This window comes from Panulirus ornatus, chromosome 17 (assembly GCF_036320965.1).
Source record: "Panulirus ornatus isolate Po-2019 chromosome 17, ASM3632096v1, whole genome shotgun sequence".
Taxonomy (NCBI): domain Eukaryota; kingdom Metazoa; phylum Arthropoda; class Malacostraca; order Decapoda; family Palinuridae; genus Panulirus; species Panulirus ornatus.
In genome coordinates this window covers 55,430,448-55,502,536 of record NC_092240.1, presented here as the reverse complement: position 1 = coordinate 55,502,536, position 72,089 = coordinate 55,430,448, and the positions used below count along the sequence as shown (strand labels likewise).

The window sequence follows — 72,089 nt, the reverse complement described above, 5'->3', positions numbered from 1 at the left end:
CTGCTCGACAGCCTCACACACACACACACACACACACACACACACACACACACACACACACACACACATGTTTCCTCAAGTGAGCGACTACGGCAGAGGCAAACTCTGATTACCATTCAACTTATATTAGTAATGTCTTCTGTACATCTTATCTGTGAAATCTGACAACAACAAGGTTGTAGTATAACTCCTTTACAACTTTCCTAGCGTAGTGTTCTAATGATAGGCTGGGTTTGGGTACTAGGTCAACTTCCAAGTGATAGGCTATGTACTAGGTCAGCCCCTCAAGTTTTATCAACGGTACATTTCCATGGTCTAAAGCTACGAGATAAAGTCATAACCTAGCCACATCCCGTCCTTATCACTGGTCAAGATAACTAGTGTCATCATCTACAGATGAGATCAGTGCTGGAGACTGTCTACTTCTCTAGTATATTGCTGCAGTCTTTAATACTTATTCCTCTCAAGGGTTTAGCATCATCACTACACAATCAGGAATAATTTCAGTTCTGGCAAGTAATGTCGTAAGGTCAGAGGAAGTACTGGTTCCAAGGCTGGGCCTCGCAAGTCACTCACTACTCGTTACATTAATACCATCTGTGAAGGCACGTGTTACAGGTATGGTCTGTTCTTCCCTCACGTTGAAGTAATTTCTGACGCACTGGTGGGCTTAATCCGTCTTCTGCATTGATCATGTTGTGGCCAGAGTTAACGCCTTCTAGAAGTTTGTGGCTCCCTATTTGGGATTACCTGTTGATATATACGGGCAGGGAACTTTCTCCTCATGATACTAGGAGGGTACTTTCTCCTCATGAAAATATATACATATTCATACATCTATGTGTGTATGTGTGCGTGTATTCATACATCTATGTGTGTATGTGTGCGTGTATTCATACATCTATGTGTGTATGTGTGCGTGTATTCATACATCTATGTGTGTATGTGTGCGTGTATTCATACATCTATGTGTGTATGTGTGCGTGTATTCATACATCTATGTGTGTATGTGTGCGTGTATTCATACATCTATGTGTGTATGTGTGCGTGTATTCATACATCTATGTGTGTATGTGTGCGTGTATTCATACATCTATGTGTGTATGTGTGCGTGTATTCATACATCTATGTGTGTATGTGTGCGTGTATTCATACATCTATGTGTGTATGTGTGCGTGTATTCAACTATTTCTAATATCATATACCTGTGACGGGAGGGTTTACCCTAGTGTGACGCTCTCTTAATTTCTTCTTCCGTAACATGTTAGTTGGGTTCTTATATCCGTCCATTCATCACTACATACATATGTGCAGGTGAGTGATACATGTAAGGATGGCGGGTGTGGATGTGGCAGCTGTTACACCATCGTGATCCTCCATCTTCTGTCCGGGATGGTCGTGTTGTGCGTCCTAGCCAGCCCAAGTGTCATGTCTGGCATATTATCTTGCCGCTCTGACGAGTGTTCTTCCAGCCTCGTTCTCTCAAGAATCAGTAGAGTGAGCGTCTCTTAGATAAATTTACTGTTTAATCCCGATACTTGAAGATTGCGCTCCACGCGAGTCTCTAGGATAATATAACTTTTTGAGCAAGACGGCATCGACGATGCTGTCATTGCTATGTCGCGGAAAATAACTTTTTCTTGCGGTAACCGCGCATGGAGATCCCGTATGCGGTTATACGCGAAAACACTTCTGGGTTTACCGTCTGCGGGATCTATACCGCCTGAGGGGATCCCGTGCGGTTATACCGCCTGCAGGAGGATCCCCGTTGCGGTTATACCGTCTGCAGGAGGATCCCCGTTGCACCGGAGAGCGATAGAAATATATTTTAGAACGTTGAAAGTGTGAACTATGAACCATCTAAGGTGTATCTTATTCCAGGTATTACAGTCTGAAGGTTCATTAATGTACAAAGTTCAAGAGCGGCCGCCGTTGGAGGAACAAAGTGTTCCTTCAGCAGTGGAGGTGGTGGCTGTCCGGCCGCCAGTATAGCCATACCCACACCAGTGGTGCCCAGGGCGGCGCCTTCACTAGGCATCACACAAGCACATCCTCCTCAAACTTATATTTCTATATATAAGTAATGACTTACTTTATACTATGTTTGTTAGACCTTCAAACTTCTCTTCACAACCAATATTAACTATGCTAAAGCCAGCACCAAAGAAATATAATCACGTATATATATATATATATATATATATATATATATATATATATATATTTTTTTTTTTTTTTTTTTTTTTTTTTTTCTTACTATTCGCCATTTCCCGCCTCAGCGAGGTAGCGTTTAGAACAGAGGACTGGGCCTCTGAGGAAACATCCTCACCCGGCACCCTTCTCTGTTCCTTCCTTTGGAAAAATGAAGAAAAGAAAAAAAATGAGAGGGGAAGATTTCCAGCCCCCCGCTCCCTTCCCTTTTAGTCGCCTTCTACGACATGCAGGAATACGTGGGAAGCATTCTTTCTCCCCTATCCCCAAGGATAGAATATATAATATATATATATATATATATTATATATATATATATATATATATAATATATATATATATAGGTGGGAGACTAGGCTTTCCAGAGGTACATATGTGGGAGACTAGGCTTCCCAGATCGGGTTAGTGAAGGTCTGGTTATCAGGTATGAACAACTCATATCACATGACACCAGAGGTATCAGGTTGCCAACCTTATCTGTATATCAGTTTACAAACCCCATCTATTTCATTCATAACCAGCAAGTCTACAACACGGATCCCTCCTAACCTAGCAACCTAACCAAGAGCAAAACATCCAAACAATCACACATTGTTCGTATCCTGGCCAGGTGTCTGCCTGGCTCGGGCCTTCCTACGCGTACCTAAGGTCCTCCAGCCAGCCAGCCGGGACAGAAACAATGCCATCGACCCGCCATCTCATGTGTTTGTCTCATCATAAAGTTACAGACTTGTCGGCTTACCACAAGACGTGCTCGCAGGTAACAAGACAATGCTTTCAAATCAATTTCCATTACAGGAGAGGAAGATAACAACATAGTTCATTACAGGAGAGGAAGATAACAACATAGTTCATTACAGGAGAGGAAGATAACAACATAGTTCATTACAGGAGAGGAAGATAACAACATAGTTCATTACAGGAGAGGAAGATAACAACATAGTTCATTACAGGAGAGGAAGATAACAACATAGTTCATTACAGGAGAGGAAGATAACAACATAGTTCATTACAGGAGAGGAAGATAACAACATAGTTCATTACAGGTGAGGAAGATAACAACATAGTTCATTACAGGAGAGGAAGATAACAACATAGTTCATTATGAGAGACAGCCGCCTACCTCTGAGGCCAGCATGACAGGCCCTCCCTGTCTGCCAAACCTTGGCTTACGTCGCGTCCATCACAACCCTGCCACTCCTACTTCCCCTCCTGTCATACACTTCACTTCTCAATTAATCTGCTTCAAAAAGTTGTAAATAATAGGTTTTTAATGTGTATTTTGTTGGGTTCCAGTCAACCTGTACGTATTATACAAGTGTAAGACGTAATAATATTACGAGTTTCACACCCGTGACAGCCTGCATCATGGTCGTCAACCACATGTCTGGCAAGGGTTGTCAACACTGCCTGCCTCACACAAGCACTGGTAATAATGATCTAATTTCCTTAATGTTTCTGCCAGATATTACATGCTTCTGGAGGTCTCTAGTATCATCTGGGAGGGAACAGTCAGTGGTCCAGACTGGTTGATGAGGTAAGGCCTGCATGACAGGGACAGTTGATGAGGTAAGGCCTGCATGACAGGGACACTTGATGAGGTAAGGCCTGCATGACAGGGACAGTTGATGAGGTAGGCCTGCATGACAGGGACAGTTGATGAGGTAAGGCCTGCATGACAGGGACAGTTGATGAGGTAAGGCCTGCATGACAGGGACAGTTGATGAGGTAAGGCCTGCATGACAGGGACATTTGGTCACCAGACAGCTGCAGGAGCAACCACTCACCTCACCATACATATTATGTTTACATATTAACGTAACGATGTGACGACCAATCGTGACGTTGTCGTGTACACATCCCAGGTGATTATGCCCGACTCTGACCCTCCCTCACAGATGTGGTGGGTGGCTGCAGGCGGCAGCTTCGTCCATTATCCTGGGTACAGAACCTGGAGGTGGTTTGGGCGTGCTTCTCTCCTTCTGGAGAATTTAATCGTAGGTTAGGCATCGTGTGTGTGTGTGTGTGTGTGTGTGTGTGTGCGCGCGCGTGTGGTAACCAGCCACCGGACACCCCCGCGCCACTACCACGATAAACCTAGAATTATCAACTGGTTGTATACGTGGGCTGGCTGCCATGAGATGATGTGGTGGACACACACTTGTGAGACACAAGGCCGGCTGGAAGACGTCCAGGGACTGCTGGCACACTTGTATGGAACATGCTGATGGAGGTGGGACATCTGTGAGACGTCGAGGGATTGGCCCTGATGTGTCCGGGACGCCCATTCGCTGCAGGAGGACCCGGCAAGTCTGGTTGTCTTGCGCCTTACGGGAGGATCAAGTGGTCGGGCTACTGTGGAGGGTTCTGAGTGAGTGACCGGGTCTGCCGCTCCTGAACTTTACCTCCTCCGGTGGTTGGTGTGGGTGGAGGTCCGGCGCCCCGCCCTGGTCACCGGCTGGCAGCCTCCTCCTACAGAACTCGTCTGTGGCTATAGCCAGTGACCTGAGAGGCCGGGCTGGTGTTTACAGCCAGCAACACAAGTGAAGGTCACTTGCCCGGCTGATCAATGCTGCAGGCAGCCACCACAGGTTACACCCCACCCCCCACACACCCACATCTGCGGGCCAGGCCTGACACTACTGGTTGGGATCCAATATCAGGGCCTCGGGTGGTGCCGGCCCGCCCACAACCGTGGTAATAAACCCATCCATCTCCAGCAGGAGGAGGATACTCAGGCCCAGCAGGGTTCTGGCCGAGGCTGTGGCCTCCGGGAGAATCTTGAGGGAGTGACAGGCGGCCACCAGCTCCACTATACCACTCCAGTTGTTACCAACACATGGGTTGCCGCAGCCCAGGCCTGCCTCACACCATGAGCACGAGGGTGTCGACCTACAGTGCTGGTGGTTGTCATGATGTCATTCCTTCTCCCGCCTCGTGTTCACACGTCTGTGTTCCCTGAGAGATCCAGCCTCGGCCATTCATGATCAGGTAACGGGATGGTCCAGCACGGCGCTGTGAGACACGCCAGGGTTACTGGTTCACGTGAGGCTACTGCACCACCAGCGGCCGGAGCCTCCTCAACCACGATCATATTATTGACAGCAGGAGCGGCGGGTGCTGGGGCGGGCTCACAAGCCGCCAGACACATCGTCTGCTGAACAGAACAGGACACAGGAAGCAATCTGGCATCACACATAGGCTCAGAACGTGCAGTGGCAGAAGGTAAGGCTACTGCCCAGGGAAGCCCTCCAGATGTCTGAGTCAGCAGGAGGAGGAGGAGGTCAAGATGGCAGCGACATATGGAGGGAGGCGTGGCAGGCATGAGTCACCAGGACAAGATGCTCCTTACACTGAGCCACTGTCCACCACCGCCCTCCCATGTGCTCTGCTCACACTGCACACCAACATCAACAATTGTTACCGGCGAGCGATACCCAGGATGTGGAAATGATACAAGTCAATGGTACAGATCAATAAGAAACAAAACATAACGTGTGACACAAACTAAACAACGGAAACACATGTTCAAGACCTGAACAGCAACACAAACATGGAACACACGTGGTTCACAACACTCCAACGATGTCCATCATGATCAGGTCCCACCTTATATATGTACTTTCCTATATAAACCAACTATATACATCATGATCAGGTCCCACCTTATATATGTACTTTCCTATATAAACCAACTATATACATCATGATCAGGTCCCACCTTATATATGTACTTTCTTATATAAACCAACTATATACATCATGATCAGGTCCCATCTTATATATGTACTTTCCTATATAAACCAACTATATACATCATGATCAGGTCCCACCTTATATATGTACTTTCCTATATAAACCAACTATATACATCATGATCAGGTCCCACCTTATATATGTACTTTCTTATATAAACCAACTATATACATCATGATCAGGTCCCACCTTATATATGTACTTTCCTATATAAACCAACTATATACATCATGATCAGGTCCCACCTTATATATGTACTTTCTTATATAAACCAACTATATACATCTTGATCAGGTCCCATCTTATATATGTACTTTCCTATATAAACCAACTATATACATCATGATCAGGTCCCACCTTATATATGTACTTTCTTATATAAACCAACTATATACATCATGATCAGGTCCCATCTTATATATGTACTTTCCTATATAAACCAACTATATACATCATGATCAGGTGACACCGTATATATACACGATGATGGTGCTGCCAGCCCGGAGCCAAGGAGGTCGGTGGTGGGGGAGGCAGACTGACCTGACCCGAACGACAGGCCAGCCACAAGCAGCAGGTGTGGGCAGGACCCACCACCCTGGGCTGTGCTGGGGTAAGACCCACCACCCTGGGCTGTGCTGGGGTAAGACCCACCACCGTGGGAGGGTCAGCTTGGACCAAGCCAGGGTGACCCTGGACTGAGCCAAGTCCTCGTCCTCCACCTTGACCACATACCACCTCCCTCCAGCCGCCTCCTCCTCCTCCGGTAGAGCCACACCCACACATGGCTGGGTCACCAGTGAGGGCCAACACCTCCGACACGGCCACCCCCTGGGTGTGCTAGCGTCAGCCACAATACAGGTGGTGGCCTCAACCATCACCTGAGAATGTACGGGCATGGTAGTTATGATGGCCTCAACCATCGATGCTGAACAGTTTCAGCTGTTCGTTTGCTAACGGCCAGTTTGGTAGCCGCTCGTTTATTCACTGTTTTATGTCCATGAAAATGTGTCTGGCTGAGCCGGTGTGACATGAGGAGGAGGTGTGTGTCTGGCTGAGCCGGTGTGACATGAGGAGGAGGTGTGTGTCTGCTGCTGCTAGTGTTGACCCCCCCCCCCCATCCCGACCCCCAAGTGGCAGGCACACAACCCACGTCTACCACAACCTACCTCATGATGATATCCCAGCACACCACTGGATCATGTCCCACCACATGATGGACCAAGGCCACTCATACTGTCCTATGACCACTCATACTCTCTCTCAGGAGACCACTCATAATGCCCCACGACCCCTCATGGAAGCCAGAGACCACTCACTCTCCCTCACTTCACACGAGCCACCATAGTCACCCTCCTCACCAACGCTACACGTGACCTTGTGCCGGTGTTGGTGGAGGGCGTCGCCTCCCTGGCTGTGTCTCCGCCTACCTGCCCGTCTGACCGCCCCTTCTGACTCAGCGCTGCCTGACTCACCCTGGTGGCCCTCTGTGGCCCGTGTCGGGGTCAGCAAGAGTTCTGTGGCCATGTGCACTGTAGTCTCAGTGTCTGGGAAGATCGGGGGCCGCAACACATGGCCAAGTGCGAGACACCAACAGTTTACCTTTCTGGCGGAGGTCACTTATGTGGTGTCGAACTGTTACTACCACAGTGTTCCACAACATCTTCGTTCCTTCACAGCGTGGCTAACATGGCTGGCTAGACCGGCAGTAGACGTCCACAGTAATAACCTGATCGTTCGTCAGCAAAGTGCGGGTGAGGCAGGTGTAGTGTAGGACGATGGTCAACCTCACCTGCTGTAATGTTCTGCCATCGTGTGACCCTCACCATGACTCTAACTTGATGCTTAACGTTCACAACATCGACCAGTGTGAGGTGGGGCCAGTTGTCCTGGAGTGCATCTTGTGCAGCCTTGCCCTACCACCACCATGATGCTTGGTGAAGAACCATGCCGTCCTGTTGCTCATGTGGTCAGTCATGCTGGTCTGCTACGTACATGGTCAGGCCTTCAGATTTTCACCCGTGTTTCTACTGGCTGCCGACAATGTGTTTAATGTTGCACATCAGCCCAGACAACCTTATGTTTATATAATTTTTGTCTTGATCTCCTTATTGCAACCCCCGCATTCCAGTGTCAACAATGTACAGTCCTCGTCGCCTGGCGTGCCAGGAGGGAAGTGTTGTTGGGTGCTGCAGGTCGGGCACTATGTCTTCCGGGAGTGAGTCTCGCTTGTCTCACAGCGCTCAGCACAGTACAGCATCACCTGCTCACATCTCACTCGCTCCCAGTACTTAACGTGTTTATGTTTTAGTGCGGCCAAGGGAAGGTGTCTGCGGCCTGGGGAAGGTCTCTGTGGCTGGGGAAGGTCTCTGTGGCCTGGGGAAGGTCTCTGCGGCCTGGGGAAGGTCTCTGTGGCCTGGGGAAGTTGTCTGCGGCCTGGGGAAGGTCTCTGTGGCCTGGGGAAGGTCTCTGCACATTTTCTAACACTGCGGTTTCGTTCGAACTGGGGATAATATGAAGACATAACAATATTCTCTTCTGGGAATATCACAGTCTTGAAGATCGTCATCCCTGGTATTACCTTCTTATGTTGAAGATACGTAGGATCCAGCCGACCAGGTTTATGGAAGAGGTAACAATTGCTCAGTTATGTTTGCTGCAGGCTACAGCTATTGAAAAGACGTGACAACATCAAATTTTAAGTGTGATGAAATATAGAAAAGTTGTCCAAATGTTTGGTGGAGAACGAGGATGTGTATTAGACCAATCATCAGAGGACCAGACGCCACCGTAACGAGTTGTAACTATCAACTTCTCTACATAATACAAGATTGACGTCAACCTGTTCACAGTCATCATCTCACAATGTTGGCTACCTCCTCAGCAGGAATGAGGTGCGCCACCTGGCCCAACACTCACCACAACACATAACAACAATAACAACACTGACATGTTGACCTTGAGCCGCTAGCGACCGTGTCCTTGTTCCAAACATGCCCCGCCCACCTTCAGCACGCCCTGCCCACCTTCATTGTGCCCCGCCCACACTCCTCACTTCCCACCCACACCTTTCACATCCCACCTGTTCTGACCTGGGTAGTAAGGGTGGGCCATCCCACCTATATGACCTAGGTAGTGACGTGTCCCGGATCAGACCCTGCTGAGGTGTCCTGGATCAGACCCTGCTGAGGTGTCCCGGATCACACCCTGCTGAGGCGTCCCAGATCAGACCCTGCTGAGGTGTCCTGGATCAGACCCTGCTGAGGTGTCCTGGATCAGACCCTGCTGAGGTGTCCCGGATCACACCCTGCTGAGGTGCCCTGGATCAGACCCTGCTGAGGTGTCCCGGATCACACCCTGCTGAGGTGTCGTGGATCAGACCCCGCTGAGGTGTCCTGGATCACACCCTGCTGAGGCGTCCCAGATCAGACCCTGCTGAGGTGTCCTGGATCAGACCCTGCTGAGGTGTCCTGGATCACACCCTGCTGAGGCGTCCCAGATCAGACCCTGCTGAGGTGCCCTGGATCAGACCCTGCTGAGGTGGGGGAGGGGGCGAAGGTTCTGGTAGCGTTGAAGAATGTGTGGAAGGCGAGAACATTATTTCGGAGAGCAAAAATGGGTATGTTTGAAGGAATAGTGGTTCCAACAATGTTATATGGTTGCGAAGCGTGGGCTATAGATAGAGTTGTGCGGAGGAGGGTTGTGCTGGAAATGATATATTTGAGGACAATATGTGGTGTGAGGTGGTTTGATCGAGTAAGTAATGAAACGGTAAGGGAGATGTGTGGTAATAAAAAGAGTATGGTTGAGAGAGCAGAAGAGAGTGCATTGAAATGGTTTGGTCACATGGAGAGAATAAGTGAGGAAAGATTGACAAAGAGGACATATGTGTCATAGGTGGAGGGTACGAGGAGAAGTGAGAGACCAAATTGGGGGTGGAAGGATAGTGAAAAAGATTTTGAGCGATCGAGTTCTAAACATACTGTAGGGTGAGAAACATGCAAGGAATTGAGTGAATTGGAACGATGTGGTATACAGGGGTGGACGTACTGTCAATGGACTGAGCCAGGGCAAGTGAAGCGTCTGGGGTACACCATGGAAAGGTCTGTTGGGCCTGGATGTGGATAGGGAGCTATGGTTTCGGTGCATTAAACATGACAGCTAGAGACTGAGTGCGAACGAATGTGGCTTTTTCTTATCCATTTCTCTGGCGCTATCTCGCTGATGCAGGGGGTGGCGATGTTGTTTCCTGTCAGGCGGGGTAGCCCCGAGAATGGATGAAGGCAAGCAATATACTGTTGGAACTACTAATCCTTCAAACATACCCATTTTTGCTCTCCGAGATAACGTTCTCGCCTTCCACCCATTCTTCATCGTCCCCAGAACCTTCGCTCCCAACACCATTTTGTGACACTTCCGCTTCCATTCGCTGCTAAGTCCACTCCCAGATATCTAAAACACTTCACTTCCTCCAGTTTCTTCTATCCATTCAAACTTACATCCGAACTAACTTGTCCCTCAACCCTGCTTAACCTAATAACCTTGCTCTTCACATTCACTCTCAACTTTCTCCTTTCGCACGTTATTCTAATCTGTCACCAACTTCTGCAGTTTCTCACTCGAATCAGCCACCAGTGCAGTATCATCGGCGAACAACAGTTAACTAACTTCCCAGGCCCTTTCATCTCCAACAGACTATATACTCGCCCCTCTCTCCAAAACTCTTTCATTTACCTCCCTTACCATCCCCATCCATAAACAAATTAAACACCCATGGAGACATCACACACCCCTGCCAGAGACCAGCCTTCACTGGGAACCAATCACTATCCTCTCTTCCTACTCGTACACATGCCTTAAATCCTTGATGAAAACTTTTCACTGCTTCTAACAGCTTGCCTCCCACGCCATATACTCATAAAGACCTTCCACAGAGCATCTCTATCAACTCTACCATATGTCTTCTCCAGTTCCATAAATGCTACATACAAATCCATCTGTTTTTCTAAGTATTTCTCACATACATTCTTCAAAACAAACACCTGATCCACACATCCTCTACCACTTCTGAAACCACACTGCTCTTTCCCAATCTGATGCTCTGTACATGCCTTCACCCTCTCAATCAATACCTCCCATATAATTTCCCAGGAAGACTCAACAAACTTATACCTCTGTAATTTGAGCACTCACCTTTATCCCCTTTGCATTTGTACAATGGCACTATGCAAGCATTCCGCCAATCTCAGGCACCTCACCATGAGTCATACATACATTGAATAGCCTTACCAACCAGTCAAAAACACAGTCATCCTGTTCTTAATAAATTCAACCGCAATGAGTGGATGGGTCGTTTTTCGTGTTTCCTGGCGGTACCCCACTGACGCGAGAAACGGCGATCAAGTATAAAACTATATATATATATATATATATATATATATATATATATATATATATATATATATTGGAAAGGATCACACTTTTGCGCGTGATCAAGTATATTCCTATGAGTCCGCGGGGAGAATGAAACACGATAAGTTCCCAAGTGCACTTTCGTGTAACAATCACATCATCAGGGGAAACACAAGAGAGAAATATAACAGTCAGTTGATATACAACGGAGAGACGTAGCTAGGACGCCATTTGGCAAGCATGCGATTGTCCAAGACCGACAACGACCGTATCATAAACTTATTATGTAGACAAGAAGGTGAAGTGTTTACAAATTTTATCAACAATAAGTTATCCAATTTGTATAGACTATCACTGATATAATCTTAATATAGGCGATCATAGCCTAGCGGTAGCGCTCCCGTCTGTTGCACGGGGGTCCCGGGTTCGATCCTGGCTGTTGGAGGTTTGTATATTCTATGAAGGTGCGTGTTCATATGCACTTTGTCCGTATTCATATACCTCCGCGTTGTACAGTTAAGTTCGGTAATATGCTATCTGCTGGCTGTGTGAGCCTGATGGGAAATGGCCGGTGTAGACCCCGTTGCTCACCAACGTGAGACGAAGGGTATTCGAGTACATAGTATTCGAATAGTTATTTCCCTATTAGTGGCGTGCACTTTCGTGTAGTAATCAAATCATCAGGGGAGAAACAAGAGAGAAATATGAATCAGTTAATATACATCGAAGAGACGAAGCTAGGACGCCATTTGGTAAACATGCGATTGTCCAAGACATACAACGAACGTTTATAAACTTATCATTTTACAAATTTTATCAACAATAAAGTTATCTAATTTGTATAGACCATCACTAATATTAAGATTATAATTCTCTATGTATTTAATGATAGAAGATTCAATGATATTTCTCGTGGTAATAGAGTTAGAGTTAATAACTGAGATGGCATTACTCCAGTCAAAACAATGATCATAGTTTTTAACGTGATTAAACAAGGCATTTGATTCTTGTCCCGCTCTTATACTATATTTATGTTGCTTAAGTCTAACAGAAAGATCCTTCCCAGTCTGCCCAACATAAAATTTATGACAATTTCCAAAGGGCACTTTATGGATGCATCCAAGAGAATTTTCGGGTGAATTCCAGGTTAAGATATTCTTTATTGTAATATTGTTGCTGAAGGCAACATTTACAATAAAGGATTTGAGCAACATGGGAAGTAAAGTGAAATTATTATTAAAAAGGAGAACTAAAAGATTCTTGGTGTCAATGGGAAGTTTGGGCTTAACTCTATAAAATGATTTCTTTGCTTACATAAGGGATTCATCAATGAAAGATCTAGGGTACTTTAACATAGATCCAATAGAATATATTTTATTTGATCTATGTTAAAGTACCCTAGAAAGAATAAGATTCTTGGTGTCAATGGGAGGTTTGGGCTCAACTCTATAAAATGATTTCTTTGCTTACATAAGGGATTCATCAATGAAAGATCTATTATCTATTATATCTATTATCCCTGGGGATAGGGGAGAAAGAATACTTCCCACGTATTTCCTGCATGTCGTAGAAGGCGACTAAAAGGGGAGGGAGCGGGTGGCTGGAAATCCTCCCCTCTCGTTTTTTTTCAATTTTCCAAAAGAAGGAACAGAGAAGGGGGCCAGGTGAGGATATTCCCTTAAAGGTCCAGTCCTCTGTTCTTAACGCTACCTCGCTAACGCGGGAAATGACGAATAGTTTGAAAGAAAAAAGAATATATATATATATATATATGGATAGGGGATTAAGAATACTTCCCACGTATTCCCTGCGTGTCGTAGAAGGCGACTAAAAGGGGAGGGAGCGGGGGGCTGGAAATCCTCCCCTCTCTTTTTTTTTAATTTTCCAAAAGAAGGAACAGAGGGGGCCAGGTGAGGATATTCCAAAAAAGGCCCAGTCCTCTGTTCTTAACGCTACCTCGCCAACGCGGGAAATGGCAAATAGTTTAAAAGAAGAAAGAAATATATATATATATATATATATATATATATATATATATATATATATATATATATATATATATATCTTTTTTTTTTAATTTTTAATTTTTCCAAAAGAAGGAACAGAGAAGAGGGCCAGGTGAGGATATTCCCTCAAAGGCCCAGTCCTCTGTTCTTAACGCTACCTCGCTATCGCGGGAAATGGCGAATAGAATGAAAAAAAAAATATATATATATATATATATATATATATATATATATATATATATATATATATATATATATATTATATAATATATTCGTAAGCAACGTACTCATTCATTAAGTATCTCAGTCATCTATATTTACTATATTCTCATTCACTTTGTTCCATTCCTTCGTTCCTCCTAAACTGTACAAGGTCTTCTTTCTATCTTTTCTCACATTCTTCTTTTTTTTTTTTTTTGCTTAATTTCATGTTATGTTCTCTGGTTGCTCTACCCTTACATCGTAAGGTAAGGTAAGGTGCCAGGCCTAGCTGTGAAGGTAGAAGACCTCCCAAACCATCGTAAGGTATACGTAAGGTAAGGTAAGGTGCCAGACCCAGCTGTGGGGGTAGAAGACCTCCCAAACCATCGTAACGTACACGTAAGGTAAGGTAAGGTGCCAGACCCAGCTGTGGGGGTAGAAGACCTCCCAAACCATCGTAACGTACACGTAAGGTAAGGTAAGGTACCAGACCCAGCTGTGGGGGTAGAAGACCTCCCAAACCATCGTAACGTACACGTAAGGTAAGGTAAGGTACCAGACCCAGCTGTGGGGGTAGAAGACCTCCCAAACCATCGTAAGGTACACGTAAGGTAAGGTAAGGTGTCAGACCCAGCTGTGGGGGTAGAAGACGTCCAGACCATCTTAAGGCACACGTAGGATAAGGTCAAGCCCAACACACAAGTGTTGCAACATCAAGACAACCTCGGACACGTTATGGCGCTGGCAATGTTGTAGGGCAGCAGGAGGTAAGAGGCTAAACAACAGGGAGATAACAAAGCAGGTGTCACAGGGAGACGACAGGTGATATAGGGAGGAAACACGATATGTGATATAGGGAGGAAACACGACAGGTGATATAGGGAGGAAACACGACAGGTGATATAGGGAGGAAACACGACAAGTGATATAGGGAGGAAACATGACAGGTGATATAGGAAGGTAACACGATAGGTGATATAAGGAGGTAACACGACAGGTGATATAGGGAGGTAAGACATGTGATATAGGGAGGTAACACGACATGTGATATAGGGAGGTAAGACAGATGATATAGGGAGCTAAGACAGGTGATATAGGGAGGTAACACGTGATACAGGGAAGTAAAAATGTTTATTATCCAAGTGGGTAAGAGAGCAGGAGACATTGGAAGGTAATAAAGAGGTGAGGTGGGAAGAAATGGGACAAGTGTCACAGGGAGGTAACAAAGAGATGATACAGGGAGGTGACACAAAGGGGTAACCGGAGAGTTACCCCTGGGAGGCTGCACTACATGAAGAGTGCAGGTAAGGTGGCAAACTGACCCATAATTGCATCAAGGACGGACACATGAGGTACATCAAGGACGGACACATGAGGTACATCAAGGACGGACACATGAGGTACATCAAGGACGGACACATGAGGTACATCAAGGACGGACGCATGAGGTTCATCAAGGACGGACACATGAGGTACATCAACGACGGACACATGAGGTATATCAAGGACCTGATACATGAGGTACATCAAGGACCTGACACATGAGGTACATCAAAGACCCGACTCATGAGGTACATGAAGGACCTGACACATGAGGCGTGAGGATAACGTAAGTTGATGGTCAAGTGATGATGGTTGCCTCACTAGGAGGGCCGTACTAGGGGTGTGGCTGGGCGGCCCGCGCCTGCCTCACTGACACCTGGTAAGGAGTGACGACACAGCGATTCGCTGACAACCCGTACATGCGCCGTCACCATCACAATACAAGGCTACCATTAGCAGGCAGGTGACGGGAGACTTCACCCGCCCGTCAGCCTTCCTGCCTGCTACAGCCACACACAAGAAGACAAACGATCAACAGAATCTAAAATAAATACATGAACAAATGGAGGGAAGCAGGAGAAGGTGAGGAAGACAATGTTCCTCGCCGAACCTGACAACCAACGCTACGTAAGACAACAAGAAGACACTCTACCTTTGAAGGCATGTAGAGGTGGAGGGGCGAGATGAGCGTAGGTCCTCACTGCACGGCAGCAACTCACTGACTGTCTGCCCAGCTACCAGCCGGCCCAGGCTGCCTGCTGCCCGACACCACCTGGGGTCCCCGGCCGGGCACAGGCTCCCTCCCAGCCCGCCTCACCTGCCGTCAGTTCACTACAACGGAGTTAACGGGCATTAAAGGTATATGACTAAATACAGCAAGATGGTTGGAGCCATGAGACGGTAACGAGAGCGTACACATGATGATGGAGGGGGGGGGGGGGTACCTGTGGTGGCCTGGGATGTGGTGGCTGGCCTGCCCACGCCTCGCCCACTGCCACACTCTTCCTCACCTCGACCCCCGACGCCGCCAACAAGGACATGCACTCGCTCCAACTTCTCTCATCTACTTTCCCCATAAATCTCATGACTTTTTACTTATTCGAAATGTCTTTTAAGGGTGTCGTTGCCTCACGCCACAGGCCACATGTGCCAACGATTGTCTGCTGTGGTAGCAGCGACGGGCGAGTCAGGCGGCACAATTACTGCTCAGGTGCTGCACAAGGACCCGCCCGTCGCTCTCTTCCTGGGCGCGTTCTGGAAAGTTCTTGCTCAGTACCTCGTATAAGGGAATATACTGTGTGGTGCCATACAGCACAGCTGCTTGCTGGGCGGTGGTGTGCACTGACCGCAGACCACAGTCATGGCATGTAACATAGAGAGAGAGAGAGAGAGAGAGAGAGAGAGAGAGAGAGAGAGAGAGAGAGAGAGAGAGAGAGAGAGAGAGAGAGAGAGAGAGAGAGGAGCGCATGACACACTTCACATGACAAGTTGGGTCATACCTCACAAAGTGCCAGCCCCAGTATGACCCGACAACACCAGGTCTTTAACAGTGGTTTAAGAAAAGAGGAAATGACATACATTGAGGAAGTGGTGTATGTGCCGTGATACCGAGACAGACTGAGTGAAGATGGTGAGAATGAGACACACACATAGGATGAGACCAAATGAGACACAGGGGAATGGGCGAGGAGTACAGGGTATTTCAAGAAACACTGCTTACTTTGTTGGTGGTGTGGGATCCTGAGGGCTGGATGTGGGACCATAGATAACGGTAGTTAGCGGTGGAATGAGGAAGTTGAATGTTAGAAAAGAAAAGGGGGCGTATGGACAGTATTTGCAGGGAAGGAATGCGAGAGATCGGGAGGAGTACACGAGAAAGAGGCAGGAGGTTAACAGAAGCTGTGAGAGCATATAAGAACTAGGATGAAAGAATATCTGTGAACTTTAGGGAGACCAAGAAAGCTGTTTGGAGGAGGGTAGATAATGTGATGTGAACAAAAGGACAAATGTAGGCATCAGTGAGGACAGGAGACGGGGAAGTGATGACTGGCAAGGAAGAGCTGGATAGGAAATGAAGTAAGTGTTGTGATGAATGTATAGTGAGAGCTTACATGTAGAATGAGTCATGGTGACTGGTACAGTGAACAGAAACAGTGAAAGTCCTGAGTAAGATGAAGTGTTACCAAGCGGTAGATGAGCACGTAGTTGCAGGTGAAGACTGGGTAAGTCGACTGGTTAGTTAGTTGTTTGTATGGCCCAGCAGGAGGACTGGCAGGAGCAGGTGTGGTGCCTCATAAAGACAACGGGGAACAAAAGTGAACGTTGGAATTACTGTTGAGTAGACCTTTGTGAGGTGTATGGGTGAGTCATGACTGAGAGGATCATGGTATGTTCAGAGCATGTGATACGGGAGGAGCGACGTGGCTGCACGAGAGGCACATGGTGTGTGCACCAGGTGTGATCGTTGAAGAATTTGTGTGAGACATTCTGGGAGAAAAAGGAAGTGTATGTTTCATTTATTGATCTCAAGAAAACATATGACAAAATGGACTTGTAGAAGCTGCTACCAATATATGAGGTAAATGGAGGGTCTCTAAACGTAACGAGGAGTTCTCAGCAGGAGGGGATGGCATGTGTGCAACTAGGAAAGGATGAGGGAGCGTGGTTCTCATCGAAGGTGAGTCTGCATTTGGAAAGCGTGACGTCATCATGATTGTTTAATCTATTTATGAACGGGATGGTGAAGGTGGCAAATGCCATAGTCAGAGCGATGGGCAGGTTCATATCGTACCAGGAGTAGGGGAATGGTAGGTTGTAGCAGTTGCTGTTGGCAGATGATACCGCACTGGTGACAGATTCCAAAGAGAAACTTCATAAGCTGGGGACAGAGTTTGGAAAAGTGTGTGTGAAAGGAGAAAATTGAAAGAATATTTGAGCAAAAATGAGATGATGTGGCGTAGGAGTGAAGCGAGGGAAGATGGCCCGAGTGTGTGTGAATGTGGAGGACTTTGTGGAAGTGGATTGAATTAGGTGGCTGGGAGTGGACGTAGTAGCAGGTGGAATCGTGGGGGCTGAAGTGAGTCAGAGGGTTGAGGAGGGAAGTAAAGTGTGGAAGAAGAGGTCAGTGTGTGTGTAGGGACAGATAGGTATTATAATATAACCATTGGACGACGACCACTTGTACACGGATCCTGCAGCGTCGAGGCTTCGATATAATCAGAAGGAAGAATATGAAGGACGACACCTGGGGAGCGAGCAAAACCTTCCTTGGTGAGACAATATTCCCTCTCCTCAGCTGGCGATGATTCAGCCTCGCCCAACACGTGGTGTGAGCACAAGCAGGCGGAGTCCGGGAACACCAAAGATGGGCATGTTGGAAGTTACAATAATCCAGACATCACTGTAGGTAGGGATGGATGGATGGATGGATCAAGCTTGGGTCTTGAAAACAAAAGAAAGCGAGAGTAGACGTCCTCAGGGACTGCTGTTGCAAGGGGGCTTGGTACCTTGAGGAATGATGACGTAGGAGAAGAGATGTGGTAGTACGAGAAGGAGTGTGGTAGTAACAGACGTGTGGCAATAAGTGCAGTCTGACAATAGGGTGTTGTTGACATGGTAGGGACGTCGGAATGAGTGAAGAAAAAGTTTATACAAGGAAGCGTAGTAGTAGTATGTCAGTAGCGAAGAGAGGAAGGAGAAGGTGGGTAGAGACAGTAAAGGACAAAGAAGGATGGAGTGAAGACGGTTCTGGGTTACCCGCGCCTGAACATTCAGGAGGGTGAGAGGCGTGCACTGGTTAAAATGAAATGAACTGATGTGTTATAGAGAGGACAGTAGATGTACCTCCACTAGGATGAACCAAGCAGTATGAAGCTGACAAGTAGTCTGTGGGGCTTGGCTGTGGATGGTTGCCTCTGGTTTCGGTGCATCATAACACGATAACTAGTGAACGTATGTGTGCAGGTAAGGCCATTGTGCACCTCAGCTGAGTGGATTAGCATCAATGATGCTTATCACTAACAGGCTGAAAGCCTACCTTGATGGCAAAATCATGTAAGAAATAAGAATACGTCATAACTCCAGTCCAGGAGGGCAGGCATTACATGAAGCATAAAAAAGGACTTAAAAGGAAAGTTAGCAGAACAGGAAGAATAACCGTCAAGTTTTGAAGGAAAAGGATAATCTGTCTTTGGAATACGGAGAGGTCGTCGTCGTTGGTGAGGTTATAGAGTTCCAAAGTTTAGCGGTGTAGAAAAGGAAACATCACAATATTGTCTCACCCTTGAGTTGGTAACAGCCGGCTACACAGTAATCATGTGACGTAGCGGCTTCCCGTGTGTTATGTGGTCTAGGATGACTGGCCACACAACTGGCCAGGTCTCGGGAGTGGTAACTAAAGTGATATTAATAAAAGAGCGAGAGAACAAATATCATACTACAGGGCAAGTGGGTCAAGTTCTGGTGGTCACACTGGGAGAGTTGAGAAGTGTTATCGTTGCTCTGGACTCGAGCGTTCCAGGTTGGTTGGTAAAGTTATAACCTCTCGAGATGACCAGTGGACCCCTGGATGGTGGAAGGAACTGTGTACAAGACAAGAATCTTGGCCATCTGAACACATCAACCTGTTCGTATGGAGACTTGCCTGTGTACGTACGTATGTAATGTGCGGGTTGTTACCGTGTTACTAGTGAGTTAGGTTGTTCTGGTAAGTGGTGGAACTTTTGGAAAGAGAAATATGAAGAAAATGTGTTACAGATCCTCGGGGATATCCCGTCCATAGAGGTATAAGGTTATGTCTGACCCACTGGGATATCCCGTCCATATCTGGATTTATATAAGCCGTTGTACAGAGACGAGACGTGGATGGGGCGGACGTTAGAGCAGTAGAGGAAGACATGTTGAGTGTGAGGTGCACTGGGTTATTGTTGAGGGAGGGGGGGGGGGAGGTTGTAGACAGAAGGAAGGAAGAGCTTACTGAGACTAGACGGAGCCCGGTGGAGGACAGACGATGACAGAGGCAGAGGTTGAGACGTGTACTTATGGACACAAAGTGACCAGCGAGGAAGGTAGATGTGGGAGTGACGTGAGGCAGGTACACTGGCAGAGGTGAGGCTGGACCTCAGAACCTGATGCCAAGTTGTCATCACTCGATATATGAAGGTCAACATCATGATGACTCTCTCCAGCTTAGGGTCAGCCGACCTGTACAAGACAGAAAATAATAAACCAAAGCAAGAGGCATGCAGGAGCAGTGGTCACCGGTCTACAGGAAGGTTGTGACAATGTTTCCTCAAAACATGAAAGAAAAGTTTGGGTTTAAAGCAGATGCGAAAAAGAGGAGCAACCCCCCTTCCCCCCAGGTCGTGAGGGACACTCCTGCAGGACACAAGGGAAGAAATCTGGTGCATAGACCTTGTGTGTGTCCGGAGAGAAACTCTTTTATGACTGTACGAAGGAGGTGATCATAGACTGAGACAAGTGACAGTCGTAAGTAAGACAGTTGGCCAGGGATACCCAGGCCTCCAAGATGGAGATAGAGGAAGAGACACAACCAGGAGATGTGTTACGACGAGATATGTCGCCAGGACGGAGAAGAGAAAGAAACACAATACGACAGAAACTGTTACTTTGATCTGAACGCCAGAGTGACGCATCCCTGGAGACGTTCTGTGGGCGGGAGAACAACACTGGTGCGCCAGTGGTTGTTGGTAATGCTGCAGACATAGTCACTTGGCCCTGCCACCCAGCCATGTTGACCCTGCCACCCAGCCATGTTGACAGTGAACCTTGACCTCTTGCTAGTGCCGTATACCACGTTGACCTTGATCCACATCTCACCTTCTTCGTCCTCTGTCTCCATTATACCATTTGTCTCCACCACCAAATTCACGAAGACATACACCACAACGTTTCCGTCTTACCACAACCGTGATGACTAGTGAGCACGTCAGATGTGTGATACAGCCACAGCAGATGTGTGGCAGGGTTTGTTCTGGGTCACTGGTGTGTCCTCAGGTGTGGAGATGGGCGGTGGCCTGGGTGGTGCACCTGCCTAACATGTATACAGATGGTCATGTCCTTCTTGCATGATGACTGATTCTAACACATCACATTAACCTCATACGAAGATCAAATGAAATTACCATCATTAATGGTGATACCATTATTATCGTCATTATTATCATTATTGTATTATCAATATTATCATTATTATCATTATTATCATTACTATCATTATTATCATTATCATTATTATTATTATCATTATTATTATTATCATTATTATTATTACTATCATTATTATTATCATTATTGTTATTGTTATTATTATTATTATTATTATTATTATCATTACTACTATTATCATTATTATCATTATTATTATTATTATTATTATCATTATTATTATATTATTATTATAATTATTATTATTATTATTATTATTATTATTATTATTATAATCATAATTATTATCATCATTATCATTGTTATCATTATTATTATTATTATTATCATTATTATTATTATTACTATTATTATGATTATAATTATCATTGTTATCATACAACGCAAGGCCACCTTTTCTAGGGTATCTCCAGCATCAAGGCTGTGCTCCGCGCAGGAGCAGGGAGAGGCTGGAATTTCTCAGCAGTAATGGTGCATGAAGGTCCTCTGTAAACATATTTAACATCCATGGTGGTATCACACACACTTCCCGGAGAACAACCTTCACTTTTATCATTTCCCCTATGTAATATTTATACTTATTCGCCGTTTCTCAAGTCAGTAAGGTAGCGCCAGCAACAGACGAAGAAAAGCCGCATTCGCTCACATCCAATCTCTAGCTGTCATGTGCAATGCACTGAAACCACAGCTCCCTATCCACCACATCCAGGCCCCACAGACCCTTCCATGGTTTACCCTGAAGCTTCACATGCCCTGGTTTAGTCCACTGACAGCACGTCGACCCCTGTATACCACATCGTTCTAACTCTATCCTGGGCACCTCTTTCACCTTCCTGCATGTTCAAACCCGAGTAGATGTTCAGACCCGAGTAAATGAAACTATTTATCACTCCATCTGTGGCTCGTTTATTCCCTGAGTGTGTGCGTTCACAGTGAGCTGGTGTGTGGTTCCTGCTGGCCCAGGTCTGCACGCCTGTAACGCCTGGGACTGGCTTAGGAACTCCTCGTTATCATCTTGCCAACTGGTACTTCGATGTTCCCGACTTTCTTGCTATCCGCTACTTCGACGTCCGCTGCTGAAATGGGGGGGGGGGGGGCACTCGTTACCTTGGGGATGGGGAGGGGGGGGGGGGCAAACCTTGTGGATTTTAGGAGATCCGTGAGAGGCCTGGGCTGGCTAGAGAGGGTAAGGGAGGCCGTGCCCGGTACCCTTCTGCCGGACATCTTGTGAAGATGTAATGTGTACATCACTGGTACACGCTGAGGGCCACTGAGACGCAACATCCGTCCGTCCGTCCGTCTGTCGTACATGACAAACGTCGGCAGGAGGAGCGACTGACCATTTCCCAGTTAGTTCGACGTGTACGACGTCACTAGCGTCAGGTTCCTCCGGCTGGATCACATCTCCAATGTGTCGTTTTTTGCCAGGAAAATGGTTGAGGTTGGGGGTGGGGTGGGGGTGTGGGGGATCCCCCTGACGGTCATTAACTGTGGTCTTTCTTACTTTTTCTTTGGTAAACAAGTTGTCGTCAGGTGTAGACAGTGTCAGGTGTTTACCTACCGTGTTCAGGTGTGCAGCTCTGGCTGAGGGTGGGCCTCACGACCAGTCCACACTGTGGCTCGCCTCACAACTGGTAGTTTGTAAGTGTCACTTGAATTACATTAAGTAGTTAAGTGTTCAAGTAATCTGGATTGTTACCTGAATACATTCATGAAGTATCTTACTTTCCATTACAAAATTAAAATTAACAATGTAACTAAATAATTCCCTGACATTATACTTGACCACAAGTGGCCAAAGACACTGCCTCCATGGTAGGCAGCTAACACCCCACACAACCTCTGGTTAACACCCCATCCTCCCCACACAACCTCTGGTTAACACCCCACCCTCCCCACACAACCTCTGGTTAACACCCCACCCTCCCCACACAACCTCTGGTTAACACTTGAATGAGGGCTGTGTCACGTGTGAATGTTGGCCTAACATAAACATTGTAATATTAAAGTGAACACAAGACCTACTGCAGGAGGAAGCATTGGTGACCTCACATCACGTTGCTGGTGACACAGCTCACCTGTGGGTGTGTCGTGCACCACGTGTGGCAGCAGTGATGAGCAGGACAGCTGTAGGGCCGGCCCGCCAGCAGGACCATCCGTGAGTTGGCAGGATCATTTCCTACTTGGTCACGTGACCATTGTAGGTAGAAGCATTGTTCAGGCAGACGTGTGGTCACGCGCATGCAGCACTGAATATGATGCTGGCATGTGTGTGTGTGTGTGTGTGTGTGTGTGTGTGTGGTAGACACAATACCCGCTAGGTGGGCAGTGATTCATCATATGGTAACATCTGCTCTCAGGATGGACGCACATCACATATTGGAAAGTGGAGGAAACTGTGGGTAGAGGGAGGCCATGCGTCCATGGCCAGGGCAGGGTGGTCAGGTCCATGGCCAGGGCAGGGTGGTCAGGTCCATCGCCAGGGCAGGATATAATGGCAGGGAGTATGGGCTCCCCTGCCAGGTGCTGGGTCGTTGGAGTGCCAGCTACGTCATCAGGCAGCCAGCTTGCGGTGCTCTGGACCAGTTACGTCATCAGGCAGCCAGCTTGCGGTGCTCTGGACCAGCTACGTCATCAGGCAGCCAGCTTGCGGTGCTCTGGACCAGCTACGTCATCAGGCAGCCAGCTTGCGGTGCTCTGGACCGGCTACGTCATCAGGCAGCCAGCTTGCGGTGCTCTGGACCAGCTACGTCATCAGGCAGCCAGCTTGCGGTGCTCTGGACCAGCTACGTCATCAGGCAGCTAGCTTGCGGTGCTCTGGACCAGCTACGTCATCAGGCAGCCAGCTTGCGATGCTCTGGACCGGCTACGTCATCAGGCAGCCAGCTTGCGGTGCTCTGGACCAGCTACGTCATCAGGCAGCCAGCTTGCGGTGCTCTGGACCGGCTACGTCATCAGGCAGCCAGCTTGCGGTGCTCTGGACCAGCTACGTCATCAGGCAGCCAGCTTGCGGTGCTCTGGACCAGATACGTCATCAGGCAGCCAGCTTGCGGTGCTCTGGACCAGCTACGTCATCAGGCAGCCAGCTTGCGGTGCTCTGGACAAGCTACGTCATCAGGCAGCCAGCTTGCGGTGCTCTGGACCAGCTACGTCATCATTCAGCCATCTTGCGGTGCTCTGGACCAGCTACGTCATCAGGCAGCTAGCTTGCGGTGCTCTGGACCAGCTACGTCATCAGGCAGCCAGCTTGCGGTGCTCTGGACCAGCTACGTCATCAGGCAGCCAGCTTGCGGTGCTCTGGACCAGCTACGTCATCAGGCAGCCAGCTTGCGGTGCTCTGGACCGGCTACGTCATCAGGCAGCCAGCTTGCGGTGCTCTGGACCAGCTACGTCATCAGGCAGCCAGCTTGCGGTGCTCTGGACCAGCTACGTCAGCAGCCGGCTTGCGGTGCTCTGGACCAGCTACGTCATCAGGCAGCCAGCTTGCGGTGCTCTGGACCAGCTACGTCAGCAGCCGGCTTGCGGTGCTCTGGACCAGCTACGTCATCAGGCAGCCAGCTTGCGGTGCTCTGGACCAGCTACGTCATCAAGCAGCCAGCTTGCGGTGCTCTGGACCAGCTACGTCATCAGGCAGCCAGCTTGCGGTGCTCTGGACCAGCTACGTCATCAGGCAGCCAGCTTGCGGTGCTCTGGACCAGCTACGTCATCAAGCAGCCAGCTTGCGGTGCTCTGGACCGGCTACGTCATCAGGCAGCCAGCTTGCGGTGCTCTGGACCGACTACGTCATCATCCTAACTCTGACATATAAGCCCAAGACTGCAGGAGGCACGTACATCTGGCAACATCAACAGTGTACATCAAGCGAGACGAACCAAACGCTCCGCCCACGCCCGACGTCACGGCCACGCCCACTCCCACACGCTTCTGGTACAGGTATCGTAAACACCACTTGCTGCTGCTGCTGCTGCTTGAGTCAGCATGAGGAAGAACGATATATTTCATGGTGGTACGAGGGAGTGAGGGAGGTCAGGCAGGGCAGGAGAGGGCTACGGCAGCTGTGTTAAGATGGTGACCATGAGAGGAGGAGGAGGAGGAGGAGGAGGAGAGTATGGTATAGAGGTAGTGAGTCATAAGCCATCATGGCATACCCCGGCCATAGCCTGAGCCCACATGCCTGACCTCACTACCGCTGAGAGGCTGGAGGTGTACATGTCTTGTACCGGCGACCGCTCTTATGGTCACAGCCAAACTGGCGTCATAAACTGGTTTGTAGATCATTACACACACAAAATATACCGCCACCACACCACCACCACCACCACCACCACCACCACACCACCACCACCACCACCACCACCACACCACCACCACCACCACCACACCACCACCACCACCACAGCCATACCACCACCACCACCACACCACCACACCACCACCACCACCACCACCACACCACCACACCACCACCACCACCACTACCACTGGAAAACATCGTCTTGAACTGTTGGTGAGAGGTGAGTGTATGTGTGTGAGAGGGTTGTGAGAGGTGAGTGTATGTGTGTGAGAGGGTAGTAAGAGGTGAGTGTATGTGTGTGAGAGGGTTGTGAGAGGTGAGTGTATGTGTGTGAGAGGGTAGTGAGAGGTGAGTGTATGTGTGTGAGAGGGTAGTGAGAGGTGAGTGTATGTGTGTGAGAGGGTGGTGAGAGGTAAGTGTATGTGTGTGAGAGGGTTGTGAGAGGTGAGTGTATGTGTGTGAGAGGGTTGTGAGAGGTGAGTGTATGTGTGTGAGAGGGTTGTGAGAGGTGAGTGTATGTGTGTGAGAGGGTTGTGAGAGGTGAGTGTATGTGTGTGAGAGGGTTGGGGTGAGTGTATGTGTGTGAGAGGGTTGTGAGAGGTGAGTGTATGTGTGTGAGAGGTTGTGAGAGGTGAGTGTATGTGTGTGAGAGGGTGTGAGAGGTGAGTGTATGTGTGTGAGAGGGTTGTGAGAGGTGAGTGTATGTGTGTGAGAGGGTAGTGAGAGGTGAGTGTATGTGTGTGGAGGGTGTGAGAGGTGAGTGTATGTGTGTGAGAGGGTTGTGTGAGGTGAGTGTTGTGTGTGGAGGTAGTGAGAGGTGAGTGTATGTGTGTGAGAGGGTTGTGAGAGGTGAGTGTATGTGTGTGAGAGGGTAGGTGAGAGGTGGAGTGATGTGTTGGTGAAGGTGTGAGAGGTGAGTGTATGTGTGTGAGAGGGTGTGAGAGGTGAGTGTATGTGTGTGAGAGGGTAGTGAGAGGTGAGTGTATGTGTGTGAGAGGGTGTGAGAGGTGAGTGTATGTGTGTGAGAGGGTGAGTGAGAGGTGAGTGTATGTGTGTGGAGGGTGTGAGAGTGAGTGTATGTGTGGAGAGGTGTGAGAGTGAGTGATGTGTGTGAGAGGGTGTGAGAGGTGAGTGTATGTGTGTGAGAGGGTTGTGAGAGGTGAGTGTATGTGTGTGAGAGGTGTGTGAGAGGTGAGTGTATGTGTGGGTTGTGGTGAGGAGGGTTGTGAGAGGTGAGTGTATGTGTGTGAGAGGGTTGTGAGAGGTGAGTGTATGTGTGTGAGAGGGTTGTGAGAGGTGAGTGTATGTGTGTGAGAGGGTTGTGAGAGGTGAGTGTATGTGTGTGAGAGGGTTGTGAGAGGTGAGTGTATGTGTGTGAGAGGGTTGTGAGAGGGTGATGTGTAGTTGTGAAGGTGAGGATGGTGGTGAGAGTGGTTGAGGTGTGTATGGGGTGGCACCTGGGACACGTGTGAGGGCCGGGGTGGCACCTGTGTCACGTGTGAGGGCCGGGGTGGCATCCAGGACAAGTGTGAGGGCCGGGGTGGCACCTGGGACACGTGTGAGGGCCGGGGTGGCATCCAGGACACGTGTGAGGGCCGGGGTGGCATCCGGGACACGTGTGAGGGCCGGGGTGGCACCTGGGACACGTGTGAGTGCCGGGGTGGCATCCAGGACACGTGTGAGGGCCGGGGTGGCACCTGGGACACGTGTGAGGGCCGGGGTGGCACCTGGGACACGTGTGAGGGCCGGGGTGGCACCTGGGACACGTGTGAGGGCCGGGGTGGCACCTGGGACACGTGTGAGGGCCGGGGTGGCACCTGGGACACGTGTGAGGGCCGGGGTGGCATCCAGGACACGTGTGAGGGCCGGGGTGGCATCCAGGACACGTGTGAGGGCCGGGAGGTTGACTGGCCCACCTCAGCAGCAGCGGTGGTGGCGGGGAGGCCAGCATGAGTGAGGTGGTGTAGGGAGCGGCCGGCCTGATGAATGAAGACAAAGGTCAACTTGACAACAGGAGTTGTACTTGGGAAATTTCACCTATGTGATCCGCCCACAACAACAACAACAACAACAACAACAACAACAACAACAACAACAACGATAACAAGAACAACACTGAAGTGTCGATGTATTTGGTGAGGTGGTGAGAGTTCTGCAGCAGAGCAGCTCAAGGTTCGCTGGACTCACGTCACCAATGATTCTTACATTGCAGTACAGATGATGATGATCATCTGGTGTCTGAGTGGAACGTTTGGTGAGTCAGTCAACAGACTTGGTGAGTGAGTCAGGGAGAGACTCACCCACCAGGAGGACGTGTTGTTTACATCGCTTAATGAAATAAGACAGTGAGCGTGAGTCAGGGGAACACTGGAGTGTTGTGCGGTGTCAACAATGGTTGAATTACGACGATGTGTGTGTGTGTGTGTGTGTGTGTGTGTGTGTGTGTGTGTGACAGGAGTGGCTACTGAAGACGACCCTGTATTGGAGGGTCATTCTTCCACCAATGTATTGGAGGGTCGTTCCCCCACCACTGTGTTGGAGGGTCGTTCCCCCACCACTAGGTTGGAGGTCGTTATCGGTAAACATGGAGTTGGTCTTGTGGTCGTTGTGATGTCGGGCGTGGGGGGACCTGTGCAAGATGGCTCCTGGCCAGGTGTTGATGCACCCAGCCAGCCAGGTGAGTACTCTCATGGCAGCAGCACAGCAGCAGCAGGAGGAGGAGGAGGAGGAGGAGGAGGAAACAACGACTCCACGTTGTGGTTGTGAGTGGGAGGTGACGGGGTTATTGTTGGCAGGGGAGTTCACGGTTGTGGCTAGGATACCACGTGAGGGAAACACGACTGCCCCTGCCACACGGGAGGACGATGCCCTCACATGGTTCCCTGCACACACACTCACACACACACACACACACACACACATCTTTAAGAGGAGGGTATAGTGCCTCAGTGTGGAAGAGGATGATGTGATGTTACCCAGCACGGGGGGGGGGGGGGGCTGGCGAGGACCAGCCAGACTATGGTACAGTGAGGACGGCTGGTAACCGTACCATCAGTGAGGCAGACAGGCAGACGCGGACCACAGCGGAATCTTCCGGGAACACGTCGTACGGAGCCGTGATCACCTGCCCGGTGTAATTGCTGGTGTAGATGGTGGGGTCAGCTGGTGGTGGTGGTGGTGCGGGAGGAGGGCGAGGCCGAGCCAGCGACAGTAACCCGTCCACGGGGATGGCTGCCGCCATATTAGGTTCTCACACACACACACACACACACCAGACCCACGCATCTGTGTCAAGGGACGACGCACGATCCTGCCCACGCCCCACTCTCCTGCCGGCCTACTGCTGCCCTGCCCACGCCTCACACCAGCACACAATGTAGGCTCCCCGGGGCACCATCACCCAGTGTAGACCCCTGGGGCAGCGGCCAGTGGTGCACTCCAGGGGGTAGCAGCCAATGTAGGCTCCCCGGGGCAGCAGCCAGTGGTGGACCCCTGGGGCAGCAGGCAGTGGTGGGCCCCTGGGGCAGCAGCTAGTGTAGGAGCCCCGGGGGGCACCAGCCACATACAGGATGCTAAAGAAACTCTAGGTTCAGACCAACCCACATTTCACTGCTAGTACTAACCGGACTTAACACGGGAAGGGGACACGCTGACGTGGTCCCTCACACACTCATTGTTCCTCACACCCATATTTTCCCTACACCCTTCTGCTTCCTCACACCCTCATCGCTCCTCACTCTCTGATGGTACCTCACACCCTCATGCTTCCTCACACCCTCATGGTTCCTAACACCCCACATAGATCCTAACCAGCTCATAGTCCCTCACACCCACATAGTTCCTCACACCCTCATGGTTCCTCACACCCTCATGGTTCCTCACATCCACATGGTTCCGCATTTCCACATGGTCCCTCATACCTTCATTGGTTCCTCACACCCACATACCTCCACGGTCCCTCATACAACATCATATGTTCACAACATGAGAAGGTTTCCAATGTTGTATGTCTGTGGAGGTGGGGGGGATGGGCCCCTCCACAGTACCACTGCTTCCCTCCCTCCTTCCCTCCTTCCCTCCCTGTATGTATGTACTACAGGATACATGATCAGGTGCTCTCTCTCTCTCTCTCTCTCTCTCTCTCTCTCTCTCTCTCTCTCTCTCTCTCTCTCTCTCTCTCTCTCTCTCTCTCTCTCTCATCAGTCTAAGCCATATATCCATTTATCGACCAGCCCCGAGAGCTGGATGAACACTTTGGTTGGGTGTGAGCCATTGCCGCGCCCAGGATTCGAACCCATGCGTAGCTGACCTCGAGCTACCCGTGCTGATTATGGCCAGTAGCGCCAACCACCAGACCAGTGTGTGTGTGTGTGTGTGTGTGTGTGTGTGTGTGTGTGTGTGTGTGTAGCAGACATACAGATCATGTGTACATCAGGTAGTGAGTGTCTGTTGCCCTGCAATACTCCTGCTTGTATGTTGTGTACGTCAGCGGGCGTGTCGAGGAGACAGGTGTGGTATGCTCCCATGACACCCTCGCCTCCACCTGGTGTTCATCAGGAGGAGGAGCGGCCGGGAGGTGTAGCTACACTGTATCCTGGTACCACTTGGTGTACAGATTCAGTAGGACATGATGTGGCCTGTGTACCTGGCTGGTGTTGCCTCAGTGTGGCCTGTGTACCTGGCTGTTGCTGCCTCGGTGTGGCCTGTGTACCTGGCTGATGCTGGATGCTACAGACCACACCAGCTGGTCCTCACTACCCTGGGCAGCCACATCGCTGCACCTCCCTCCTCCGCTACACACCTCACTGTCTGCTCCATGTAGCCGAGCACGAAGGAGAGCCACGTTTGCTGCAGCTGATGGTGCAACACCCACCTGCCTCAGGTCAGCGGGGTCATCCCTCCGCCCCCGTGTGCCCGTTCATCATAGTCAGTCTGGTCAAACGAGACCACATCATCATCATGAGTCCCCACACATCATCATCATCATCATCATGAGTCCCCACACATCATCATCATCATTCATCATCATCATCATTAGTCCCCACACATCATCATCATCATCATCATCATCATCATCATCATGAGGTAATGTTTGTACCACATTAATGAGGCAGCTGGTCCGCCTCATCGTCCCTGGGCCTCACACAGCAACACAGATCGCCTCATTCCTGGCGTCATGCACCAGGTTCATACTCCCGTCATTCACAATACCATCATAATACACATTGCTATAATACTGCCAGTCACCACCGTCATGCACATTTCTTTCCCGTCATGTTCCATGGCCATAAGTTTTGATGATAGTTTCCCGATAGCCAAGACCCGATACGTCTGCCGATAATAGCGCAACTCATCATAGCTTCCATCACTTAATGTTCCCGATATTGTGTATGGCCATTTATAATATACTTTACGTCATAAACATGGCGGTGTATATCCTGTACACACGAACACACACAATAATCATGACTACAACGGCCGCAAATGTCTCTCCATCTGCATGGTATGCCTGATCTCAGGGTTCCTCCGTGGTCATCACGCCCGCACATGACCTGACCTCTTCATCTGACTACTGTCAGTATATTCCTGAGAAGAAGAAAGTGTTACACACTCTACCTGGCTGGACCACACTCACTGTACACTGCACAACCCATATATGATAGTGGACAACACAAACATATGTTTCTATATGTGTAGTTACGAGATGTTCTCACTGAGCGAGCGTATGTAACACCTGCACATCATGGCTGGTATGTGACAGCTGTGTCAAGATCAAGTACTGTACGGAGTGTACATCAAACCAAGTACTGTACAGTGTACATCACTGCATTCATGATACTATCATGTTTGAATGGTCTCCGGTGTTATAGTTCACTGTTAATATCAACTCATCAGGACATACATGACCCAGTACAGTGTGGCCGGTCGTAACGACCCAACCACCGCACCAGCGGGCGTGACCAAGCTGACGGACGACTGTGACCGGCCGGCAGTGGTGGTCAGTACAGTACAGTGTGGTGTTCGTGTTCCTCTCCTGCTACAATATTACCTTCACTAAGGTAATTACTGACGTATTACATTATGTTATTACATTAATACTACCAGTGTTTATATATATTTACAACGCTTATTGATACTAACTTAATTTACCTGTCTTTAATAGATGGTTTAATGTTATAATGTTTTATATATATATATATATATATATATATATATATATATATATATATATATATATATATATAATATATATATATATATATATATATATATATATATATATATATATATATAACCAAATTGTAATGTGATAAGGGTGCAATAGATGATGTAAATGCTGTTGTAATATCGGCAGATGAGATGTAGATAGTGGTAGAGGGTATTTATATTAGCCAGTGGTAGAGGGTATTTATGTTTCAGTGTTGAGGAAGGAGTTAGTGGGGGTCTGCCGTGCGAGGCTGGCCAGCAGGGTGGCTTCCTCCTGACCCAAGTACGTACTGGTACTTACATGATGCTGGCTGAGCCTCACCCTCACACAATGTCACATGCTTCACATACAGAACCAACATCACACATAGACGATGATGATGACCTTGACGATGATGGTGACCGTATGACGATGATTGTCACAGTGAAGATGATGGTGACCGTGACGATGATGGTGACCGTGTGACGATGATGGTGACCGTGACGATGATGGAGACCGTGACGATGATGGTGACCGTGACGATGATGGTGACCGTGACGATGATGGAGACCGTGATGATAATGGTGACCGTGACGATGATGGTGACAGTGACGATGACGGTGACCGTATGACGATGATGGTGCCAGTGACGATGATGGTGACGGACAATGTGGAACTGAATGACGGAGACCGTGATGGATAAGGTGACTTTCCGTGACGTGATGGTGACCGTGACGATGATGGAGACCGTGATGATAATGGTGACCGTGACGATGATGGTGACAGTGACGATGACGGTGACCGTATGACGATGATGGTGCCAGTGACGATGATGGTGACCGTGACAATGATGGAGACCATGACGATGACGGAGACCGTGATGATGATGGAGACCGTGACGATGATGGTGACCGTGACGATGATGGTCACCGTGACGGTGATGGTGACCGTGACGGTGATGGTGATTGTGACAGTGAAGATGATGGTGACCGTGACGATGATGGTGACCTTGACGGTGATGGTGACCGTGACGGTGATGGTGACCGTGACGGTGATGGTGACCGTGACGATGATTGTGACAGTGAAGATGATGGTGACCGTGACGATGATGGTGACCGTGACGGTGATAGTGACCGTGACGATGATGATGACCATGACGATGACGGTGACAATGACAATGATAGTGACCGTGATGACGATGGTGACCGTGACGGTGATGGTGACGGTCTACTTTGATCTCTGCAGGTAAGGTCATTTCCTCTCTCCACCCACAATGTCTGCTGGAAACCCATGTAATTTTACCATCTTGGTGTGGTAGAGTGTGTCACATTGCTGGCGATCGTCCCAGGACACTGGTAGAGTGTGTCACATTGCTGGCGGTCGTCCCAGGACACTGGTAGAGTGTGTCACATTGCTGGCGGTCGTCCCAGGACACTGGTAGAGTGTGTCACATAGCTGGCGGTCGTCCCAGGACACTGGTAGAGTGTGTCACATAGCTGGCGGTCGTCCCAGGACACTGGTAGAGTGTGTCACATTGCTGGCGGTCGTCCCAGGACACTGGTAGAGTGTGTCACATTGCTGGCGATCGTCCCAGGACACTGGTAGAGTGTGTCACATTGCTGGCGGTCGTCCCAGGACACTGGTAGAGTGTGTCACATTGCTGGCGGTCGTCCCAGGACACTGGTAGAGTGTGTCACATTGCTGGCGGTCGTCCCAGGACACTGGTAGAGTGTGTCACATAGCTGGCGGTCGTCCCAGGACACTGGTAGAGTGTGTCACATAGCTGGCGGTCGTCCCAGGACACTGGTAGAGTGTGTCACATTGCTGGCGGTCGTCCCAGGACACTGGTAGAGTGTGTCACATTGCTGGCGATCGTCCCAGGACACTGGTAGAGTGTGTCACATTGCTGGCGGTCGTCCCAGGACACTGGTAGAGTGTGTCACATTGCTGGCGGTCGTCCCAGGACACTGGTAGAGTGTGTCACATTGCTGGCGGTCGTCCCAGGACACTGGTAGAGTGTGTCACATAGCTGGCGGTCGTCCCAGGACACTGGTAGAGTGTGTCACATTGCTGGTGGTCGTCCCAGGACACTGGTAGAGTGTGTCACATTGCTGGTGGTCGTTCCAGGACACTGGTAGAGTGTGTCACATTGCTAGTGGTCGTTCCAGGACACTGGTAGAGTGTGTCACATTGCTAGTGGTCGTTCCAGGACACTGGTGGAGTGTCACATTGTGGTGGTCGTTCCAGGACACTGGTGGAGTGTCACATTGCTTGTGGTCGTTCCAGGACACTGATGGAGTGTCACATTGCTGGTGGTCGTTCCAGGACACTGGTGGCGTGTGTCACATTGCTGGTGGTCGTTCCAGGACACTGGTGGGGTGTGTCACATGCCTGATGGGCGTCCTAGGACACTGGTGGAGTGTGTCACATGGTTGGTGGTCGTCCCAGGAGACACTGGTGAGGTGTGTCACATGGTTGGTGGTCGTCCCAGGACACTGGTGGGATGTGTCACATTGCTGGTGATCGTCCCAGGACACTGGTGGGATGTGTCACATTGCTGGTGATCGTCCCAGGACATTGGTGGGGTGTGTCACATGTTTGGTGGGCGTTCCATGACACTGGTGGGGTGTGTCACATGCCTGGTTGTCGTTGCAGGACACTGGTGGGGTGTGTCACATGGTTGGTGGGCGTCCCAGGACACTGGTGGAGATGTGTCACATGCCTGATGGGTGTCCTAGGACACTGGTGGAGTGTGTCATCATAATGGCGCACCTGTCATGACCTGATTCTGGGTTAATTCTAACGTCAGTGTTGGTTTGCATTTGTATGTTGATAAACTCAATAATTGTGGTCAAATTGAGTCAAAATTCGTTGTATAGATTAACTATAAATATTTTCATGCTATTAGATTTACTGGGTATTGAATGCAAAATGATCGGAATGCCGAAAAATCAACGCATATATCAAATATGGCAGCAAAAATATGTCGGTCTTAAAAAGTATAAAACTTATTTTGGCCCTCATTACTTTGGCTGAAATTGAGGTGCATTTGGTAAGACAGGAGCAAAAATTGTGGTGATTTTAATCATTACTATAATGAAAGTGATAGGTCACCATTTAAAGGTTCAGTTATTTCACTGGAGTTTGATATCACTCCTGATGAACAATGAAAAGAGGCGGCTGCACAAGTTTCTGTATCGTATAGAGTATCCCCTATAAATACCAGAGAAAACGAAAATATGTTGAATCTTCAGAGAAAATGGCATTCAGGTAATAGGGGAGGACTATATCAAATTTCCATTTCTCTCTTAAAAAAGAAATTATTTCATTGTTCGTCGTTTCCCTCATCATAGAAGTAGCGAAAAAAATGCGAGACTGTAGTGGTAAGTTGTGCTTGCGGATTATCACTGCCGTAAGTAATGATGGTTAGGAATCTTAGGAGTGAGTTTTGTCGTGTATACGTAAGTGGTGGGCCGCTTACCACACGTTATGTATGTGCAACAAACAGGCAGTCCTCGGTGCACGTGCAGGTTGTTCCCCGTGTCATGAGCTCTGGTTTATCTGGTAATGTGTCTTACTTTATCCAAAGTTGTTTGAACTAAGTCTATATCAACTGTGTGCATATTGGAGTTCCAGTTACTCTATGACTTAAACATTCTTTAAGACTTATATAAATGTTGACAGTTATCGTTTATTGTATTATCAAAATGTTAATGATGATCGTTTATTGTATTATGAAATTCTAATGATTTTGTCTTTATTGTTTCTAACAATTTGAATAGATCAATAACTGACCAAAACTTAAACTTATAATACGTGAAGGAAAAATCATTAATTAGACAATTACCGTGTTACGTGTCCACTTGGGTTTCTGGTGCCATATGGTAGCTTTACCTGACTGCAGGTTTTATGAAGATGTAAAATTGTCGTTTGAAATACGTATTAAAGTCATCAAAGAATGATAATTGGTATATACGTGTATGTGTGTAAGGAGAAGTGAGCGTAGAAGTGTAAGGCTGAGAGCTGAAGGTAGTGTGCTGAAATAGTTTGAATATATCAAGGATGCATTACAATCAGTAGCAGCGAGAGTATGTACACCATTGGAGTAAGAAGTTTTCTGACACCTAAACGTCTGTTAACAATGATTCAAACTGCTCGTAGGTGACATTTCACTCTGGACATAACCACATGCAGGCGGAGATCAGCCACCTCCAGCAGAGTCACATATATTCCCTGCTTGGTGGAGGAGCAACATATATAGTGACTCTGTCACCAGCGAGAGGAAGGGCTCAGGTAGTAGAGTAATAGCCCCTCCCATGACCCCTGCGAATTGAAGGCATATTACTCTGACTACACTTTATTATGTGACTCTGTCACCAGCGAGAGGGAGGCTCAGGTGGTAGTGTACTGGCCCCTCCCAGTACCCCAGCTAACTCAAGGATCATCCAGTCCCCTGCCCTTGGAATAACCCATTAGGTAGTGGGTTGTTGACAACAGGCCGGGCCCAGGGTGTTACTACTTATGAACTGTCTCAGGCTAACTTCGAAACTTTACCCTCTTGCCTGACTCCGCAAGGTATTGCTTTGGTTTTTGCTCTCGAGAGCTGGCTGATTGTGTGCCCCCACCATTAGCTAGGACACGCAATATCGCACTCGGCAAGCGGCTGCGTCACATGATTACTGTGTGACCATCAGCAACTCAAAGGTGGGCCGTTTTGATAACTGTTTCTTTCTCTAAACCTTTGGAACTCTCTTCCCTCTCGTGTGTTTCCTAATAACTATGACCTGGCGGCCCATTTTAAAGGAGGTTTTTCGCTTCCTCCAAAATTCGTAAATACTTTCCCTTGTTTCTTCTTCTTTCCTTGAGTTACCCTCTCCATATTTCAATTAAGGCCTGGCCTTGATGTGAACTTTTGTCCATGACTGGAGCCTCCACTAAATCTATCTATCTATCTATCTATCTATCTATCTATCCATCTATATATATATATATATATATATATATATATATATATATTTTTTTTTTTTTTTTTTTTTTTTTATACTTTGTCGCTGTCTCCCGCGTTTGCGAGGTAGCGCAAGGAAACAGACGAAAGAAATGGCCCAACCCCCCCCCATACACATGTACATACACACGTCCACACACGCAAATATACATACCTACACAGCTTTCCATGGTTTACCCCGACGCTTCACATGCCTTGCTTCAATCCACTGACAGCACGTCAACCCCTGTATACCACATGACTCCAATTCACTCTATTTCTTGCCCTCCTTTCACCCTCCTGCATGTTCAGGCCCCGATCACACAAAATCTTTTTCACTCCATCTTTCCACCTCCAATTTGGTCTCCCTCTTCTCCTCGTTCCCTCCACCTCCGACACATATATCCTCTTGGTCAATCTCTCCTCACTCATTCTCTCCATGTGCCCAAACCATTTCAAAACACCCTCTTCTACTCTCTCAACCACGCTCTTTTTATTTCCACACATCTCTCTTACCCTTACGTTACTTACTCGATCAAACCACCTCACACCACACATTGTCCTCAAACATCTCATTTCCAGCACATCCATCCTCCTGCGCACATCTCTATCCATAGCCCACGCCTCGCAACCATACAACATTGTTGGAACCACTATTCCCTCAAACATACCCATTTTTGCTTTCCGAGATAGTGTTCTCGACTTCCACACATTTTTCAAGGCTCCCAAAATTTTCGCCCCCTCCCCCACCCTATGATCCACTTCCGCTTCCATGGTTCCATCCGCTGACAGATCCACTCCCAGATATCTAAAACACTTCACTTCCTCCAGTTTTTCTCCATTCAAACTCACCTCCCAATTGACTTGACCCTCACCCCTACTGTACCTAATAACCTTGCTCTTATTCACATTTACTCTCAACTTTCTTCTTCCACACACTTTACCAAACTCAGTCACCAGCTTCTGCAGTTTCTCACATGAATCAGCCACCAGCGCTGTATCATCAGCGAACAACAACTGACTCACTTCCCAAGCTCTCTCATCCCCAACAGACTTCATACTTGCCCCTCTTTCCAGGACTCTTGCATTTACCTCCCTTACAACCCCATCCATAAACAAATTAAACAACCATGGAGACATCACACACCCCTGCCGCAAACCTACATTCACTGAGAACCAATCACTTTCCTCTCTTCCTACACGTACACATGCCTTACATCCTCGATAAAAACTTTTCACTGCTTCTAACAACTTGCCTCCCACACCATATATTCTTAATACCTTCCACAGAGCATCTCTATCAACTCTATCATATGCCTTCTCCAGATCCATAAATGCTACATACAAATCCATTTGCTTTTCTAAGTATTTCTCACATACATTCTTCAAAGCAAACACCTGATCCACACATCCTCTACCACTTCTGAAACCACACTGCTCTTCCCCAATCTGATGCTCTGTACATGCCTTCACCCTCTCAATCAATACCCTCCCATATAATTTACCAGGAATACTCAACAAACTTATACCTCTGTAATTTGAGCACTCACTCTTATCCCCTTTGCCTTTGTACAATGGCACTATGCACGCATTCCGCCAATCCTCAGGCACCTCACCATGAGTCATACATACATTAAATAACCTTACCAACCAGTCAACAATACAGTCACCCCCTTTCTTAATAAATTCCACTGCAATACCATCCAAACCTGCTGCCTTGCCGGCTTTCATCTTCCGCAAAGCTTTTACTACCTCTTCTCTGTTTACCAAATCATTTTCCCTAACCCTCTCACTTTGCACACCACCTCGACCAAAACACCCTATATCTGCCACTCTGTCATCAGACACATTCAACAAACCTTCAAAATACTCATTCCATCTCCTTCTCACATCACCGCTACTTGTTATCACCTCCCCATTTACGCCCTTCACTGAAGTTCCCATTTGCTCCCTTGTCTTACGCACCCTATTTACCTCCTTCCAGAACATCTTTTTATTTTCCCTAAAATTTACTGATAGTCTCTCACCCCAACTCTCATTTGCCCTGTCTGTTGCTGGCAGTAGGTTATTGGTGGTACGGCCGCTCATAGAGTACGAGTGCGTAGGTGACCTCGACGTCAGACGCTTGTGATTCCATTGTGTAGTCAGGTCACATTACATAATTATGTGCTTCTGTTACATTATGTAATCAGATCACATTACATAATTATGTGCTTCTGTTACATTATGTGATGCATTGACTCATGTTCATTTGTAGTGTCATAAGGTTTGTGATTCTTCTTATCACTTGTTGTGATACCTTACCATAGTGCGTGAGTCCCGTCGTGTTGTGGAGACGTATGACGTCAGTGTGAGTCATTGTAGGAGGAAGTGGTTGATGTCTTCAGTATGGAAGATGCGTCTTAGTCTTGAAGGAATTTCTGATATGTTGAGTCGATGTTATAATATTGTGGACATGAACAGTATCCACAGCGCAGGCGAGAAAGTGTCACTCTTGTATGTCTCGGGAGCTTAGTTTCAGATTGGTGTATCTCTGGAGGGAAGCTGCTGAGTGGTTGTTGTTCTGAGTGCTTTGTCTTTTGTGGTTTACAACTTTGTTATATTTGATGTTGAAATGGTGGATGACCAGGTGGTTGAAGCGTAGTTTAGTGTGGAGCTGATGAATTGTTGGGAAAAGGATTTATTTTTCCTTAAAACTAGCATCAGTCAGCGTTCCCAGGATATGTAGATTGTTTTGTGTCTTTGTGTTGATGTTTGTGGTGTGGTGGTCTGGTGGTCTGAAGTGTGTGTTGGTCTGGTGGTCTGAAACCTATGTAGGTCTGGTGGTATGAAACTTGCTTAGGTCTGGTAGTCTGAAACCTGTGTAGATCTGGTAGTCTGAAGTGTGTGTTTGTCTGGTGGTCTGAAACCTGTGTAGATCTGGTGGTATGAAACCTGTGTAGGTCTGGTAGTCTGAAACCTGTGTAGATCTGGTGGTCTGAAGTGTGTGTTGGTCTGGTGGTCTGAAACCTGTGTAGGTCTGGTGGTCTGAAACCTATGTAGGTCTGGCGGTCTGAAGCGTGTGTAGAGCTAGTAGTCTGAAACCTGTGTAGGTCTGGTGGTCTGAAGCGTGTGTAGATCTGGTAGTCTGAAACCTGTGTAGATCTGGTGATCTGAAACATGTGTAGGTCTGGTGTGGTGTGAAGCATGTGTAGATCTGGTGGTCTGAAACCTGTGTAGGTCTGGTGGTCTAAAGCATGTGTAGATCTGGTGGTCTGAAACCTGTGTAGGTCTGGTGGTCTAAAGCATGTGTAGATCTGGTGGTCTGAAACCTGTGTAGGTCTGGTGGTCTGAAGTTTGTGTAGATCTGGTGGTGTGAAGCATGTGTAGATCTGATGGTCTGAAACCTGGGTAGGTCTGGTGGTCTAAAACCTGTGTAGGTCTGGTGGTCTGAAGCGTGTGTAGGTCTGGTGGTGTGAAGCATGTGTAGATCTGGTGGTCTGAAACCTGTGTAGGTCTGGTGGTCTGAAGTTTGTGTAGATCTGGTGGTGTGAAGCATGTGTAGATCTGATGGTCTGAAACCTGGGTAGGTCTGGTGGTCTAAAACCTGTGTAGGTCTGGTGGTCTGAAGCGTGTGTAGGTCTGGTGGTGTGAAGCATGTGTAGATCTGGTGGTCTGAAGCATGTGTAGGTCTGGTGTGGTGTGAAACTTGTGTAGATCTGGTGGTCTGAAACCTGTGTAGGTCTGGTGTGGTCTGAAACCTGTGTAGATCTGGTGGTCTGAAATCTGTTTAGGTCTGGTGGTGTGAAGCATGTGTAGATCTGGTGGTCTGAAACCTGTGTAGGTCTGGTGGTCTGAAGCGTGTGTAGATCTGGTGGTCTGAAACCTGTGTAGGTCTGGTGTGGTCTGAGACGGTCATGTTGCATACAGTAATATTCCCACAAAGTTTCATCTTGGGGTCAAAGGAAGAGCGGCAAGAATGATCTATTTCAATTTTTATTTATTAAATTACTGTACAAATAAGCATATGCACACACGCACACATATACATAAACAAAATCAAATAATGATTGTTAATTTTTCTGCCTGCAGAAAGTTGGGATGACTTGAGCAACATTATACGAGTCAATAACAAATGGGAAACGTGTATAAATATTGTAACTGAGGAAGATAAGACAGACTACACCATGACGCCAGCCTTCACACTGGCATCAAGTATATAAACACACAACACAAATTTTCTTTTTGTAGAATTTAAGACCTTACAAATTATTTTACATCTTACATTTTGTTTAAGATCTTACATGTTACTTAATATCTTACATGTTAGTTAGCATCTTAGGTGTTATCTAACATGTTAGTTAACATCTTAGGTGTTATCTAACATGTTAGTTTACACCTTAGGTGTTATCTAACATGTTATTTAACATCTTAGGTGTTATCTAACACGTTAGTTAGCACCTTAGGTGTTATCTAACATGTTAGTTAACACCTTAGGTGTTATCTAACATGTTATCTAACATCTTAGGTGTTATCTAACATGTTACTTACATATTATAACAAGTGTTCTAAATATTCAGCAGGCAGGCAGTATGGACGTACATATCGTTGAGATAATCCTGAGAAGTGTGGAGCTATTCCATGCCGTACGTCTAGCTTGGACAACTAATAATACAATATTGTCTACTGGAACTACGAACCTTAAGTCTACTCGGGATATGTTTAGTACAACACTAAGAGAGCAGCATAGTATATATATACAGAGGAGTCAGTCAGTCAGTCAATAATTAGTTTTACGCCACACTCGACATGATTGCATCTCACACAATACTTCTTCTTTGGTGAGGGCAACGGAGAGGTCAATGCCCTCGACAAGGGAACGTACAAGATGAGGACAGTTGGGTCGCGCGGTGCGTGCCTCCTTGTGTCTGCCGGACAAAAACATTGATTAAAGTGAAGGAATGAGGGACTTTGTTATGCTGTAATATTTCCTGGTGCTAAGAAGTTGTTTTTAGGTGGAAATATAACCATTCAGGAGGGAGGGAGGGAGGAGGTCTGGGCCGGGTGGGTCAGTAGCGCCACACTGGACGCCAGTCGTTGGGGTCACCGTTCCATTGACGGTCGATGGGGCCCAGGATGGGTCTGGCCTCCACCACGACGGGGTGAAGACTGGACGCCGACTCCACCAGGTTGTGCTCTGGGTCGCTGCCGTTGGCCGGGGGTTCAGATACCTCGTCGTCTTCTTCTCCAGACGCCAAGACCAGAACGCCGGCCACATCGCGTCCCTCTATCCCAGGATGGTCTGGCAAAGGTAATTTATCACCGTCAACTTCCACAGGAAGAAATTTGTCCGACTGTTCATCATTAGCTTCCACAACTCCAACGAAACGACCCTGGCGGAACTTACCTAGACCAGAGAGCAGCTCGGCCACCCCAGCCGGCGACCCGTCCTCGCTCTGCAGCCGGTGAACCTTGACGTCAACGGCTTCTTTAGACGGGGATTCGACTTTCGTCTGTGTGATGCGGCTCTCAGAGGTGTACACCGCTTCCAGAGCTTGTCGTGTGTCTCTGTCCAGATAGTCTGAGGCCAGGGCTTCATCTAGGTCAATAACTTGGATTTCTGCGTCGTTCAGTACCCCAGAATCCAACAGATGAGTTCGGACGTCGAGGGGCAGTTCTTCTGGCAGGTCATGCAGGATACCTGGCTGCGCACCGTCCAGTTTTAGAGCACCGATGTCGTCAAGGTTGTCGCCTGGCGAATATTCCACAAAGAACACCTCCACGGGCTCCTCGGGCAGCGCAAACAACTCTGGGTCTATGACGGGTGGAGGTGGTGCCGGTGCCGGCTCTCCGTCTTCGAATACGATCTCGATGATGGGGTCGTCGTAGCCCAGCTCTGCTCCGAAGGTCACCACAGGAGAGCCCCCTGCAGTTAAAAGACTTCCGTGTCCACCGAGGATAGCTGCAGAACCTCCATCGATACTTCGTTTGTTTCCGGCCACGTCACCTTTGCCTGCGCCAGGAGGTAAGACTTGGATGGGTGCTGGGGGCAGCGTAGACCCAACAGTAGCAGAGTGGGAATCTAAAGGAAGATCATAAAGAGGAGGGAGTGGTGCCAGAGGACCAGTCGGCTCGACAGGAGCCGCGGGCACGACAGGACCCACTGGGATAGGCTGTGAGGGTTCGAAACCATCGAGGTAGGAGGAGGATGAGGAGCCATGGGCAGCCATAGGTGGAGGGAAGGAAGGCGGTGCACGGTAGTCGTTGCTCAGGTCTGGGACAGCCGGTCCCACTGGGACAACTGGGACACTGTAGCTGTCTTCTACCACGGGAACCACCGGGGGTGCACTGGGCACTGCAGGTGCTATGTGTGCGTCAATAGGCTGTGTCGGCGGGACGTGCGTGCCAGCAGCCGTCGGTGGGCCGTATATATCAAGAGGAGGCGGAGGCACGTCGTAAGTGTCAGCAGGTGGAGGTGGAGGCGCGCCGTAGTTACCTGCCGGGGGAGGTGGAGGGTGGTAGGATCCTCCGGCGTGCAGGACGTCAGAATCCTTGATGGGACCGAAGCCATATGGGATTCCTGCCCCATGACCACCTCCATGTCCTTTGACGTGGCCGCCGCCCCCGTGACCTTTGATGTGGCCGCCACCCCCGTGACCTTTGATGTGGCCGCCGCCCCCATGACCTTTGACGTGACCACCTCCGGAGCCCCCGTAGTGAGGTCTGGGAGGAGGCCCATACGAGGGCTTGGGGTGGAGGACGGGTGGTGGGTAGCGGACCTTGTGGTGGTGTACCACAGGCGGGTGGTACACGGGGCGTGTGTGCACCACAGGAACCTTGATAACGGGTCTCGACTCCGGCTGCTTCTTCCACTTTTTAAAGAAGCCGGTGAACCAGGAACCAATACTTCTTCTGGAGCGGATCGTCTGCTGTGGCTGCGTCGCGGCTACAGAGGCCGCCACCAACAACACCTGTAACATAAGAACATGTCACATTCTGATCACACAACTCTGATGCTCCCTACAGTGAACATGAACCATGTTTTGCTAAGGTTTGAATCACTGGAGGAGTTTTATGGAATCAAATCATGGAGGAAAATGTCCTCACTCATCTCACGTGACACCTGTACACTCATGTACACATCAGTACATTGGACAGATTCGGTCTCATGGTGTTCAGTTTTAGGGGAAATAAAAAAATCATATATTTTTACATACATATGTCTGTAAAGTTACTATACATATGTCTGTAAATTACGATACATAAGTCTGCAAAGTTACCATACGTATTTCTGTAAATTACCATGCATAAGTCTGTGAGGTTACCATACGTATATCTGTAAAGTTACCATACATATTTCTGTAAAGAGAGAGTGGTTAATCAAAGGTTATTCAGTAGAGAGCGGCCAGAACAGGTTGGCAGGAGAAAGCCTCCCCCAACCCACACACTCGCACCAGTTTTTCTGTACGTGTCCAGATGAAATTTTCTGCATTTCATTCTGGCTACCATGGAAAGTTGCAGGGTACGGCGGGGCTCGCGTGGCTAGGGTGCGGTGAAAGGTGGCCCTAGTTAACTATGTGACCACAAGGAAGCCAAGGCAGCACTGCGATCCCACTATAAGGACCAGGTTGGGAGGAGGAGGAGCCCTTGGAAACGAGGTAAAGCGGGGAAGCAATATTTATACCGGGATCAAGAGGGACTCCCTACTACAGCCAGGAGCAGGAAGGGGGGTAACGTGCACCACAGCTAAGTTATCTTCGTGAAGCCGCGAGGAATAGTGCGGACCACAGACAAACTCTGGGGTGTTGGGGGAAGAGAGACTCCGGGTCCTGGTGACCACGGGGTACTGTGGAAAGGAGGATCCCTCGGAGGAAGAGAGGCTGCTCGAAGTTGGAGGAGTCTGGGACCAAGGTCACTGAAGGAAGCAGATATGTACAGCAGGGGTTCAGGGAGAAGACTGGAGGGGACTGAGGATGAAGCAGGGGTTCAGGGAGAAGACTGGAGGGGACTGAGGATGAAGCAGGGGTTCAGGGAGTAATGGAGAGGATTAATGTTGATTCAGATCTGGCGTCAGCTGAGTGACCGGTGGTCCGGCACTCCAGGGGTCACTGTCAGTCCAGAGGTCAAGACCTATCGAGGAGGAGGCGTCACCCCAGCTGACAGGTCAGGCGGCCAAGGCCACCAGAGGTCAAGCGGCACAAGTCTCAGTAGGTCAATCAATGACTGAACGTAATCGACCTGTGATGATGGGAGGGAGCCAGGGAAGAGGCGGGTTGATGACGGAAGCCAGGGAAGGAAACACATGTCCTTTGATACGTATGTAAATTAAAGGAGAATATTGACAGTTTAGTGAAGATGTCTACAGTACAACACATGTACAACATAGTGAAGATGTCGACAGTACAACACATGTACAACATAGTGAAGATGTAAACAGTACAACACGAGTACAACTTAGTGAAGATATAGACTACACCATCCGTACAACATCTGAAAGTTATAAATAGGTAAAACACTGTACAGGAAAGTAGGACGAAGGAGCAGAGAAAGTTTGGAAAAGAGATAAGAAGTGTACGATGGTAATCATGTTGTAGAACCATTACACAAAGTTATCAATAATGAAAGATTGATAACCAGAGTGGAGGAGTCTGGTCAGGTGGAAGCAGAGGAATACGCGTGGAAGATAACTTCAAGAATGTAAACAGATAAAAGATAAATTGGAAGACTTTTCGAGAGAGGAAGGAAAGTTATAACATTGTATGAGAGTTGATGGGAAGGTTGTCATGCAGTGTTCAGAAACATCTGACGGGCGAATTGAGCTGTTACTGAGACACACAACCATTGTAAGGAGGACGAGACACACAACCATTGTAAGGAGGACCATTACTAAGGAAGTGGGGGAGACTAACCCCCATATGATGCTAGTGTACATGGCTGGTGTGTGTGTGTGTGTGTGTGGTGGGGGAGGTCTAGTCGCTACAATGAGTCTCGGTACACCAGCGGTCACTGATCACTGGCAAAGTTATCCACAAGTGAGGAAGGCGGACGAGTCAGAGGTAAGAATCAACGTACAGGAAATCGTTTAAATTTTCAGGCCTAGGTTGTGTGACCCTGTGGTTGGAGCGACTGACTGTACAAGGGACACAGAAGACATGACATAAGTCACAAGCACAATATGTTGGACATGGTGTCGTGCAGGTGTCGTGCACGCCTCTCAGTGTCAACCCGCTTCCTCAGAGCGAGAGCAACACATAGTGTACACAATGTGTGATCAATACAGACAATGTACAAACGTTTTAGAAGATGAATTATAACAGCTGGCTCAAGAGACGTGGCCCACGAGTGTCAGACGCCCTTGATGGACAGTACAAATACTTTGTATGTGTGTGTGTGGTGTCATGCTGGGGGAGGATGGCCCGGCCCAGTTAAGGTAGCCAGAGTAACGTATGTGCCAGAAAGCATCTCGTGTTGAGTGATACAGTGTCTACCTGACACAGAAAGTAAGACACGACCTGATATACTGGTAATGATGGGGCGTTTACGATGAATGTAATACAAGTAAGAATAACCTTCCTAATTGTTTTAATAATAAACAAACTTCCATAAACATATAATAAATTGTATCAAATGTTCCATGTAGATAATGAAGGAATTATACTGGTGGTGTAATATGTAACGAGACACACCTATTACCCGGATGAAAAGGTTGTAAATTGTTGAACAACACAGTGAAGAACACCTGGGTCTGGTTGAGGGAGGACGGAAAGTATCTGACAAACACTGGTCAGAGCGGCTGACACTGGTCAGAGCGGCTGACACCCGTCACTACGGCTGACACTGGTCACTACGGCTGACACCCGTCACTACGGCTGACACTGGTCACTACGGCTGACACTGGTCACAGTGGAATGTGAGCAGTCCGTTCTCGTATCTAAATGTGAGGTTCACTAGGGAAGAAATTTGTAAGTCACTTCTGCACTGTGGATATTGAGGCGTTGGTGGGTTGGTGGAGGAAGGCAGGCATGTGAGGGTCGCTCACCAGAGCATCGAAGACGACGCAGACAACACACACACACACACACACACACACACACACCACACACACATGACCAAAGAACTGTGCAGCAGAAGACACATCTCACGTCTCACAAGATTATGATGGTTATGGTAGTGGCTGGGGTGGTGGTGGTGTGTGGTAGTGGCTGGGGTGGTGGTAGTGTGTGGTAGTGGCTGGGGTGGTGGTGGTGTGTGGTAGTGGCTGGGGTGGTGGTGGTGTGTGGTAGTGGCTGGGGTGGTGGTAGTGTGTGGTAGTGGCTGGGGTGGTGGTAGTGTGTGGTAGTGGCTGGGGTGGTGGTAGTGTGTGGTAGTGGCTGGGGTGGTGGTGGTGTGTGGTAGTGGCTGGGGTGGTGGTGGTGTGTGGTAGTGGCTGGGGTGGTGGTGGTGGTGTGTGGTAGTGGCTGGGGTGGTGGTGGTGTGTGGTAGTGGCTGGGGTGGTGGTGGTGTGTGGTAGTGGCTGGGGTGGTGGTGGTGTGTGGTAGTGGCTGGGGTGGTGGTGGTGTGTGGTAGTGGCTGGGGTGGTGGTGGTGTGTGGTAGTGGCTGGGGTGGTGGTGGTGGTGTGTGGTAGTGGCTGGGGTGGTGGTGGTGTGTGGTAGTGGCTGGGGTGGTGGTGGTGTGTGGTAGTGGCTGGGGTGGTGGTGGTGTGTGGTAGTGGCTGGGGTGGTGGTGGTGTGTGGTAGTGTAACATAACAATAATGTTTGTGTTGTGACACATGGTATGTTCATCATCAGAATAATGATAATAATCACTCACACGTTATATGGTGCCTTAACTTATAGCATTAGTTGATATTTGTTACAATGGTTCGCTTGTAGTAACGACTGTCACCATCCTTAACGATGGTTCACATGGGTAACGACCGTCACCATCCTTAACAACACCCTGGCCCAGCCACCTGGGTCTGTACCCACGAATAATAATACAACCACAACTTGTGACCCACTGAAGCACGTCAAGCACAACACAACCTTGTACTGACCAAGTGTTGGCACGTCTGCATGACCAAGTGTTGGCACGTCTGCATGACCAAGTGTTGGCACGTCTGCATGACCAAGTGTTGGCACGTCTGCATGACCAAGTGTTGGCACGTCTGCATGACCAAGTGTTGGCACGTCTGCATGACCAAGTGTTGGCACGTCTGCATGACCAAGTGTTGGCACGTCTGCATGACCAAGTGTTGGCACGTCTGCATGACCAAGTGTTGGCACGTCTGCATGACCAAGTGTTGGCACGTCTGCATGACCAAGTGTTGGCACGCCTGCATGACCAAGTGTTGGCACGTCTGCATGACCAAGTGTTGGCACGTCTGCATGACCAAGTGTTGGCACGTCTGCATGACCAAGTGTTGGCACGTCTGCATGACCAAGTGTTGGCACGTCTGCATGACCAAGTGTTGGCACGTCTGCATGACCAAGTGTTGGCACGTCTGCATGACCAAGTGTTGGCACGTCTGCATGACCAAGTGTTGGCACGTCTGCATGACCAAGTGTTGGCACGTCTGCATGACCAAGTGTTGGCACGTCTGCATGACCAAGTGTTGGCACGTCTGCATGACCAAGTGTTGGCACGTCTGCATGACCAAGTGTTGGCACGTCTGCATGACCAAGTGTTGGCACGTCTGCATGACCAAGTGTTGGCACGTCTGCATGACCAAGTGTTGGCACGCCTGCATGACCAAGTGCTGGCATGCCTGCATGACCAATATTAACCATAGATCACAAGTGTGAACAAGATTATTCCTGCTTGTGTTGACTAGAAGTGACGCCTGAAAGCGTGACGTCATCACCAGCGGGTCTTCACTTTTCAATAGTGTTTTCTCATTTCCGGCTCCTCCTACAACTTAGACGAGATTATAACGACAAAACCGATGTGAATCACCACAACACAGCAGTGAGGAGAACGGCAAATGTGGCGAAAGACGACGCTGGGATATGAAGGCAGGAGATATGAAGGCTGGGAGACACGAACGCTAGGAGATATGAAGGCTAGGAGATATGGAGGCTGGGAGATGTGGAAGCTGGGAGATATGAAGGCTGGGAGACATGGAGGCTGGTGGTAAAGAAAGCGTGATGGATGTAAGGTTGTGTGGCCGGGCAAGGAGATGGCAACATTGTGGTCTGGTGTTAGACATCACATAATGATCTCATGGAAACAAACAAATGTGAGTCAGTGATACAAACGGTCAAATATCACGTACATGGTAGGTCGGATCTCACTTTGTTGTGTCTTGCAAAAGTTGTAGTTCATATATTTCTGTTACGTGTGGAGGTTATGATCATTTAACTTGTGCATAACTGGACCCATCACACACACACACACACACACACAACACACACATACGTGTCATAACACACCATTATTGGTACTATCTTGTTAGTTCTGCCTCACATGTCACCTCATCACAACATGGCTGCCCATCAAGACATGAACGTAAATAAACGGATCTTAGAGAGAGAGAAAGAGAGACCTAGAGCGGAGGGAGGGACTGGTGGCGGGGTGAGGAGCTGTCTGAGGCGGGTAGGCCAGGCAAGATGCAACCAACCACTTACTTTCACAATCCAGACCCAGTAATGAGGGCATCATACTTCCCGTTCTCTTCCGTAACTAACAAACCTCATCATTGTACGTTAGCCGGTAGGCTTCCCCAGTGTGGCGCATACACCCAGGTACCCAGACCCCCGGGCAAGGCTCAGGTAACGTGCGGCAGAAGCTGAGTTACTTGTTAACACGTTTCCTGGGTACGTTTCTCCTGGGCAGCCGCTCCTACCTGCCTGCGTACCACTGTGCTGCCAGACGTGTATTCACCTGGCAGTGATGGCGCAGGTGCACGGCTATGTCATACTGACTGCAAGAAAACATTCTAAATTTCTGGCAGTAGTTCAGTTTCTTTAATGATAATAACAGTTGTGTGTGAGATGCACAACCATGACATGTTTGATCCTTGGTAAAGGTGGAGCCGGCCACACGACGCTGGGTTATAACTGTGTTGTATCTTGATGACTGACACACTCGTCCTTGTGTCCCATGTTACTACCAGACTATGAACATATCTGCAGGATGAATGGTATATCATCCTCCACTGCAGTGGTGCAGGATCAGACACTTTACTGCAGTAATGATGGTCATTATGACATGTGAGGCAGGCATCTCCTCTGGCTCTGGTTCTGCTCGATATATTAAGGCACCTCCTAACCACTCGGCTTCCTGTCCCTCACACCGCACGTTGTCCCTCACACCGCACGTTGTCCCTCACATAACACGTTGTCCCTCACACCACACGTTGTCCCTCACACCACACGTTGTCCCCCTCACATAACACGTTGTCCCTCACACCACACGTTGTCCCTCACACCGCACGTTGTCCCTCACACCACCGTTGTCCTTCACACCACACGTTGTCCCCCACACCACACGTTGTCCCTCACCACCTTGTCCTTCACACCACACGTTGTCCCCCACACCACACGTTGTCCCCCACACCACACGTTGTCCCTCGCACCAGCAGAGGCGGGCGTGCAGGAGGAGCTGGGGAGTGCATGATGGTCAGTGTCAGCAATGTGGAAGGGAACCTACCGTCACTTGACCTGCAGGATGAATGACGTTTACTTCATGCTTTCCAACTGTAATGACCACGATGGTAGTATGAACTAGTGTGTTGATAATGACCACGATGGCAGTATGAACTAGTGTGTTGATAATGACCACGATGGCAGTATGAACTAGTGTGTTGATAATGACCACGATGGGTAGTATGAACTAGTGTGTTGACAGTGACGATATATTGGGCGTCACCTGTTAGTGCATCATGATGGCCGCCAGCTGGCCGGAATGACACACACACACACACACACACACACATACTACTGCCCACCCGCCCTCACACGTGCTGTAGAGTCTGGCACATGCACTGTACATACCTGCTATCCTGTACATACAGTGTACATACGTGCTATCCTGTACATACAGTGTACATACGTGCTATCCTGTACATACAGTGTACATACTTGCAATCCTGTACATTGTGTACATGCCTGCTATCCTGTACATACAGTATACATACCTGCTATCCTGTAAATAGTGTACATACTTGCAATCCTGTACATTGTGAACATACCTGCTATCCTGTATATACAGTGTGCATACCTGCTATCCTGTACAAACAGTGTACTTACTTGCTATCATGTACATACAGTGTACATACCTGCTATCCTGTATATACAGTGCACATACCTGCTATCCTGTACATAGTGTACATATCTGCCATCCTGTACATAGTGTACGTACCTGTTATCCTGTACATAGTGCACATACCTGCTATCCTGTACACACAGTATACATACCTGCTATCCTGTACATAGTGCACATACCTGCTATCCTGTACATAGTGCACATACCTGCTATCCTGTACATACAGTATACATACGTGCTATCCTGTACATAGTGCACATACCTGCTATCCTGTACATACAGTATACATACGCGCTATCCTGTACATACAGTGTACATACGTGCTATCCTGTACATACAGTGTACATACCTGCTATCCTGTACATACAGTGTACATACCTGCTATTCTTTCTTACTTATTATAGTCATGTCTTGTCTGTCTGTCCGTAGTTCTCGGTAGCTAGTCATGTGTGACAACATGGGGAGAAAGTCCACAGTGATGGGGAGGTGTTTTATCCAAGGTTTATAAATAGAAGCGAAAACGGCGTGTGTGAGGTGGCGGATCTGAGCATCTGCTTTCTCCTTGTCCGTGCCCGGTGCCCTCCACCCCCCCTCCTCCTCCTCCCCCGCGTGTGTGTGTGTGTGTGTGTGTGTGTGTGTGTGTGTCGTAGCTGCCAGGCGCTTGTATGCAGGACATCAGGAACTGATATGTAAATCACCATCGTCACGGAGAGTGTGTGGTGCTGAGGGGCTGTCGTAGGCTCCTGTTACTGCACTCAACCCAACCCGCCATGCGTCTTACCCAACCCGCCATGCGTCTTGCCCCACCCGCCATGCGTCTTAACCCACCCGCTATGCGTCTTACCCCACCCGCCATGCGTCTTACCCCACCCGCTATGCGTGTTTCCTTCATGAATTTCTGGTACGATGATCATGATTTTCACTCATGTTTACGGGCAGCCTCGATCTCAGCGAGGCTTTCCCTGGCGGCTGCCCCGGGCTGGCTTTCACTGGGGCGCGCCTGCCGCCGCTGCTCGCCCTTCAGGGAAAGTAAATGAGTTAGGCTGGTGGGTCACCCGCAAACCCTCCTCTCTACATTCCTGTGGCCAGAAATATTTCTGAGGCCTGTACACAACCCTCACGCTGTACACAACCCTCACGCTGTACACAACCCTCACGTTGTACACAACCCTCACGCTGTACACAACCCTCACGCTGTACACAACCCTCACGTTGTACAATCTCACGTGACAACCTCACGTGTACACAACCTCACGCTGTACAACACACCCTCACGTTGTACACAACCTCTCACCGCTGTACACAACCCTCACGCTGTACATAACCCTCACATTGTGGACATAGATTGGTGTACCGTGGACGGTGTGAACTGATAACAACCGTAACTGGTGGATGACGATAATGATGAACAGTTTTGAATGATGATAAAACAGGGCAGTCAGTGGGCAGAGCACGAAGGTAAGCCAGGGACTTGTCAGGTAAGATGTAATGAAGCGTTATGATAATACAGGATGGAGGATGAACGAGATAAACTGAGTTATGAAACTGTGAATGTCGACAGCAAACAGTTAGATATGTGATAACAGAGGAAGTTCAAGAGTTGAGGCCCAACGAGGGTAGAACCCCCACCCCCTCCCCGTGGACTGAACAAGTGTATGTGATTACGTACACATATATACTGTACTGTTTTGTGAACTTGTGTTTGTTATGATAAATATATGTTGTCGTCAGACTAACTGTTGTTTCCTGCCTGCCCACCTAACCTATACTCGCCACACATGGTCATATACCTGTGATATGTGACCCAGGCCAGACCAGCCACGGGTGAGGTCAGTAGAGATGTTGGTTGAGGACACCATACGTGCTGTGGACATGGTCAAACCATCTACCACGACCAGGGGTCTCCTTACTGTGGGTCTTGTAAGAGGTCACAGTTTGTCTGTTACAGGTAGAGAGGTTTACACTGGTGTTTCCCCGTCTCTTCACCTTGGACTACAAATATCTTTTTCTGGATCACATGAAGATTCACACACCCAGTAACTCTCATTTCTAAGCCAGACTAGATTAAGATTGATATCATTATATTTGGTGAGGATAAAGCTAACCTAACCTTACACACACACACACACACACACACACACACACACACACACACACACACACACACAAACACACACACACACCAGGTAACTTAGTACGCATTTAGCGACCAGCCCAGAAGATAGGAAGAAGAGCTGGGATTGGCTGTGGGCCGACTGGCGCACCCAGGAATCGAATTCCTGGTGAGCGGCGCCACTACCCACAACACCACGGAAGCCGGAACCGAGTTCAATTGGGTGAAGTATAGTGATGGCATCAGATGCAGTTCACGAGAAACAATAACCATAATGATAAGTGAATTATTTCGAGTGACGGTGGCCATCAACTTGTCCCACCCCTCTGACTGGCTGCAACTTGGACTGGAACATGTGATCCACTAGACATACCTTATATATATATATATATATATATATATATATATATATATATATATATATATTATATATATATATATATTACGAGAGCAATAAGAATATGATGTTATTTCTCTAATGTGTACCAGCAGGTCTTGACTGCCCGTATGTGGAACGTATCATTGTGAGGTTCAGACATATGTGGTTGGCGTCTCAGTAAAGCACTTGGCACGTCGGGCTGTCCTCAGGCAGGCCGGAATGATACGTCGGCAGCTTTCGTGTCTGCTGCTGACAATGGCCAGGTGATTACTACCTAGGTGGCGCGCCAATACATACGAAGACAAGCTTGTCATGATGACCCAGCAGTCGATGTTTCCCACACAAGCCATAATCCGGATGTAAGCCAACAATGACGAATTTCTGCCATCACTCAAATTTTGGATGACTTTTTGTGTGTGTCCACCCACACGTGGGTGCTAGTGTTATCATGAGCCTCGGGAGGGTGGTGTGAGGGAAGAGTCGTGTGAGGGAGGGTGGTGGAGGGAAGAGCCGTTGAGGGAGGGTGGTGTGAGGGAAGAGCGGTGAGGAGGTAAGTCTATCACACCAGCCTACAACCACAGTTACCTTGTTTGCTGGTCGGGCCGAGTCACCTTCTGCCTCAATATTAAGACCAGTAATGTGATAACTTTACGTCACGTAGTTTTTCGTGTTATTTTGTTTATGTATTCAGAAACATAGTTAAGACATGTTGAGTGAGTTACTACTAACCTGCTGGTACGTTTGTCTGTGTTGCAACTGGTCGCCTCACCTGTTCGTTCAATAGGAGATCTCCGCTGCATGAAGCATGAAATAACAAGTATGGTCATGCTTCATCAGACTAATGTTGTCATGTGTCATGTGTGAGTGAGTAGGTCACTGCAGAAATATTAGATATCAAGATTTGAACTGGTCATGGCCGGCCTCTACCAGCAGACAGTCATCCACGGGTAATCTCAAATCATCAGACGCCGTCAGGTGCCCACCTGGACGACCTGTACAGAGGTACAACAGCTCACAGATAAAGGATCCCTTTGTCTGACCCTTTGTAAGCAACACCATTATTCTAGCCACAACTTCACCAGTGCTAACCCTACTTTTTCCAATGTGGGCAGAGTGCCACCGAGTGTGGGTCGAGACGATGATATATTGTTGCTCCTGGTGTGGCAGGAACCTACTTGGCTGCTCCCTGGCCTTCCCTGACAGACGATTGTGCTAATCTGAGGAAAAGGATCTTGTGAAGCGCTAAAGGCGCCAGGTAATCATACCGTCAAATTAAGGTCTTCAGCCCTGCAGGCATCGTGGCTCACGGCCCCGTCAATGAAGAATTTGAAAGTTTGGTTTAATTTTCGTGGATGATTATTCATAATTCATTGTTTTATGATGATCATGTTATAGGAATATAACAACACCACTACAGTTGCTGTAATGGTTCACACTGTAGCAAAGGCCAGAGCTGTGTGGGGAGAAGTCTCTCCCGGGCGGGCGGCCACACACACACACACGTCCTCCTCCCTCCCGGCCGTCATGGCAGGTTCGGCTACACGTCAGCTGACCATTGTCTGATGTTACTTTCATTTTGTATGGGATTTTTTCTACCGTCTATTTCACCAGCGGGAGGCGAGAGTGAAGGGCGAGGCGCACTGGTCCAGGTGTGTCCACATCTATGGCTCTCGGTCCACTGCCTATCAGGGAATGTGGGTGTCCACCCCTCTCATGCCTTGCAAGTATAGCGCTTCATGTAAGGTCACATCGGCCGCTTCGTTCAGTACCCTGAATATCTTCCGTTCGTGTTGGTGAGGGAGGCTACTGCTGCCTCGTCACCATGAGTTATAGCCGGCGGGGTAGTGAGAAAGTTGTGCAGGTCAACTGTGTCTGATGGTCTCCATGCTCCTCATGTGTGCACGTACAGAGGTAGCCGCCGGTGTGAGGTTGGGCAGGACACGCACGGAGAGATCAATGAAGTAATCATATAAACTTATCACGTATTAGGAGACAATGGTTCCGTTGTATCACTTAACCAATCAGTAGTCATCTTTTCTAACCAGTGGACTCATTACCTGATCACTTGCAGCTGCTCTGATGGGCGGGAGACAGGTGACAGCGGTTCACACGCACGAAAGTAGTAGGAAAAACAGGCAACCCTCTCTCGTGTGAACGTAATAAGTGTGGGTAATGAGGTCGAGTTCAGAAGATCAGGTGAAATGGTTCACACAGCCAAGGTCGCCCCGGGCTGCCTGCACACACGAGGGATGTGGTGGTGCCAAGTTGGGTGGTGGATGCCGTGATGGTGGTGGTGGTGATGACACGACTTGTTCCTACCATCATTATCATGGTCAACACTTCAATCATTATTATCATTATCGTGTGCACGGTTGTGTCAAGGGGAGTGGAAGGTCAGGATGGTCACAACTGGTGCACTAGGAACTACGTACTGTGACTGACTGTTACGTGTTAGTGACTGTCATTTCCTGATGTCTGTCTTTTTGTCATGGTGTGTTACCTCAGGGCCACATGAGGCGTCTGGGGGCGTTACACTCGTACATAAAGCGTAGCGTAACGTGAAGACTGTACTACTGAGGGAGAAGGTGGTTCATGGTGGATCACAAGTAACGTTAGGGTGCACATGACAGACTGAGGGAGGCAGGGAGGGAGGCGCGTGAGTCCTGGCTGCAACAACACAGCTCAGCCACCAGCCTCCTGCACCACTACAGAGAGACAACATCACGTCACAAACAGCATCTCTGGCTGTCGCTAAGGATCATCATGAAGATCTGAGGTGACTCCTCTGGTTACTGTACGGGAGAGTTTCAGGGTGTACAGCTGGTGGCTGTGTGGCTTAGGGTGTACAGGTGGTGGCTGTGTAGCTCAGTGTGTACAGGTGGTGGCCTGGACACACACACTTCCGCAGTAAAGTGATGCTCTCGCTCAGGTTAGTCGGGAAGATACAAACTGTACTGATAAAGGCAAGGATGACGGTGACAGCATGGGAAGTGGTCGTCATGATCACTAATACCAAGAACACTTGACTTATGATGATGATGATGATGATGATGATGATATGATGATGATGATGATGATGATGATGATAGATATGAATGATGAGTGTGATGATGATGTGATGTGATGTGTGATGATGATGTGTGATTGGATGATAGATGAGAGATGTAGTGATGAGATGTGTATGATAAGGAAGGATGAGTGTGATACGAGGAAGTGGTTATGATATAAGATTGTGATGATGTGTGTGATGTGATGTAATAGTATGATGGTGTGTGTGTGGTGTGTGTGTGAGTGTGTGTGTTTGTGTAGGTGAGGTTGCCTCGTGTGCTGCATCGCCTGGCTCACACGTGGCTGGCTGGAACGTACTAGTCATATGTTATTTCCTCCACCTGGCCACTCCCCTTCCATTCCCCCCCCCCCCCCCTCTCTCTCTCTCTCTCTCTCTCTCTCTCTCTCTCTCTCTCTCCTCTCTCTCTTACGTTTGTTCATCTTCACTGACTCAGTTCTCGTGCTGAGTGTGGCGCAGGTCACTGCTGGTAGTGGCAGTGATCACTGCGCAACATCATAATGACTCCGCCAACAGTGAGGTGATCATGCAGGTTCTGGTGTTTGTTATGCTCGTAGGTCAGGACGAGTCACCACTGCTACTGTGCCACACATACGACCACATCAGACCAGACCAGACCAGACCAGACCAGACCACACCAGACCACACCAGACCAGACGTATGGAGACGCTCACTGCGTCCACACCAGGGAGGCAGACGATACAGCTGAGACTGTGTGTGTGTGTGTGTGTGTGTGTGTGTGTGTGTGTGTGTGTGTGTGTGTGTGTGTGTGTGTGTGTGTGGGTGACGACCAGTTGTGGTGATGCCAGACCCCACCTCACCACCTGTGTTCTAAAGACTGTATCTATCCCTTGACCTTATATAGTCGACTGCACACCAGGCATGATGACCTGCACACCAGGCATGATGACCTGCACTCCAGGCATGATGACCTGACAAGCATAGACTGACTCCACTGACTGACCTTGCACATCGGATGATGACCTGCCACAGGCATGATGACCTGTCACTCCAGCATAGATCCCACACCACATGATACCTGCACACCACATATACCTCACTCCAGGCATATGACCTCCACCACCACATACCACCCACCACTGTCCTCGTACCTTTAGGCACAACATGTGGTTGTATGGTGTCAATCTGCCTCATGGTTATACTATGTACTATCTAGTACTGTACACAACACTGTACCAGTTCCACAGCTACTGACACAAGTACCACACACAGTTCCACAGCTGTGCTGTACCTTAGGTACAACTGTGGTTGTTTGTGTCAGAGTTACTAACTACATGGCTACACTGTACATTATCCTGCAGGGTACTGTACACAGAGTACACTGTACCAGTGTTCCACAGCTGTGTACTGTACACAGAGTACACTGTACCAGTGTTCCACAGCTGTGTACTGTACACAGAGTACACTGTACCAGTGTTCCACAGCTGTGTACTGTACACAGAATACACTGTACCAGTGTTCCACAGCTGTGAACTGTACACAGAGTACATTGTACCAGTGTTCCACAGCTGTGTACTGTACACAGAGTACATTGTACCAGTGTTCCACAGCTGTGTACTGTACACAGAGTACATTGTACCAGTGTTCCACAGCTGTGTACTGTACACAGAGTACATTGTACCAGTGTTCCACAGCTGTGTACTGTACACAGAGTACACTGTACCAGTGTTCCACAGCTGTGTACTGTACACAGAGTACATTGTACCAGTGTTCCACAGCTGTGTACTGTACACAGAGTACATTGTACCAGTGTTCCACAGCTGTGTACTGTACACAGAGTACATTGTACCAGTGTTCCACAGCATGTACTGTACACAGAAGTAACTGACAAGTGTTCCACACTTTTGTACGTACACAATACACTGTACCAGTGTTCCACAGCTGTGTACTGTCACAGAGTACATTGTACAGTGTTCCACAGCTGTGACGTACAAGAGTACATTGTACCAGTGTTCACAGCTGTGTATGTACACAGAGTACATGTACAGTGTTCCACAGCTGTACTTACGGGTACATTGTACAGTGTTCAAGACAGAAGTTCTCACTGAAGTGATGAAATGGAATTTGTCACGAACATACACGAGCCTTATAGCGGGAGCAGAGATGATGGCAGAGCCTTATAGCGGGAGCAGAGATGATGGCAGAGCCTTATAGCGGGAGCAGGGATGATGGCAGAGCCTTATAGCGGGAGCAGAGATGATGGCAGAGCCTTATAGCGGAGCAGAGATGATGGCAGAGCCTTATAGCGGGAGCAGAGATGATGGCAGAGCCTTATAGCGGGAGCAGAGATGATGGCAGAGCCTTATAGCGGGAGCAGGGATGATGGCAGAGCTTTATAGCAGGAGCAGGGATGATGGCAGAGCCTTATAGCGGGAGCAGAGATGATGGCAGAGCCTTATAGCGAGAGCAGAGATGATGGCAGAGCCTTATAGCGGGAGCAGAGATGATGGCAGAGCCTTATAGCGAGAGCAGAGATCATGGCAGAGCCTTATAGCGGGAGCAGAGATGATGGCAGAGCCTTATAGCGGAGCAGGATGATGGCAGAGCCTTATAGCGGGAGCAGAGATGATGGCAGAGCCTTATAGCGGGAGCAGGGATGATGGCAGAGCCTTATAGCGGGAGCAGAGATGATGGCAGAGCCTTATAGCGGGAGCAGAGATGATGGCAGAGCCTTATAGCGGGAGCAGGGATGATGGCAGAGCCTTATAGCGGGAGCAGAGATGATGTCAGAGCCTTATAGCGAGAGCAGAGATGATGGCAGAGCCTTATAGCGGGAGCAGAGATGATGGCAGAGCCTTATAGCGGGAGCAGGGATGATGGCAGAGCCTTATAGCGGGAGCAGGGATGATGGAAGAGCCTTATAGCGAGAGCAGGGATGATGGCAGAGCCTTATAGCGCGAGCAGGGATGATGGCAGAGCACCTGGTCGAGGTGTGAGGCAGAGTGGAGGAGGGAGAATGTGTCGCCAGCTGGAGGTAAATTGGCTTACATGTTTGTTTTGAACATTCATTTTTGAAGCGACTTGCATTTTCCTCAGCGCTTTCATATCTAACCAAGCGTGAAGGTGAATGGAGAGAGAGAGAGAGAGAGAGAGAGAGAGAGAGAGAGAGAGAGAGAGAGAGAGAGAGAGAGAGAGAGAGAGAGAGAGAGAGAGGAGATATAGCCATCCATGAATGGTAAGATCAGAGAAATCTGCACCACATTAGTGGTTTATATGGCTCGTGATGGGTCAGCTGTTGGCGATGGTGGTGTTGATGTTGGTGATGGTGGTGATGGTGGCGTTGTTGATGTTGGTGATGCTGGTGATGATGTTGATGTTGTTGTTGATGAAGATAATGTTGCTCATCGCTCGGGAGCTTTACTGATACAACCACCAAAAGGAGGCCTGTGGATGGCCTCTCATGGTCTTTCTATTTCGACTCGGCCTGCGGAGATCACCTTATGGTCTGTATCAGGTTGTCCCGGCCTGAGGTAGGCCTCTGATGGTCTGTGCCAGGTGTTGACCAGATACTCTGGTGGTCCTCACAGTGGGTGGGGCCGCCCCATACATCATGAGTACATGTCAACGCTTGGCCATATCTGAACTGGTGTTCAGGAAGGACCGTTTAGAAACAATGGTTCCCGAGTATCATGTTGTGAGGGGCACACATCCGCCCTCCTCTCTCGTGAGTCGGAAAAAAGCTGCGAAGAAAGACACGTGTGTGTGTGTTGTGTGTGTGTGTGTCAGGAGGGGACTCCCCGCCACCGGGCCAGACAGCCAGCCTCCTGCTATTCCCCTCTACGTCGAGAAGGCTCCAGCGTGGTGGCCCTGCCTGCGGTGGTGTGATGGTGTACGGTCCAGTGGTGTGGTGGTGTACGGTCCAGTGGTGTGGTGGTGTACGGTCCAGTGGTGTGGTGGTGTACGGTCCAGTGGTGTGGTGGTGTACGGTCCAGTGGTGTGTGGGGAAGGACAGGACAGGTAGGGTACGGCCACTACAACATTGCCATATTGGAACACGAGAGAAAAGCTCGATTGATGTCTGTTATGAGAGATGCGCCACCACAGGAAGCAATCATCGACAATTGTAGCCGAGCTGTGCAGGTTGTGGCTGGGTGAAGGTGAAGGTGAGGCCACGCGGGGCTCAGCTGAACCACACAGGAAGTGGATTCTTTTTTCTCTCTATAATGAGGACGACCACAACCACCTGCTGGTGAGAGGAACTGCAGCAGGAGCACAGAAGCCCACCCCGCCATCACCGCCTCATGCCAGCAGACACTTGGGTCATGAGGCGAATATGTCCCAGTCCTCCATAACCTTGTCAGCCATGAGTGGGACGAACATCCAGAGTGGCACTGAGGGCTCCTATGGTGATGGTGAGCGGTATGGGGCCCCGCACCAGCAGGTGGTGTGGCCACAACCCGGATCAAACATTGGTCTCGACTGGTCGTAAGAAAGTAGATGGTCGCTTGTGTGAGGCCAGAAGACCTGGAGAGAAAGTGCTGACCTAACCCAGTCTCCGTCAGACCTGGGCTGACCACACTCCTCCATCCGCCGCCCCAGCTCTCACACGCTCCGCCTCGGGCAGGGGCGGCACGACAACGCTCCCACCTCGCCGCCCACCGCAGGAGAGCGGCGGCCACCCACATGACAGGCCCCACCCGCTTAACCGCCAACAATGATGAGTCAAATAGAAATTCAGGTGGTCCACCGAGGGTGGGGTGTGTGCCCATGGTGGGTGGATAGTGCAGGTAGGGTGGGCAGGAGTTGAGACCAGTCTGGACAGGGGTGAGGCAAGGGTGGGCAGGTGGGTGAGATAACCCCCGTGCACCCAGAAGCGTGGGTGGGTGGAGGCAGCGCTGGGCAACGTGGTTGATGCTGACGGTGTGTGTGTGTGTGTGTGTGTGTGTGTGTGTGTGTGTGTGTGTGTGTGTGTGTTACGGGCGGATGTTCTGCTCACACGACACACTGTGTGGATCAAGCGGTAAACCTGCGCCGGTAGGGCGGTAAGATCATGTGTGTGCGTCTTGATCATCCAGGATCGTCATGCGGAGCAAGGTGAAAGTCCCCGCAGAGAGAGAGAGAGAGAGAGAGAGAGAGAGAGAGAGAGAGAGAGAGAGAGAGAGAGAGAGAGAGAGAGAGAGAGAGAGAGGATTAACCTAGCCAGGATGTTGTGTCATGTGTGGTAGCAAGGCTGTGGGTCTGGCTCACTCTGCTGTGGTTGACATCTGATCACCATGTTAATGACTGTAGTTACAGTGATGACGTATAATTCTCCTGTGGTCATCTTATGTTTCAGTCGTTTGGTTGAAGCAGAGGGAACAGTTCAAACGTCTGCCCGGCGAAAATCATTCATCAGAATCTATTACTTTGTCGCTGAGTGTAGAGATGACGGAACTTGCTTCTGCGTGGCACCTTAGCGAAAGCATTAACTCTCTCTCTGTCATAACTAAATGGTTCTGAAATCGTTCGTCCATGAGTAAATGAAGTGAATTTGTGAGACCTTCTGCCAGTGTGGTTTATACAGTTACTCAGGACCCGTGTACACATCGCTAGTAGTCGTGTGGGGTTGTTGGTCACGCACACTGCTAACAACCTTCTCTCCTGTCATCACCCTGTAACACGCTCGTCACACCGTTCGAGATAAAGCAGAAGCTTGGAAAGTAAGAAGATTTCTGAAGCGGACAGGTGGCGGAGCAACACTCTTAGAAAGTTCTCTCTCTTCATCCATCCAAGTTAACACTTGAGCGTCCCCTCACTGCGGTCTCAACACTTGGCGTCCCTGGCTGCGGCCTCAACACTTGAGCGTCCCCTGGCTGCGGCCTCAACACTTGGGTGTCCCCTGGCTGCGGCCTCAACACTTGGGCGTCCCCTGGCTGCGGCCTCAATACTGTCGTGGCGTCATTCGCGGGTCAAACCTTGTTTCTACATGACGTTGATCACACGGCACGACACCAGGATAAGAACGGATTGATAAGACGTGCCACTGTGTACGGTGGCGGGTCAGGACGATGACCTTGTGCATGGTAACAGTGAGGACGATGAATGAATATATAGTGTGGGTGAGGACGATGACTGAGTGTAGGGTATGGTGAGGACGATGACTGAGTGTAGGGTATGAGTGAGGACGATGACTGAGTGTAGGGTATGAATCAGGACGATGACTGAGTGTAGGGTATGAGTGAGGACGATGACTGAGTGTAGGGTATGGGTGAGGACGATGACTGAGTGTAGGGTATGGGGGTATGGGTGAGGACGATGACTGACTGTAGGGTGTGGATGAGGACGATGACTGAGTGTAGGGTATGGGTGAGGACGATGACTGAGTGTAGGGTATGGGTGAGGACGATGACTGAGTGTAGGGTATGGGTGAGGACGATGACTGAGTGTAGGGTGTGGGTGAGGACAGTGACTGAGTGTAGGGTATGGGTGAGGACGAAGACTGAGTGTAGGGTATGGATGAGGACGATGACTGAGTGTAGGGTATGAGTGAGGACGATGACTGAGTGTAGGGTATGGGTGAGGACGATGACTGAGTGTAGGGTATGAATCAGGACGATGACTGAGTGTAGGGTATGGATGAGGACGATGATTGAGTGTAGGGTATGGGTGAGGACGAAGACTGTGTGTATGGTATGGATGAGGACGATGATTGAGTGTAGGGTATGGGTGAGGACGAAGACTGAGTGTAGGGTATGGATGAGGACGATGATTGAATGTAGGGTATGGGTGAGGACGATGATTGTAGGGTGTGGATGAGGACGATGACTTAGTGTAGGGTATGGGTGAGGACGATGACTGAATGTAGGGTATGGGGGTATGGGTGAGGACGATGACTGAGTATAGGGTATGGGGGTATGGGTGAGGACGATGACTGAGTGTAGGGTATGGGTGAGGACGAAGACTGTGTGTAGGGTATGGGGGTATGGGTGAGGACGATGAGTGAGTGCAGGTGGGTGAGGACGGCATAGTAAAAGTGGACCCACTCCCAAACCACACTATCTTTATCCCTGAGGATCATGTGGGGTCACAATACTGCTACAGTCATGTGGGGTCACAATACTGCTACAGTCATGTGGGGTCACAATACTGCTACAGTCATGTGGGATCACAATACTGCTACTGATATGTGGGGGTCACAATACTGCTACAGTCATGTGGGGTCACAATACTGCTACAGTCATGTGGGGTCACAATACTGCTACAGTCATGTGGGGTCACAATACTGCTACAGTCATGTGGGGTCACATTACTGCTACGGTCATGTGGGGTCACAATACTGCTACAGTCATGTGGGGTCATGATATTGCTAGTCATGTGGGGTCACAATACTGCTACAGTCATGTGGGTCATAATACTGCTACAGTCATGTGGGGTCACAATCACTGCTACAGTCATGTGGGGTCACATTACTGCTACAGTCATGTGGGGTCACAATACTGCTACAGTCATGTGGGGTCACAATACTGCTACAGTCATGTGGGGGTCACAATACTGCTAAGTCATGTGGGGTCACAATACTGCTAGTCATGTGGGGTCACAATACTGCTACAGTCATGTGGGGTCACAATACTGCTACAGTCATTTGGGGTCATGATACTGCTACAGTTATGTGGGGTCACAATACTGCTAAAGTCATGTGGGGTCATGATACTGCTAGTCATGTGGGGTCACAGCACTGCTACAGTCATGTGGGGTACATATCTGCTACAGTTATGTGGGGTCACAATACTGCTACAGTCATGTGGGGTCATGATACTGCTAGTCATGTGGGGTCACAATACTGCTACAGTCATGTGGGGTCACAATTCTGCTAGTCATGTGGGGTCACAGTACTGCTACAGTCATGTGGGGTCACAATACTGCTACAGTCATGTGGGGTCACAATACTGCTAGTCATGTGGGGTCACAGTACTGCTACAGTCATGTGGGGTCACAATACTGCTACAGTCATGTGGGGTCACATACTGCTACAGTCATGTGGGGTCACAATACTGCTACAGTCATGTGGGGTCACAATACTGCTACAGTCATGTGGGGTCACAATACTGCTAGTCATGTGGGGTCACAATACTGCTACTGATATGTGGGGTCACAATACTGCTACAGTCATGTGGGGTCACAATACTGCTACAGTCATGTGGGTCACATACTGCTAGTCATGTGGGGTCACAATACTGCTACAGTCATGTGGGTCACAATGCTGCTAGTCATGTGGGGTCACAATACTGCCACAGTCATGTGGGGTCACATTACTGCTAGTCATGTGGGGTCACAATACTGCTACAGTCATGTGGGGTCACAATACTGCTAGTCATGTGGGGTCACAGTACTGCTACAGTCATGTGGAGTCACAATACTGCTACTGTCATGTGGGGTCACAATACTGTTACTGTCATGTGGGTCACAATACTGCTACTCTCATGTGGGGTCACAATACTGCTACTGTCGTGTGGGGTCACAATACTGCTACTGTCGTGTGGGGTCACAATACTGCTACTGTCATGTGGGGTCATAATACTGCTACTGTCGTGTGGGGTCACAATACTGCTACTGTCGTGTGGGGTCACAATACTGCTACTGTCGTGTGGGGTCACAATACTGCTACTGTCGTGTGGGGTCATAATACTGTCACGTGGGACCAACGTCACCTTACCCAAGCCTTTACTGTTATATTTCCTGAAGACTTGCACAGCGTCGGTCGTGGAGGAAGTCAGGTAAGGTGTGAGCGGTCCATATGTGGTGATTTCTGTCATTAGTCAGCTTTTGAACACAACTGTACGCACAAGAGTAAGGCAGAGGGGAACACTGTGGGAGGTCTTGCAATAGTCCTGTAGCGACTATGTGGACGGTGGGTGACAGAACCAGGGAGGGAGTTCAATGCGGCAGTAGGGAGCAGGCTGAGGGGCGGTGGTCAGTCTTGTAGGACAACATATCAGAACACAGGGCAACAACCTCTCAGTGCTGGACAGTCCTCACACGGTCTTCACCTCAACATATCACAAGACATGCAAGACTATTACATGTGAGGATGAGGAACGTTGCCCATCGTCACTACAACATGGAACCTACGGAGTTTCCCGAAATCTATCAAATCTTGTAAACAAAACTGTCGTGTAGACAGACACTCACCAGCACCCATACTTTCATGGCTGGTTCGTTTCTCACTAGTGTCTCTGAGGCCGAGGGGAGTGTGTGTGTGCTCAGTGGCAGCAGGAGCCCGACTACCGCCGGGATGGGTGTCGGACACACAGACCCTCCTGTCGAGTCAACAACTTCCCGAGACCGTGTGTGAAAGCTCGTCCGTCCACTAGCGTCGCCACACTGGGTCTCCGGCCCGCCTCTCCTCTCCTTATATTACCTCCGCCACGACCCACCCGACCCAGTAATCATTCTTCCTGCAAATAAATGTTTCAAGACTTTTTGTTTACGTATTTCTAACTTCGATTGTGACTGTTTGTAAGCAGGACGACCCTGGGGATAGGTAGGACAACACAACACAACGGCTGTCTGGTTGATATGACGTGTTGCTCAGCGAGAGACGATCACGCCTCATTCAACCTTCCTGTGGCGAAAGCTCTTGGCTGAAGATTTTTTTCCTGGCTGAACCTCTGATATTACAGTCGGTGTCCGAAGTACAGCCAGGAAAAAATCAGCCATGGGCATCGGGTCGGCCTTTCTACCAGGGTTGACGAGGTGACCCTCGCTGGACGCCTAGCAAGAGGGTGACCTCTGACCTCTAGCTTACCAGGACCACGTTATGGTCCCACACGTGTGGTTAAACCACAGCAGCTGCCGATAAAGCCATGTAGGGCACGGAGTTTTGAAGTACGTGCAGCCACGTAGGGCAGTGGTCATTACGACCCCTCACCCTCTGTAATCAAGGACCCTCTACACCACTTGCTGGGCCTACGGACACGTTGAGGCTCCACTAGGTGAGGGGCCAGAAACCTCTGGTTGTGGGGGTCAGAAACTGGTTGAGGGGACTATGCCGACACAAGCCCCAGGGCCCGGCTCAGCAGGGTGGCAGGACCCGCCGTCAGTAGACGCGTCTCAGGACCCAGCAGGGTGGTAGAACCCTCTGCGAGGAGTCGCTCACCACACACACATCACGTCCTCCTGACGGTAGAGGGGACGACTTTATGATACAATTTCCTGCCAAACTTTCTACCTCATATTTTGAAGGTGATCCTAGACTGATAATGATGATAATCTGTCTTTGACTTTCTCGACGGGAATGACATCTGTGTAGCCAAGACATCCGGCTGCTCATGATTATTATTGATACTATTGGTATTGTATGATTATGCCAGAGGTTATATTGTAGCACCTGGTACCCTGTGGTATATTACTGTGGTGTTGCTGTAGCTGGGGTAAGAGAGTGTGTTGTGACAGTGGTGTTGCTGTAGCTGGGGTAAGAGAGTGTGTTGTTACAGTGGTGTTGCTGTAGCTGGGGTAAGAGAGTGTGTTATTACAGTGGTGTTGCTGTAGCTGGGGTAAGAGAGTGTGTTGTTACAGTGGTGTTGCTGTAGCTGGGGTAAGAGAGTGTGTTGTTACAGTGGTGTTGCTGTAGCTGGGGTAAGAGAGTGTGTTATTACAGTCGTGTTGCTGTAGCTGGGGTAAGAGAGTGTTGTTACAGTGGTGTGCTGTAGCTGGTAAGAGAGTGTGTTGTTACAGTGGTGTTGCTGTAGCTGGGGTAAGAGAGTGTGTTATTACAGTGGTGTTGCTGTAGCTGGGGTAAGAGAGTGTGTTATTACAGTCGTGTTGCCGTAGCTGGGGTAAGAGTGTGTGATAGCACCTGCTGGTGAGTGTCCGTTGAGTAACGTACGAACAGTGCTGGGGTCAGCACACTGCCCTGAGGAAACCCATTTCATAGAGGAAATTTTGGTGAGGTTGTCGCACTGGGAGAGGTGGTGCTTTAGCCCCTGCAGAAGTCATATTGATTAAGTTGAGTAGATTGTTGTTCTCAAAGTGGGATCCTTACTTAGAATTACTTATCGTCTCAGAAAGTTTCCTTGGAAGTTCTAAAAGGGAAACGTGATGGTAGTTTGTACGGGGAGTCATGGTATCATTGTTCGCCAGGCTGGTTCCTGTGTGCCCCGGGGGAGAGCATCCTGTAGTGTTCGTCAACGTTGAGGTACAGGTTCAGGCGTGGGAGGGAGGCATTACAGAGGTCACTTGATCATTGTTTCTTGTGCATTAAACTCTGTCTCTCCACCTGACGTCTTGTTTACCTAGGTGGCTCTCCATACCCCCGGCAAGATGACTCTGGTGTGAGTAGTTGTTATGAGTCAGTTGTTATGAGTCGGTTGTTATGAGTCAGTTGTTATGAGTCGGTTGTTATGAGTCAGTTGTTATGAGTCATTTATTACGGGTCAGTTGTTATGATGTTGTGGTGTTGGAGGCGCTGATGGTGATGTTGGTGGTGTTGGAGGCGCTAATGGTGGTGATGGTGATGTTGGAGGCGCTGATGGTGGTGATGGTGGTGTTGGAGACGCTGGTGGTGGTGGTGTCTGGCTGCAGGTGATGGAGGCGTCCTTGTGGCTGCCTCCCAGGCGCCAGAGTCTGCCCCTCAGATAACAAAGCAAACAATTGGCTGACTGACATGAATGAGACACGTCAGTCATTCTTTAAATCTATGGTTGAGTAAACATTCAGACTGGCTCATGTTGCCCAGTCATAACGAAGTGAGTCACGCGGTAATGACAATGATGTTCTGGGGTCAGCAGCAGCTGCACCTGACCCATCTATGTTGTCATCACCTGTACAAACACTCGTCATAAAGCACTCCTTGTATTGTGCTTGACCCTCTCCTGCTGTGGTGTGTGTGTGTGTGTGTGTGTGTGTGTGTGTGTGTGTGTGTGTGGTGTGTGTGTGTGTGTGTGTCGTGCTGTGGCCCAGGACAGGTCTGGCAGGTGAGGATGATAGGGTGCACGAGGTCAGCAACAAGTGTCAGATGGATCGTCCAGACTTAGGCCACTGTCAGACGACCCCATGCCACTGTCAGTGAGGCAAGTACATCTGGTGTGCCCCACATGCTAGCGCTGGGCACACCAGGTACTGTACCTGTGGCTCTGACACACTACCTGAGATGGTACCCCGGTACTATACCAGCAGAGATGGTACACCAGAATCGTATCAACAGAGACGACAGACCGGTACCGTACCATATGAGACTGTACCTCGCGTGTCGTACTACCAGAGATGGTAACCCTTGCCGCACCACCTGAGACGGTACACCAGCACCTAGCCACCTGAGATGGTACACCAGCACCCAGCCACCTGAGACGGTACACCAGCACCCAGCCAACTGAGACGGTACACCAGCACCCAGCCACCTGAGACGGTACACCAGCACCCAGCCACCTGAGACGGTACACCAGCACCCAGCCACCTGAGACGGTACACCAGCACCCAGCCACCTGAGAGGATGGAACAGTACAGTACCGCTTGAGGCTACTAAGCTGGGAGGGTAGAACAGCACTGAGGCTGGGCTAGGAAGGCAGGTCAGCAGGCTAGGAAGGCAGGTCAGCAGGGTAGGCTAGGAGGGAGCGCGACATACAGTGTGTAAGGTGGACCGGGCTGTAGCATGACACATTAAGGTGGGGAACCTCCCCACAGTGGACCAGTGGGCTTCTCCCATCTGGCGGGCAGGTACCACTGGTACATCCTGGGGCAAACAACCCACCTGGCGGGCAGGTACCACTGGTACATCCTGGGGCAAACAACCCACCTGGCGGGCAGGTACCACTGGTACATCCTGGGGCAAACAACCCACCTGGCGGGCAGGTACCACTGGTACATCCTGGGGCAAACAACCCACCTGGCGGGCAGGTACCACTGGTACATCCTGGGGCAAACAACCCACCTGGCGGGCAGGTACCACTGGTACATCCTGGGGCAAACAACCCACCTGTCGGGCAGGTACCACTGGTACATCCTTGGGCAAACAACCCACATGGTATTGCATCAAGTTGCCACCCCACAAGTCCATCATGGACTCCAGAAAGAAAACGAGTTTGTGGACACTTTCTATATCCCTGTAATGTTGTAGACGGTGTCCGGCCGCTAGCACCTCTATATTACTATCCTTCCTGATGTGTGTGTGTGTGTGTGTGTGTGTGTGTTTGTGTGTGTGTTGTGTGTGGATGAGCCTTACCTACCTGCTGGGCTCTGGTGTCAGGCTGTTGATCGTTGTTGTTATCATCTCGTCATCTGAGCTTCAGCCCAGCACTCATTGTTCTTGTTATTATTTTCTTGTTGAGAAGATTAGTTATGACATTTCCTGAGTCATGTGTTTGTTGTTCTTGTGTCTCCACATTAACGTCAATGTGTCTCATCTTCTGGTCTCACATACAGCCTTGAGGGACCGACCCCAGTCATTCGGTGCCGCTTGCATTCCTTTTTATCACTGCCTCAGTCAGTTGGTAGATGTCGTGTTTATGGCTTATTTTACGTAGAGTCGGTCACCTTCCCGTGAGTACCTGGCCCTAGTCACCAGCAGGTCCGTACCCTTGTGTTTGTACTTTAAGTAGGGCACTTGAGAGCAGGAGTGACCGCGACCCTAGTGAGCCACAGGGTAGCCAGCTGACAGGTACTGCTTCACGCACTGCAGCCAGGCATTATCCTGGCTGTGGTGTGTGAGGAGGAAGAGGAGGAGGAGTGTGAGAGGCAGCTGGGTGAGGGGTTGGTGTGAGGGACGCATCGCACCAGCTGCCGGCATGGAACTCTCGCGGCCCCAACTCCTCCTCCCGGATGCGTTTCCCCCGCTCATTCTGGTTCGTGTTCGCTCCCCGCCTCCCTCACTCCCTCATCATCACCACGCTACTGCCAAGGTCGTATTTTCCCCCCGTCTGGCCTAGCGAGGACGACCAAGGAAGTCCAAGTCTAGTGAGCAGTGCCCGTGGTATAGCCAGCTGGGCCCTGCACTGCCACCCACCATTGTTATAGAGACATTATCTTGTATGAGTGTTCTTATAAGTTGTAGGATCTTCAGAGGGCATCATACATGTGTACACCACTATCAACACCGCCGCCGGCACATATCGTGGCCAGGTTGTGGTTCCAGCTTCTTGAAATCAGTCGAGCAAGAAGTCAAGTTGTGAGAGAAAACTTTGCTTGCATGTACGTGAGCTGAGGGTTAGGACCAGTGTACACACGCTTTACGCAGGCGACTATGACGACGGTGTAACAACATGTTATCTTGACATACAATATTGTGCAAGTTTCTTTACTCCTCTGAAAGAATAGATTAAATTTATTCTCACGGCAAAGTGTCGTGAGTCGCTGGCTTGTCATGGACGGCGTCGTTTGATATAATCACTGCACAGGAAGGAAGAGGTAGACAACAGTATGACCAAGATGTTCAGGTTTACATATGACCTAATGTGGAGTGACCAGTGAGCTGGCTGCTGCACTTGACCTACTGCTACTATATCGTCGGGGCTCCCGCTGGTAGGCCGGGGTCCAGGTCGCAACACTGACCCCCCAAGACCAGCTACCCTGGACCACCAGTCCCCACCCACGTGGTCCACCAGTCTCCACCCACTCACACCACACGTGGTCCAGCAGTGTACGTGGTAGGTGGGAGACACCCAGGCAGTACCACCTGATGACGCCTGGAACCATCGTACACTGAGTGTTAGCATTACTGCTTTACGTTCTCTCCAGCTGAAACTAAGCTGTAGGTGGGTGGGGTCTGCATGAGTGTGGGACGGGGTCTGCAGTGGATGGGATGTACGATGGACGAGGATGGGATGTACGATGGGCAGATGTGTCCCATCATTGTCCTGGGAAAGAATCATTGATGTTCATAAAGTTGTGGACTAAAGCTAATGTTAGATAACATTTTCTGCTTCTGTGTTGATATCTGTTGACTGGTGGTGTGTCCTGCCATGTTGTTGACATGTGAGGAAGATGGGGTGGTGGTCAGTATGTGAGGGAGGTGGAGTGGTGGTCAGTATGTGGAGGAAGATGGGGTGGTGGTCAGTATGTGAGGGTTGGAGTGGTGGTCAGTATGTGAGGAGTGGAGTGGTGGTCAGTATGTGAGGGAGGTGGTGGTGGTCAGTATGTGAGGAAGATGGGGTGGTGGTCAGTATGTGAGGGTGGGTGGTGGTCAGTATGTGAGGGAGGTGGAGTGGTGGTCAGTATGTGAGGGAGGTGGAGTGGTGGTCAGTATGTGAGGGAGGTGGAGTGGTGGTCAGTATGTGAGGGAGGTGGAGTGGTGGTCAGTATGTGAGGGAGGTGGAGTGGTGGTCAGTATGTGAGGGAGGTAGAGTGATGGTCAGTATGTGAGGGAGGTGGAGTGGTGGTCAGTATGTGAGGGAGGTGGAGTGGTGGTCAGTATGTGAGGGTGGGTGGTGGTCAGTATGTGAGGGAGGTGGGTGGTGGTCAGTATGTGAGGGAGGTGGAGTGGTGGTCAGTATGTGAGGGAGGTGGAGTGGTGGTCAGTATGTGAGGAAGGTGGAGTGGTGGTCAGTATGTGAGGGTTGGAGTGGTGGTCAGTATGTGAGGGAGGTGGGGTGGTGGTCAGTATGTGAGGGTGGAGGTGGAGTGGTGGTCAGTATGTGAGGGAGGTGGAGTGGTGGTCAGTATGTGAGGAGGTGGAGTGGTGGTCAGTATGTGAGGGAGGTGGAGTGATGGTCAGTATGTGAGGGTGGAGTGGTGGTCAGTATGTGAGGGAGGTGGAGTGGTGGTCAGTATGTGAGGGTTGGAGTGGTGGTCAGTATGTGAGGGAGGTGGGGTGGTGGTC

General features: G+C 49.2%; 3 protein-coding genes across 4 annotated transcripts in view; all 3 read right to left on the bottom strand.

The window, feature by feature from the left end:
- Positions 1-15,768, bottom strand: part of LOC139754806 (protein CIMAP1C-like) — a 60,351-nt gene extending 44,583 nt beyond the window's left edge. Inside the window, 1 exon segment of the mRNA XM_071672639.1 lies at positions 15,559-15,768. Coding sequence (XP_071528740.1) covers positions 15,559-15,570 — 12 coding nt within the window. The 5' untranslated portion in view covers positions 15,571-15,768.
- A 24,746-nt stretch (positions 15,769-40,514) lies between these two features.
- LOC139754805 (uncharacterized) lies at positions 40,515-65,680 on the bottom strand. 2 transcript variants are annotated; one of them, XM_071672638.1, is made up of 3 exons: positions 65,471-65,680; positions 41,944-43,507; positions 40,515-41,838 (listed from the first exon to the last, which is right to left on the bottom strand). In XM_071672638.1, exons 1-3 carry the CDS (start codon positions 65,486-65,488, stop codon positions 41,606-41,608), a joined length of 1,815 nt encoding a protein of 604 aa, XP_071528739.1. In that variant the 5' UTR covers positions 65,489-65,680; the 3' UTR covers positions 40,515-41,605. The 2 variants fall into 2 exon arrangements, with proteins under 2 accessions (XP_071528739.1, XP_071528738.1); XM_071672637.1 differs by having other exon boundaries at positions 40,515-43,507.
- On the bottom strand, positions 58,974-63,463 carry LOC139754488 (uncharacterized). The gene is made up of 2 exons (XM_071671754.1): positions 59,800-63,463; positions 58,974-59,759 (listed from the first exon to the last, which is right to left on the bottom strand). Exon 1 carries the CDS (start codon positions 63,305-63,307, stop codon positions 62,342-62,344), a length of 966 nt encoding a protein of 321 aa, XP_071527855.1. The 5' UTR covers positions 63,308-63,463; the 3' UTR covers positions 58,974-59,759; positions 59,800-62,341.
- Positions 65,681-72,089: the final 6,409 nt, after the last annotated feature.

Excerpts from the sequence above, each read along its gene's own strand:
- LOC139754488 (XM_071671754.1), bottom strand. The coding sequence starts at position 63,307 with ATGCCGTCCTCACCCACCTGCACTCACTCATCGTCCTCACCCATACCC.